The following is a 72,089-nucleotide window of genomic DNA, read 5'->3' as shown; positions in this document are numbered from 1 at the left end:
TGGAGGGGACCAACCAGAAAGTTGAATTTCGAAAAAGGTTCATTTGAGAAGTTGGATTTTGAGCAAGAAAGCCTGAGTCAAAACTTTCAAAGAAAATTGGACCAACTTAGAAGGTTGATTTTGGGCAAGAAAGCCCGAGTCAGAACTCGAAACTTTCAAGGAAAATCAGACCAACTTAGAAGTTGGATTTTGAGCAAGATGGCCCGAGTCAGAACTCAAAACTTTCAAGGAAAATCAGACCAACTTAGAAGTTGGATTTTGGGCAAGAAAGCCCGAGCCAGAACTCGAAACTTTCAAGGAAAATCAAACCAACTCAGAAGTTGGATTTTGGAGATGTTTGATAAGATTGTAACCCGAAGGTTTGGTTGCAAAAATTGGTTGACCCAAAAGTTCTGTTTGAAAAACTGGGTGACCTGAAGATCTAAAAATGATTGATTGAGCTAGGATCTTTAATGAAAAGACCGGATCAGAAAGAATTCAACCTAAGAACCACAATTTTGAGAGAGAAATTGGTTCAAAAAGGGACTCAACCTACGAACCACAATTTAAGAAGGAAATCAATTAAAAAAGTGTTCAAATTGTGGGTTGACTTAAAAAAATGAAAATTCTTGATGAAGAAAAATCTTAATTCATGATTTGAATAGACCATCATAGTTAGTTGTATGTGGCCTGCTTTCAGGATTATCCCCTTGTCCTGAATGGGTAAATTTTGGCAAAAATTAATGACGAAAGGTTTTATTTGATCCTGCCTGCATACCGGATTTTTGAAAAATGCATTTTCATAAAAAAATGTCCCAACGTAGTGGAGAAGAAAGAATAATATAAGATCATTGTTTTTGAAGAAGGTGCTTTGAGGAAATATAGAAGTAATTCACAATTGGTAATGAGCCTCCTTGTGAATTTGGGAGAATATCTGAAAAAGAAAACAAGAAGAAATTTTCAGGGAAAATTATTCATCACAAAGATATATTTCCTGAGAATTTAGAGAATAACATTACAAAGAAAGTGACACCCAGATATAGAAAAAATTGATGATTCCATTGATGCCCTTGGAGAAAGGATGACAAATTTAAGGAAAAACAATTGGGGACTACATTGTTCTTACGAAACAGCAAAAAGCAAAAGTGACAGAAATGAGAGACCATTGTCATTGTCATTTTCTTGAATGATCAGGGAAAAAATTGGTCAGGACTGCAAGTTGCTCCTCTCCTTTATCTGGTATCAAAAGCTCTTTGTCAATATAGTCCTGTAAAATATTCTTGAGGACGAAGCAACGTTCAGTATCGTGCTTCATTGCTCGATGGAACTTGCAGAAACAATCTTTCCATTTCCCTATGGTGGCAGGAGGATCAACAATCCTTGGAAGTTTGATCATATCCTTTGCGAGCAGGTATCCAAGAATTTCCTCGATCGACTAACCTAAAGGAGTAAACTTACGATCATAACCCCAACCATCACGCTTTATCTTTTCTTGATTGCTTGATTTCTGTTGAGTGTTGACCTTTTTTTGGGAGCTGGACTGAACATGCTTGGTTAGGGCGACTGGCTAATCTTCTTCCTTGTCCTCAATGAAAAGGTTCTTATTAATAGAGTCTTGAACGATATTTTTAAAGACGAAACAATGATCGGTGTCATGCCCCACTGCCCTATGAAATTTGCATAATTGATTTTTGAATCTTCCCATGAACGTGGGAGGATCAATGATTCTTGGGAGTTTGACTAATCCTTTGGCCAACATGTATTCAAGGACTTTGTCGAGTGGCTCATCTAAAGGAGTGAAACCTCGATCATTGCTTCATTCTCTGCGCTTTGGTTTTTCCTGATTTTTTTCTTTTTGTTGAGGGCTGGATTGGAAAAGCCTATCATTGTTTTTGTAGAATTTTCCACTTTGGCTTTTAAACCCCTTTGAATTGCTGCCAAGGTTGTTTTGTTTGCCTTTGTTGTTGCTCCTGCTGAGCTTAGAACTTCCCGCGCTGCTATTGTTGTGGTTATCAATGATGTTCATAGGGAAGGTGATAGGTGCCTTTTCTTCAACATAATTTTTTCTGAAACTGGCTTCAGCCTGTTCGGATAATATTTCAATCATCATTTTTTTGAACTGATATATAGCAGGATCAATGTCCTTCATGTCTTTCTGACCGTGTCTTCTGGCAGATTTTAGAGAATCCATCTTTTGCTTGCTACTGCTGCTCTAACTGACACACTGAGATGATACAATCTTCTATTCCGATATTGTGACAATGCCAAAGCTCTTTGCGAAACAAAGGGATGGTTTAGAATTAAGAAATTTTTGAAAGAAAGAGAAATGATGGAGATATTTGAGAATCAAGTTGGCCATTTAGGAAAGATATCCTATTACCGGGGATTGGGTCATCACATAAGTTGTGACAATTGTGTTATTACTCCCATAAAGAAAGTAAACAACTAAAATATGCCTTGTTATCCAGGCGGGGTCGCCAACCGTGATGAAAGAAGATAGGAGATTTTGGGTTGACAATTTCTTGCTGAAATGATCAGGGGATTTATTGAAAAATATAAAGGAAATAAGGTGAAGAGATTTTGAAAGTAAGATTAAAATATAGAGATTCAAAAATCCAAGAAAAATACATGATTTTTGAGAAAAATAGCAGGCAGGACCAAAATTTGGAAATTCGAGGTCCAGAAGAAGGAAAGAAAAGAAAGATCACCTGGAGTTTTGAAAAACAAAGGTGAATTTAGAAAAGGATTTTCAGGGTTTGTAGAAAATTGATCTGAAGAAATGAGGAAAAAGGAAATAACACCTGGATTTTGAGAAATATAGGGAAATCTTGAAACATATCCAGGATTTTAGAAAAAAATTAGTCTGAAAAATACAAGAAAATATGAGAAATAAGTGAACATCACAAAATCAAAGTTGTACAAACAAGGATGTGCAAACAACACTCCCTAAAAGGCTGACTCTAAATGCAATATTTGAAAAGACTTGTAGGACCTTAATCCTAATTCTAAGGTTTAGATCATCTGATTTAAATCAAGATATGTCGATATACTCAAGTCGAAGCTCAAAGTACGTGGCATAAAAATTTCTTCGATTATAAGGTAATGGTTTTCCAACATCCTTGAGTGCCTGCCGATATACTTTGGACTATCGCCCTTAGTACATGGCAGGGGGGTGTTTAGCTCAAATAAGTGGCCTAGTTGTGAGGCTCTTTCCCGGACTATGGTTCAGTGAGATATCCCAACAATGTGAAGACCGGGACAATATAGGTGGAGATGTTTTTAAAAATATGATTCAACATGAAATAAAACCAGATATCTCTGATGCAAAGTCCTAAAGAAATAGAATTTTGAAGATCATAAAGAAGCACAGACTTGCATACATTGCTTGCATTCAATCCCTAGATCGAGGAGAGTTGTATTTCAGACCTAAGTCTAAGTGAGCATGCATAAATCTCCTCAATATGGTCCTACCAAACCATACTTACTCCTATATGCATTAATGTCACCTGGGTATGATTCTTGGTCTCTAAGGTTGCATAAAAATGAAGCTTACATTTAAAGAATAATAACTCAATCAAATTTAGACAAGGCAAATGCATTTAATTCAATCAAATAAAAGACAAGTCCCATCACGGTCGCCAAACCTGTGATCGTTGCAAATTTTTTCTCTTTTCCTTTTCTTCCTTTTCCCTTTTAGGGGAAAAAGAAAGAGAGAAGAAAAACTCTTTGCAAGGTCTCACTCGACCTTTTGAAAAGGAAAGATAGATTTTAAAATAACTTGCCTCCGTTTCGAATTTTTTTGTGGGAAAATGGAGAGACGAGATTCGCTCATCGGTACGAGGTTCAACCATTCCTGGCACCTTTACCAGGGGTAATTGAACCAATGATCGAATTAATGCCCTTTGCTTTGCCTAAATTTATCTAAGTGATTATTCTGAAATCCTAAATGCACATGGAATCAAGCTTGTGCTATGACTTTTGAATTTTGAGAAATATGTATGCTTTTCTTGAAAATGTTTTTTAAAATTAGGATTTTCCAAGTGATTTTGAAATAGGTTTGAAAAATATCCTTTAGAAAATGGTTTGGAAATTGAATTTGTTTTGAAAAGATTGAAATTTGAATCCAAAGCTTGGATTTGAAGTAAATTTTGAGATTTGAAAAAGGATTTAGAAATTTGAAAATTTGAAAGTTGAAACTAAAATCAACTCTACTTTGAAAGTTTGCAATTGAGGATTTGAAAATTTGATTCAAAGTTGAAAACTTTAAAATCTGAAATTGATTAAGAACCAAATTCAAGTTGATCTTTGAATTGAGAATCAAACTTAAAAATTGATTTTGAGATTTGAGATCAGAATTGAATTTTGAAATTGAGATGTGAACTTTGATTTTGGAATTTGAAATTTGAGTTTATATTTTGAAATTGAAACTTAACTTTGAAATTGAAACTTGGAATTGAAATAAGAATTTAAATTTGAAATAAAAAATGAGAATTTAGAAATGAATTTAGAAATTGAAAATTTAGAATTTAAAAGTAAACTTTAAAATTGGATTTCAAAATCGAAATTAGAATTTGAGATTGAAATTGAATTTAAATTGGAATTCTGAAAGATTGAGTTTTGAAGAAAATGAACTTGAAACTGAATTGGAATTTAAAAGTTGAAATGGGAATTTATTTGAGACTTGAACCTGAACTTCTGAATTTTGGAAATAAAATTTGAAATTAGAGTAAAGATTTTAAATTTTGAAAAATTTGAAATTGAAATGGAACTTGAAATCGATTTTGAGAACCGAAATAAAAAATTGGGATGGAAATTTGAAATGAATTCCAAATATTTGATTGAATTGAGAATTGAAATAAAATTCAGAATTTTGAAGTGAAACTAGAATTCGAAGTTGGGAATTTGAAAAGAAAATGAAGAATTTGAACTTAACATTTGAATTTGAAATTAAATCCAAAGTTAAAATGTGAGATTCAAAAAATGTGAAGTTCAGAAATGAGAATTGAAAGTTGGAATTTGAAATAAGATTTAAAACTAAATGAAATTTGGAAATAAGAAGATAAGTTTGTATTTGTGAATGGAAATTGAAAGTGTTTTTGAATTTTAGAAATGAAATTTGTGTTTTTGAAAATTTATTTCGAAAATCACCTATAATTTTGGAAATGACTTGAAATAATTTGAAATGGTGGCAAATAATGATGTAAAATGTTGAATGCATTGAAAGAATTTGCTTAAAATTAGAATTTTAAAAGCAAATTTCATTCTTTAATAGAATTAAAATGAGATTAAATTGTAATATATTCATGACTATGGTCACAAATATATTTTAATTTAATCTTCATTTGAATTCTAAGAAAGAACAAAATTAATTTTTGTGCTTTTATAGAATTAAAACAAAATTAAATTTCTATATATTCATGACAATGGCCACAAATATACTTTGATTTAATCTTTATTTGAAATTTTGATAAAAAAAAGAAAAAGCATTTTTAAAAATATGATGATTTTTAGAAAGGACCTAAAAGTGTAGGTCAAATGTTATTCCATAAAAGATAAACGACTTAAGTATTGTTCACATTTTGACTATGGCTATAAATGTGAATCATTTACTTAGGATTATTTACTTCTTATTAGAATGATGCCTGTGTCATTCGTGTTATCCCATGGTGCTTTTTGAAGAATAAAATGAAATGCAACAAGCAATTATGAGAACTATATGCTCATGCATTCTATTCTAAACAGAAAAATAGAAATTCTCATTAATATGAAATTATTACAATCTTAAATGGAAATTGAAATATTAAAAACTTCCTATTCTAGGAAAGAAAATCATGATCTTCCAAGCTTTCCTGCAAAATATAAGATAGCACAAGGCAAAAAAAATGCAAAATATAGAAAAGAAATTGAAAATACCATGTTAAAACTAACAATGCCTATAATGGAAATGCAAATGCTAATGAAGATGCAATGCTTATGTTGATGAAGAAATGCGTATGCATTTGTCTAAGTGCAATACTTATGCTAATGAAAGAATGCGTATGCATCTACCTAAGTATGATGCCTATGCTAATGAAAGAATGCATATGCATCTGCCTAAGTATGATGCTTATGCTAATGAAAAATGCATATGCATCTACTTAAGTGTGTTGTTTTATACTAAATGAAGAAATGTATATGTTATGATAAAATAGAATAGAAAATGCATATGATATACTAAATTGGAAAATGCATATAATATATGTAAGGTGGAAATGCCTATGATACATGTGAAATGAAAAATGCATATGATATGCCTAAGAAGCTACAACAGCTCATGGGCTGCTGTGAATGCACATGACATGGAGATACAACAACTCATGGGCTGCTATGAGGCTAGAACAACTCATGAGCTGTTGTGAATGCACATGACATGGAGATACAACAGCTCATGGGCTGTTGTGAATGCACATGACATGGAGATATAGCATCTCATGGGCTGCTATGAGGCTACAACAACTCATGAGTTGCGGCAAATGCTTGTGATGTCGAGATACAACAGCTCATGGGCTGCTATGAGGCTACAACAGCTCATGAGCTGCTGCAAATGCTTGTGATGAGGTTTACACAAGGAACTAATGAGTATATTGAAGGTGATGGAATTCAGCCGAATCCCAGAAACAGTAATATCTCTAGCCTTGCAGAGACTATATGACATGACATTATAAGTATTTGAGAATTAAAACAATCTCCACTATCTGCATGAACAAACTGCGGGCCTCATTGAACTTACCAGCTTTATCAGGACCATTGAACAAGGCAATATGAACATGGGCATCAATACTAAAGTTGCTAACAAGAAGTCCATGGTAGACATTGATTGCATAATCAACCCTTCCTGATTTGCAGAACCCACTGAGTAGTGCATCATGGATAAAGCCATATGGTAAAATGCCTTCTTCCATCATATAATTATATAATTCCAAGGCATCTAATACATAGCCCGTGTTACAAAGAACACTCATCAATGAATTATAGTCAAACAAGATCAAGTGATACCTCTGCTTCACAGAACCATGGAATTCCTAGCACAACTTAGATTAGGCACCAAAGAGCTAAGAGTATATGAATCTGGTAATTGGAAGTATGGAAAAAAATGGTTCAACAAATATAAGTATAGAGACAAGTAGAGGTTCACAGCTTCTATCTGGCTCCTACACTGGAAATGGTAGATCTCTAAATGACGATAGGTTGCTGAATTATGGCACAACACGCCCAGCTCTTGTCTGGCTCGAGACTAGAGATACAGTGGCTGATATGTATTCAGAACTTAGAGAGGAAGCTCGAGATCATGCACTCATCCGCAATGCTTACTTTGAACAGGCAAGGCAGGCTTATCTTATTGGGAACAAGGCCTTGGCTAAGGAACTGAGCATAAAAGGGGAAACTACACAATATGCATATGAAGCACACAGATGATAATGCGATTCGCAGATGTGATACTGAAGGGAAAGAAGGTAGCTGATATAAGTGGGCTGTTAATTTAGCCTAATGGTTGAATAGAAAAACACAGGGCTAGGTTTAGTTGCTAATGATAGCATATGAACTTCTAGAGTTGATTATCAACAGACTTGTGTACTAGTCATAAAACCTAATTGAAAACTATCTCTTGCAACATACACATACAAGAAACATGATTTGTATACATGTTAAATATGGAGAAGAAAGAACACCATACTTCCTGTATGTATTATTACTAATACACTCCCAACACCTAACATAATGAAATAAAAATTAACTCATTCAGAACAAAGTCATGCATATGGCTTTACAAATTGAACTATAGTTAACCAAAGAAACAATGACAGCAATATGAGGAGAATCAACCGTATAATAATGTTTCATTATACACAAATCCATCATATGAATAATCAAGCAAGCATGATTAAGATACAAAATTACATACCACTATGAACTAGAATATCAGTGAAAAATCATCTGCGTCTAAGGCATATGGATGATGTTATGTAATGAGCAAGGTATGTGGCAAATCAAAATTTGATTTTAAACCAACAAGGCATATGTTTTACAGTAAATCAAGTTCTGGTTTTAAATCAGTACCTAAAGGGGTTTCTCAGTAAAATCAGAGATCTGATTTTTAAATCAGCCTATCAAAGGGTATTACAGGGAATGCAATCATGTGCACACCTTGAGGATCCCACCCATGATTTCAGGATTTTCTGTATAAGTGTACAATCCCCAAATTGCAGAAAGGTGAGAACCTGAACAACAATGAATGAGTACACTGCATGGTTAAGTTTCCAATGCCCCAATTTGTGAGCAGTGATAGCAACCACTTCCTTCTTATCTTTACGCTGTTGAATGAATATATCATAAAGAATCAATTCTCTCGTTATTAGAAAGGCTATATATATATATATATATATGCATTACTATGTCTTGACCTTGTGAATCCGTTAACTATGAACAAACTCCTTAGAGGAAACTTTAGTGAAGGAGCCAACTCCTCAATCCTCTGACGCAGTTCACCTTCAGGAAGGGGGGGGGGATCTATGGCGTTATCAGGATGATATATAGGGTCTCATCTAAGAAAAAACACAGACACAAATGCCCTAAAGATATAGTGCCAAGTATGGGTCCCCTTTCTATACTATTACAAGCATCACAGGCAAATCAGAAGTTGTTGTGCAGGAGATGATGTAACACATCCGAATGAAATGCAATAAAAAGGAATTGCAGCTTATGCTGGGATGCTGAATGCGAATGTTATGTAATGCAGAGAAGAGGGGAATATAATCCATGCAGAGGCTATGGATGAGATGAAATGTAGCGACAACACCCGATCAATAGAGAATGAAGGGGTGATGTAGCAAGTACAGAAGATGATGTACATCACCAAAAAAATGGTGATCAATGTAGAAGATATAGATTAAGCCTAAGATGCAATTGATACAAAAATTAATGTGACCTAAAAAAATGCAATACAACAAAACAGCAGGACAAGGGCAATAGTGATAAAGAAAATCGTTGGATATTCACTGCAAATCCAAATGTTATGATGCAAATGAAGCTACCATGCTGGATGTTGGACACTACTTAGATGATGAAGGAATGTGATGGATATGATCTAATGGAATGATGCAGGATGAACGACGATGAAGTTGAATTAGAACAGAAAACAAATTATGTAGATGAAGAACAACAAAGAATAGTATGCTGGAATAATATACAAAATGAAAGTAAAGCAAATAATATGATGTTGTAATCTGCATGTCGATGTTGCTACATGCAAATCAATATTGTAGAGTATGCTCTTGCTAAGGGGAAAATAAAAAAATGAAGGGAAAGAAAGAAGAACAAACGATACTATGCAAACACCAGCACAAGGAAAACAAAATTAATAAGAAAAAAAAACAAAGAGAGAGAAGTGCTGATTCTTACTGTGGATCGATTCAAATTGAGAGGATAGAAGCGCTCCTTTTGAGTGCTTATTGCTACTGAACTGACGTCTCTCAGTCGAAAAAGCCAGAGGGAAAAGGAGGGAGAGAGGGAAAAGGAAAAAGGAGAGGAAGGGAGAAAGGGGAAAAAGGAAAGAGGGAGAAGAAGAGATGAAGGCTCGAGGGATGAGAGATGCGAGATCGATGAGGGATGAGAGAGATGGATGCCTGGTGGTTTTCGATGGTCTTCCCCTCCCTCCCACGATGATGGTTATAAAGGGGGAGACCGTTACAACATTTTCAGAAAGAGTCCCTCATAGTTTTGAAATTTTCAAAAAGGGGGTTTCATTTACAAAGATTTCTCAAAAAGAAAGTGAAGCTATTTTCTGGAATTTTTCTTTTATGTTTTTGAAAGAAAAACCTAAAAATATGAGAGAAATGTGAGGGATTTAAAAGATGTGTTCCAGATGAGATTTTTTTGAAAAGTTCACGAAAGTATTGAATTTTGAGGATTTTACGAAAGAAGGGTTTTGCGAAATAGCAGAATTGATTCTAAAAACTGGGTTTCGAAAATAGATCTTAATCCAAGATTTTTAGGAAATATCGAGTTTAGATCTTGAACTGAGAAAATGAAATGAGATTGGATATGGATAAAATACCTGAGCTAATACAGAGAATTGATTTTGGATTTTTTGAAAATAGAAGATCCAAGCTCAAAATTGGATTTGGATATCTGATCTGGATTCGAGATTGGATCAAATATAGAAAATGAAATTGGATTTCGGATCTTGAACAAGGAAGTGAATCCGAAAAATAATCAGGAGTTGATCTGAAGTTGACCCAATTACTCAGAAGGTGGGGGCCAAGGGCAAAAAGAGAATTTTTGAAATTTTGAAAATTTGAGGTGTTCACAAGTGTTTAATTCCCATTTTGTAGATAGTGAGCATGATATGACTGCATATAGTTTGTGTTGTAGTTTTTGTGATAAAGCATGTTTAGAATATTCTAAATATGTTGAAAATGTCATTTTTGGGTGATGTTTTGGTTGAAAGATGTGTGTAATCATTTTGAAACACCTCTAGATGTGTTAAGGTTGAGTTTTATTGAAGTTAGTTGCTTTGAATCGAGCTATCGAAGTCTCGGAAGTGAAAGACTAAACTAAAAATGCCTTAGAGGTCGACTCCTATATTTCTAGGGTAAACTCTAGGGTAAACTCCTATGCATTTTTGTGTTTGGTTAGCTCGAGGGTCAACTCCTATAGAATAGGGGTCAACTCCTCCATGCATGTTATGTTTAGTGTTGTGAGGCAAAAAAGTTGACTCCTTTGTGATTGAGTTCTCCTTCTAAAAATGAGTTGTCTCCTTTTGTAAAAGAGTTGACTCCAACATCAAAAGGGTCAACTCTTTTATGCAATGCGTTGTCTCTTGGAGTGGAAAGTCCACTCCTTTATGTTGTTTAAAGTGCAGTTAGCTTGAGGGTTGACTCCTGAATCATGAGAGTCGATTCTTGAGTGGATTTTGTGATAAATATATGGAATATGTGCGATTTTTGGACTATTATGCTTGAGTTTTGGTGGAACCAGCCCAAAGCATTTCTGCATTGGTTGGTTGGACCAATGTTGTATCTTTGATCTGCACTCATGTTTTTATAGATTTTTAATTTAACTGTGTTTTGACAAGTATTTTTTTAAGTTATGTTTTAAGAACAAAGAAATATGTTTTTGTAGTTATTGAAAAAATGTATATGCAAATATATATTAGTTGTTATTACATAAAGTATTCATAAACTGATTTTCTGTAACTATTCTATGAAATGAAATTTTTTGTGGCTCCTTGTTTCTAAAGTGTTTACAATCTGCTTTTTGTACATGGTGGATAAATAGAAATTTTTGTAGCCCATCCTATTGCAATGTAAGTTTGAAAACCTGGTTTTGTACCCAATATATGAATTAAAACTCTGTTTTAACTTTATGGTTGTTTTCAAGAGTGTTTGATCTAAAATCAAGACTGTTGTTTTTAAGAAAACCCCATGTTTTAAAGGTAAAGTTTTCAAAAACTGAATGTGTAGCAGATTCCACGTGAGAATGAATGTTAGAGCATATTTTTTGGTTTCACATGCTTCTAGTAGTGTTGATGTTTAAGCTTTTATGTAAAATCTATGCTGGAAATGAATCTTGATTTGAAATATATATGCTTTAGCTTATGCAGCCCAAGTTTGTATTCATGTTATGAATGTTTAAGAATATGTTTTATGCTTGAGATTTTATGAACGATATGTGTTGAATCCTTTGTTCTAATCCCTGCATGTTGGGTTGAAGTTGTTAGGGTAGAATCACCTTTTTGGTGGCGTTTCTTAACTCATAAATAGAATTTTGAGAGCTAACTGATTCTGTAAAGGGTAAGGGCTGACCCCTACTGAACAAAATGTCGACCTTGCCTTTTGTAAAAGGTTGGGCAGACCCAAGGGTCGACCCATACTTTTGGGTGTCGACTCCTCTTTTTGGATACGATTGACCCATGTTATTAAAACAAGAGTCGACTCTTATTTCTGATTAGTTGACCCATTTCAAATGAGTCGACCCCTGTTCAGAGGAATCAACTCCTTCCAAAAAAAGAGTTGACCATGTTCAGTAGGGTCAGGTAAAGGTTGTTAAGCCTAGGATTCAAGTGAATCTAGGATTTGACACCTGCCAAATTCTTGGATTCAACAGGCTTAACAACCTTTACCTGAGTTCAAATTGCTCATAGAGTTGACTCCTTCCAAAAGGAGAGTTGACCATGTTCTTTGTTTGAGCTGAATCTTTTCAGAGGAGTCGACTCATGCACTGCAGGGTCGACCCTCTATAGTGGGAGAGTTGACTCACTCTGTGAAGAGTTGATCCTTGTAACCTATGAGGCGACTTTTGAAACCAAGAGAGTCAACTCCTGAGTGTGATAGATGTTCTGATATGACTGTGAGTCAACTCCTATACTCAAAAGAGTTGACTCATGTGCCCCATAATGTGATATATCGATGTTTTGAACTTGGATAGTCTGGGATTCAAGTGAATCATCCTGAGAATAGGTTAGTGGACCTGTGTTTGATGTATTTTTAGCTTTATGCATTGATATGTGTTGGATGGTCCAAGGAAAAACCTGATTTGTATTGAAATGCATAAGTGTTATCATGCATGCATGAGAAGGTTATACATGTGTAAGTTCATGATCTTTTCCTTTTAGTTTAGCTGACAAGAGTAATTATAAGTATATGACAACATGACATTGTATGGTTTAAGTATACATGATTTTGTTTGGCTTGTATTTGCAAATGTTGCAATACGAAGTGGTGGTGCTGACGTGGACATTACATAGTTGTATGCACAACATGATGTGCATTGGGGTACAAGAGTGACCTCATACATGCAACTTCTAAGATTTGATGTTTTGAGTTGTGGTAAAGATTTTTAAGTATGCCGAATCTAGGATTTGATATTTTGAGCTCGCGTGAATGTTTTTAAGCCCGGGATTCAAGTGAATCTTCCTGAGAACAGGTTGATAGACCTGTGTTTGCTGTATTTTTTAGCTTTATGCACTAATATATGTTGGATGGTCCAAGAAGAGACCTGATTTGTGTTGAAATGTATAAGGGTGTTAGCATGCATACATGGAAAGGTTATACATGTGTAAGTTCTTGTTTTTTTCCTTTCAGTTTAGTTGATAAAAGTGGTTGTAAGTATATGACAACATGACATTGTGTAGTTTAAGCATGCATGGTCTTGTTTGGCTCATATTTGCAAAGGTTGCAATATGAAGTGGTGGTGCTAACGTGGACACTACATAGTTGTATGCATAGCATGATGTACATTAAGATACAAGAGTGACCTCATACGTGCTACTTCTAGGATTTGATGTTTTGAGTTCGGGTAAAGGTTGTTAAGCTTGATAAATCTTGGATTTAATGTTTTGAGCTCAGATAAAGGTTGAGAATAGGTTTGTAGATCTGTATTTGATGTGTTTTTATCTTTATACACTTATATGTGTTGGATGGTCTAAGGAGAAACCCGAGTTATGTTGAAATGCATAAGTGTGTTAGCATATATGCATGTGACGGTTGTACATGTGTAAGTTCATGCACTTTTCCTTTCAGTTTAGCTGATAAGGGTGGTTATAAGTATATGACAACATGACATTATGTAGTTTAAGCATACATGGTCTTGTTTGACTCATATTTGTAAATGTTGCAATACAAAGTGATGGTGCCGATATGGACACTATATAGTTGTATGCATGACATGATGTACATTGGGGTACAAGAGTGACCTAATACGTGCAAGGGTATTTGTACAAAAAAAATGCATATTACATAATAAATTATGTGTAGTTGTTTGGGCAATGACTAGGGCATTGGTGTGTGTACCTAGATAACGTGCATTAATGCACATGAACTAAATTTTAAATAAGTTATACAGAGATAAAAGGTCACACCTTGAAAGACGGGGTAAACTATAAATGAACTTTGCTTGTTGAGAGAGTTAGCACCAATCCTATGGGATGCTAAGTTACTGATAGAGTGCCCTTAGAGATGACAGGTTTGTATCCCATCTTGGTGACAGAGGGTGGCCCAGTCCCCAACCACAATGGCTTAGAGGATGAAAACTCCTTGTGGAGGTGGCCAAGCTACATATGCTAGTGATAGTACACTATGACTTTTTTAAGGAAAGAAATCATTGATGAAGGGTTTTGGACTTTTAGTACTGGTATAACCGTGTGCTCTTGGAGTTAATAAAATACTCAAATTACCTATGTTTTAAAATACACTCCTATGTAGATCGGTGAGCCTATAGCGTCCAAGAATGTGGTGCCCCTTAGATACAATTAATTAATATAAAAACAATTAAGTAATTGAATTTGCATCATGTAAAAAGCAAAAGAAAAACTTAAATAAAAAAGTTAATTGAAATATATGCATGAATTTAGGGTTATGCATGTCTTGGTCTATGTGACATATTGTTAGTGTTTTCCTATAGAGTTAGAAGAAGTGTTCATGTGTTGAGTTTTTTCATAGATGGATATTTGTACTACTTATAGTTGTACCTTGGACCTTTGGTAGGTCTTATGTGCTCATAGACCTAGTCGTGTTCGCTATCTCGAGACGGGAGATCGAATTACTTACTGAGACAGTGGTTGGTCTCACCTTTGCTTATTGTTCCTTTTTTAGGTACCCACACTTAGATGTGTTTCAGTGGCGATAGATGTGAGGATCGAGTATCTCTATTGCTGGATCATGAACCCTTCTAGTCTTATGATTGTTGTGTGTTTTAAGACTTCCACGTGTTTTAAATTAAAATGGACTATATATGGATGAACCTTCTTTTAAATGATAAAAAAAGGAGGTTTTAAATCTTGAGTTTAGTTCAATGTTGAGAATGTTTTCTCTTGATTTGGTTTTCACAAACCAAGTTTCCCGGTGTGAGTTTTATGAAATAGATTTTTAAAACAATTTTTTCAATAAAAACAATGTGAAAGCCAGACACCAAATAATAAAAACCGGCTCGCACGAGTGGTGGAGTCCGGTTCGATCTTAGGGAACGGGAGAAATACTTTGTATTCCACATAAAACTAATCTACTCTTTATTGCCTTGAAAAATAAAAAAATCAATTAACTAAGAGTGTGCCCCCCTGCGAAGGACTTAAACAAATAAAAATAATAAAGTTGTCTTATTACAAACCCAGAATAAATGAATGAATAAATCCTAAGCTAAAAATAAAAGAAAGGGGTCTTCAGTGATTGAACTTCTAGTCCCTTTTGATCTTTGATTTCCTCTCTTCTTCTATGCTTTTGAGGGCTCCTTGAGGGGCCAAAAGGGTCTTTTGAGGTGACCTTTTGGGGACTTCAGAGGGCTCTTCGGGGGCACTTTTGAGGGCTCACTGCACGTCCAACCGCTTCCTTGCAAAACAAAATCATAAAACAAAAACAAAGAATAAAAAAACTAAACAAAAATTCAATGTTAGTTCAAGCAAACTAACAAGAAACAACTAACTACATATAACAAACCACCAGACTAAAAGACAAAATAGCAAAACTAACTAAAGACAAAATAGCAAAACTAACTAGCTAACAAGAAACTAATTTATAACAAACTCTTAACTAATTTATGAACTAAATAACAACCTAACTAAACAATAACTATGGATTAATTTAACTAGATTGAACACAAACTAAACAACTATTCAACTAATTTAGTGTGACCAAGAAAAAAACCTCAATAATACCGATGCATAAAATTAAGCTAAACTAATGAATCTAATTATATAAATAAACCGTGGACTAAAAAAGTTAACTAAAATAAGAAAGACTTGCAATAAAAGCATGCAACTAATTTAACCAAACCGAAACTTAACAACCTCTAATGAATTATGACTAAATTAACTTTTGGCTCAAATTCAAGAAATTATTAAATATAAAATCAACTACTTCCTATAGTTAATAACACATGCTCATGAATTAATAAAAAGCTAATGATGAATGCACGTTCTAATCAACTGCACGCTAGATTATGGTGTGAACTAAATATAAATGTAAACACAAAACTCAATGACTAATAAGAAAAACAATTTAACTATGGTATTTTATCTAATCCAACCGACTTGCATATGTGTGATAACATGAAAACCCTTGACTTGATGCTCCTAAATTGCTCGCTGTAGTTTGGAAACCATGTGATCTACCGAGATTAACGTATCTAGCCTGAATCTATAACTCGTATTGTGCAGCTTGCTTGAAAAGACGTGCAAACCACATCAATAGTTGAATCAGATTAGTTTAATTCAAGTATTTCACGGTTAATGATTAACTGGCTCTCATTTAGTTAACGACTGAACTGCATATCATGGAATACATGATATGTGGTGTTTTGCACAGATCTGTCATGCTTGCACAACTAGATTATGGTGAGTGTTGGATCAAATAATATGTGGTATCCTCTTTGGTTCAGACCACGAGGGCTTCAATGAAGAACGATCAGGTCCGTCGATGATGACAGCTATGATCTTTCTTTTGTAAAAAAAAATGGTTTAACAGAACATGCAAACACTAAGAACGAAACTACAAAAACCCATAGAAAATCCCTATGATAATATGAGTTCTAACTATCTACCTACGCAACAATGCTAAACATGATATAATTTTTTTATATATATATTTGCATTAACAACAAGAATCTAACCTAGATGCATAATGTAAAGAGAAGGGAAAGAAGAGGTTTACCTGATGGCTTACCTCCGACAGAGGGGTTGAGAAGAAGAAACAACCTTTTCACCTGTTGTAGACACCTCCCCAATGAAAAAGGGACGAAAATACCGGTGAAGAAAGAGACAAGAAGAAGAGAAGAAGAAGAGAGGAAGAAAGGGAAAGGAACCGATATAGAGAGAGAGGCAGAGGGAGGGCATCAACTTCAAGAAGGGAAAAACATCCCCCTCTGTTCTAAAACAACTATTTATAGTTAGTGGTTAAGTCTACTTAGGTTTTTAGAAGACTTTTCAAAAAGAGTCTAAGGATTTTTTCAAGAATTTCAAAAGACTTCTCTTTCTAAAAATATTTTCTAAAAACTTAATTAGCTTTACAAAAAATACTCAAAAGAGACTCAATTTGCTCAAATTACGATTTGATAAAAATCACTGGAACTCTAAGCAAGCAAGCATTTTTAAACATTTATCGCACGTAATCATGCATGTAATTATATAAAATTATGCATGATCATTTCCTTTCACTGATTTTTTATATTATTTAAAATATCATTTAAAAAAATTCATAGATTTTTGTACATCACATGCACACCTAATATATTTGACCATCACACATCCATATATTATGCACATTGTTCACATGTTGAGCAAATTCATGCAGTCTCTAAGAAAACCTCATCTAGAGGCAACCTTACGAGTGATGTGTTACTTAAAGAAAAGTCTGGGCCAAGGAATTCTTCTGTCAGCTACATTTGAATACATATTAAAGTCTATTTTGACTCAGATTGGGTAGGGTGTTCAGAGTCTCAAAAATCTGTCACAAGCTATTGCATATTCTTGGAAAAAGTTTAGTGTCATGGAGAACTAAAACAAAATATTGTTTCATGGTCATCTACAAAAGCAGTATATCGTGCAATGGTGAATGCCACATGTGAAATAACCTGGTTGACATTTCTCTTTAAAGATCTTGAAGTTGAAATGAAGTATCATGTTGATCTGATATGCATGAACCAGGCAACAATTCATATTGCTGCTAATCCTATGTTTCACGAAAGGATGAAACACATTGATATTGATTGCCACCTTGTTTGATAAATGAACTTCATGATTTTTTAGTGTAAGAATTAAAAAAAAAAAATGATGGCTATCAATTTAGAGTAATCACATAAAAAGTGAGAGAAAAAGCATAAACAAAACATGAAAAGAATCTCGAAAGGACATATAAGAAGCATGGACAAACCAAGAGAAAAAAGAATCAATATTCTCATCAAGTTTCATAAGTGAGGAGTATCGTGATTTTAAAGCGAGTTCTAGAAAAGCATACTTCACACCTATCTAAAAAGCTTCTTGCAACTCCAATAAATACCTACGCTCCCCTCTCAAAGCATACATGTGTCTCATTAAAAATAACAAACGACATTAGCTGTGAGTTTTTAACTCACTACTTGGATAAGAGGTTTATGATTGAAGTCTAGCTTGTTATTTCTTTTCCTTGTGGCCTAAGAAGTTTCATGTGACACAATGTGACATAAAATGAGCCCCAACATAGGTGCTTTGGATGGACGACACCCTAAGGAACCATAACCAAATACACTCCCATTCACTCAGTGCCAAAATGCAATATCGAAAGGAATCTACACCAGAGTTATCAAAAGCTTCTTAGATAAGTAGGAAGCCCGCTTCCTAGAAATTCGCTTCGGAAGCGTGATGCTTCTTGCTTCTGAAACTTGATGGGAATCTCAATTATCCCATGCTTCTCCTATGCTTTTCACACACTTCATCTATTCTTCATATATATGTTTTCACTATACTTTTCATGTTTTTTATGTGTTTCCTCTCACTCTTCTCACTCACTTCCATGTGCTTTCTCTAAATTGACAATCATCATTTTTAGATTTTGTTTAAAATTATTTTTTACAGTAAAAAATCATGAAATTTAAGAATGGTCACTTTTATTTTAGTTTTTATTTATGTTCCATTTCGATTTCCATTCAATTTTTATATTATTATTTTTTATTCCTCACTTCTCTCTTCTTATACATTTTAAAATGCATCGCTTCTCACTTCCACTTTCTAGTCTAGAAACCTTGGTTTGCACTGCCTCATAAACAAAGAACCATTATGCCATTGCTGCTAATGCTTCCTACTCTTGCTTTTTACAAGTGGTTACAAACTTTTATTGTCCCTAATGAATTTCAAAGTCTCATATTTTTGTTTTGAATAGGGAGGTTACTTTGATAAGCATATCATTGTATAAATTGCATTATTTGAGTTATAGTTTTAAACACTCAGAACTTCAAATAGAATTTATTTCTTTTTTTTGGATTTATAAAAATATCCCTATTAGTGCCCTAGAAACATGATACAAAATTGGGTGTTGAAATTTGTTTTGAAATTTTATTTTGGTTTGAACACTTCTATATTCATACAAAGGGTTTATATATATATATATATATATATATATATATATATATATATATATATATATATATATATATATATATGAGAAATGTGTTTCTTCTGCCCACTTTCTCGTTCTACCTCATCATTTTTGGTATTTTTTTCTCACATCTAACACCATAGATGTGACCTATAGGTTTTGTTTAGTGGGAACTGGCTTTTGGATCACCAAAATCTGTCATGTACTTAGGTTTTGTTGGTGATCCAAAATCAATGGCTATGAAGGTATCCGTTTTCCCAACTCAAAAATATAATTTTTCATCAAAAAACATGATCCAAGAGTCTATTCCCACTAAATCGAGCATGCTAAACATATCTAACGGTTCAGACCTATCATAAAACACTTTAAAACTATGGGGCATAATGAGAAATGGAACCTAATATGTTCAGTTATATATATATATATATATATATATATATATATATATATATATATATATATATATATATATATATATATATATTTGTTTGCACTTTCTTTTTTTGAATGGAAATATTGATTTGCACGTTTGCACCACTCTCCAATAAGAATTCGTAGGTACCACTACAAGAATGAGGTTCAATAGAGGCAACAAAAGTGGTTGGTATTGCTCTCTTTGTCACTGTTATACTTTTTTGTCACTGTTATAGACCTATAATGGTGACAAAAAATAGCCGTCTAGTTTTGGCCTATGTTGATTAATAACAATGATAATTATAAGTCACCGTTAAAAGATACATTCTGATAGCGATGACTTAGCCTATAATGGAGACATCAAAGTCATTGTTATAGGAGAAATGGTGCGAATTAAATTTCATTTTATCCTATACTGACAACCTCATAGTCACTGCTATATGCTATGACAAGTTTAAGACCTATAATGGTGACACATTAATGTCGTCGTTATAGGTCTTAAACCTGCAAAAAATAAATTTTTAGATTACTAGACTATAATTTTTTGTTTGCATATAGAACAATAACAATGCAACAAAATTCAACAATAATATTGCAAATGGAATCACTCTGACAATAACAATTGAAACATTACATTCAACAATAACAATGCAAATGAAATCACTCTAACAATAACGATTCAAACATTACATTCAACAAAATTTAAACAATAATAATGCAAATAAAATCACTATAACAATAACAATTCAAACATTACATTAAACAAAATTCAAACAATAACAATGCAAATGGAATCACTCAAACAATAACAATTCAAACATTACATTCAACAAAATTTAAACAATAATAATGCAAATGGAATCACTCTAATAATAATAAATCAAACATTAAATTGAATAAAATTCAAACAATAATAAAGCAAATAGAATCACTTTAACAATAACAATTCAAACATTACATTTAATAAAATTCAAACAATAATAATGCAAATAAAATCACTCTAACAATAACAATGCAAATAGAATCACTCAAACAATAACAATTCAAACATGATCCACTTGCTATACATTAATAAAAAATTAAGATATAGCAACAAAGCACTTGATAAAGGCTTACCTTGTAGTCAAAGTTGAACATGCCCTAAGAGAAGTTGTAATAAATTGTATGCATAAATAAATATTTTTCAATGATCGTCTGAATCATCTCGGTGTAACGACATGGGATCTTCGTCGATGATGTGGAGGAGTAATGAATGAACTCCTCCATAATCGTCCTCCTCATACGCATCGTTGCTCTATTCTTTATTCTATTCAACTAAAGATGGTTGAATCTCGTACACATTTCTTGGTATTATCTATTGCACTATATGCATTTATCTAATTGTGGGATCTCTAATATAAAATATTTGCTTAGCTTGAAAGGCTAAAATAAAAAGATCATCCGCATATGTTGTGTGAGACATGTTGACGCATGTGCCTATTATCAAACCAATTATATCTAAACATATACACCTAATTTTGTCTGATATATTTCATTTTGATATTATCGGTTAGAACACCGTAATAGTGTACATCAGGCTCCCCCTACATCGCCTTCACACGAGACCATCACTCCATTGTTATGAGAACTATGATCTCCACCTCAAGACTATGTATGAAACCTAAAACCTTTTACATCACAAGTTTGGTAGAATTGTAATTCACATTCAGGTCCTCTTACAAGATTTCATAATTTTGTGGATGCGTCTTTGTGATTATGTAGAAACCAACTTGTGAACTCACTTTTATATCGTATTATAGCTTGCTAAACATTATAGCACAAGTTGTGGATTATCTATTTGTGTTCCATTAGATACGACTCATATCAATGCAGTTGTCCAGTATTTACCAATGAGCTCTCGCATGTTCTAAATCTAAAAGTATAATTGGTGAATCACCTTCGGCTTTCATGCAAATGTTACATGAGAATAAAGACAAATTGGGTGTCATTGCCATGTTGGGTCTATCATCATGTTGATCCAAATAGTTAAATCTAGTATCAATACCATAAATATACTATAAGCAAAAGGTCGCACATTATGTAAAAATATATGTCTCATCAAAGAAAGCTTTTGGTCTTGCTTTATTTCTCGCAGTTCACTTCAATCTACTAAGGAGTCTCTTGATTGGATACATCCAATGATATTGTAGGCCTCACATGGTAGATGAATAACTAGGTGAACCATGATGGTAAAAAATATGGGTGAAAATATCCTATCCAAAGTGCATAAGATTACTGAAATATTTTTTTTCATCTTCGTTAAAGTATATTTTCTCAATGTCCTTGCACACAATAGTCTAAACATATCACTCAGATAGGTTAAAGGCAATGTTATTGTCTTCTTTAAATATCTGTGAAGTGCAATAGGAAGTAGCCGCTGGAAGAAGACGTGGGTATCATGACTCTTCATTCCTAAAAATTTAGCATCGTTTATATTTACGCATTGCCTAATGTTAGATGCATAATCGTAAGAAAACTTCACATCCTTCAACCAATCAAAAAACTCCTTATGCTTACTTGAAATTATGTATTGTGCATGTGGTTTTTTCGGTATTGCATCGCTTGTGTCTAAGTGTAGGTGACAACATTTCTTTTTGTCTCTTAAATCTTTTTGTGTTGCATCATTGTCTTTTGTTTTCTCATTCACATCGAGTAGTGTATATAAGATATTGTCACATATGTTCTCAACATGCATCACATCTAAGCTGTGTTTTAGCTATAGTGATGATCAATATGACAGTCGGTAAAATATAATTTTCTTTGTCTAATTTAGATATCGTTGGTTGTCAGCACATTCTTTTCTTTTTTTACCAAGCCATAGTTTTCTGAAATCATTGATAATGTTACTTAATTGTTTCTTTAGTTCAGTTTTAGACAATCCATTTAGTGGCCCTCTGAGCCCCGTTTTACCGTTGAAATTCCTTCTTTTGATGACACTATGGGTGTTCTTGTGGTAAGAATCATTAGTGTGTCATGTAACATGTCTTCTTGCTGAACTTCAACCTATCTGACCCTGTGTAGACATTGCAAATTGAACACACCAGCTTTCTCTTCGTAGACCATCCTGATAATTTTGCATATGCTAAAAAATAATTGGTAGTTCAAACTACCACTGCTCGCATCCAAAATATCTATTTAGTTGATGCATCGTATGTGCTAATGCTTTCATCCCATAACTCTTGCAAGTCTTTAATTAACAATTGCATGCAAACATCTATTTTATTTTCAGGTGCCTTTGGTCCAGGGATGAGTAGAGAAAGTTGTATGAAAGGATCTTTTATACACTTCTATGGAGGCAAATTATACGACAATAATAGTATGGGCCACATGCTGTATGACAAACTCATATTTTTTAATGAATTGAAACCATCGTTTGCCAAGCTGAGATAAACATTACGAGATTCGATCATGAACGATATATGTTCTCTGTCAAACTCCTTCCATACTGCAGAATTTGATGGATGAATCAATATATTCTCATTGCTTGCATGTCGGGTTATGTGCCACCTCATATTTGATGATGTTTCAGTTATCATGAACAAGCGCTGCAACCTCAGTTTTATAAAAAAAATATTGTAACACCTTTTGAGAAACTTTTATTCCTTTGCCTTTGCGTGATTTCCATCTTGAAGCATTGCACTTTGGGCATGTTTAATTTTTCTCATGCTCTTCCCCAAAAAGCATAAAGTCATTCAAGCATGCATCTATCTTTATGTAATCAAAGTCAGCGCGATTCATAAATTTATTCACCTTATGTTAAGAGCTTGACAATCTTTTTCACTCGGGCAACACCTCCTTCAACAAATCAAACATGTCGAATGATTTGTTACTCCAATTATTTAATGTTTTGATATATAACAACTTGAGAATGAAAGCTAGTTTTGTTAACTTTGTATAACCATGATATATATTGTTTTGGGCATCACCCATTAAGTCTTGAAGGGGTCTGTGTTCACCATCATCATCTGGAGCTACATCCAATATTGTTTTCATAATAACGTCGTCCAATGACCCGATCATGATCATCTTTCATGTCCTGGCCATCATCATGACTCAAATGTACATGCACTGCATCTATGTAGGTTTTGGCCACACTCACATGGGACTAAATATATTCCATGGTAGAACCATGTGCAATCAAATGGGTTTTGATGTGATCTACAAGTCTATATTTTTTATTCTTGTAGTCTCGACATGGGCATCACATCCTACCAGCTCCATCAACATGAGAACGTGTCGCCTCTAAGAATTGATCGATTCCAGATGTATAAGGTTCAGAACTTTTATTGTGAACGTGTATCCATGATTGAACCATATTCATAGATGGTGACCCCACTATATTCAACAAGAGAATCTTTCAACAATGGTGGTAATTTGCGTGAGTACAAATGCACTATTTTAAAAGATTTTTTTTCTAATTAATAATTTAGGAAAAATGTAAAATTAAAAATAACATTTTACTACATGCAAAAGGAATCAAGTTTAAGGTTGATTGACAAAAAATATAAAAATACCTAAATGCTAATTAAAAAAAAGTAAAAAAAATTATAAAACTCATGCGTTCCTCATATTGAGGAATGCATGAGTTTGTTTATGATGCGAGGAATGCATGATGTTAGGTAGTCTCAAATAGAGTTGTTGAACAAACTCGTGCGTTTCTCACATCATAAACAAACTCATGCATTCCTCACATGATAATTATAACATACAACATTCACATTATGATGTTCACAAGTAGTAGAACACATAACTCAGTGGTCCATGACTAAGGGTACCTGCAACACACACTTCTTATCTCCACTCATACCTCCCCCAGGCTCAGCCTGGCTACATAGTTTATGTATATATACACACTTCTTTTTGTTTCATTATTTGGATATTTAGCGTTAAGTATCACAATTACTTAACATGCATAGCAAATCATATATAAACTCATAGGCAAGCATGCAACAACCCTAGATATCCACAACTAAGTGGTGCGTGCATATTTTTCTATTCAATCAATTAACCACGTTTAAAAATTTTAAATCTTTTTACCACAAATCCAACAACAACTTTGATGAAAGTAAACTTTAGAATCTTTTTAATTAACCATAAAATATAGTAGGATGATTTTTATTTTAAGAAAAAAAAATCAAAACATTTTTCAGTGTAACAAAGTGAACCTTAACAATTGATAAGAGAGGGTGAATTTCTTGACACCCAGTTTAAAGCATTGTCGCAGGCCAATATATAGGTATTGTTTATTCAATAATTTATCGATTGTTAGAATGTAACTAGATTTTTGTTTTCTTTTTTCCAGTTTAAAAATGTGGTCTTTGTTTCTAGAAAGGTTGCTCTAGATGTATGGGGTTACACCTTTCTTGGTGAGAAATGCTAACTACAGGGTTTTTTTATTATAGCCAGAAACTATTGGCTCAATGTTTATAGTGATTGCTATATTAGTTTGTGATACTATCGTAGAAAAGCAACAATAGCTTGACAAGTGAGAACAGTGAAGCAAACATCCATGTTTTAAGCATGAAGATTGTAGCCAATACTAATGTTTGAGCTCTCATCTAAGTTGATTGTGATACTTTAATATGTTGAGCTCATGATGCTATAGACCACTTAAATGAACAATAGATATAGTAAGAGTATTGCTAATAGGTTGATTCAATGTAGTGAAATAATGTTATATGATAGGAAGGCCATTGCTTAGTGTAGTAGTGTAGCTCTTGGGCTATCACCATGGAGACATTGGTTTGAGTCCAAAGGGTGTCCATTTCTTGCAAAAAGCATAAAGTTAGCACTACTCTTGGTACACCCTTCCCCAACACCCCGGAGTAGAGACCACATTGGATATGGCCCTAGATTGTGTGATACACAAAAAAAAAGTTATGAAATGGACATGCACATGCACATGCACACAAACTAGATTTAATGGCACATCAGTGAGTTCCTTTTTATATTTTCAAATGTCTTTAGATGTTTATTTAAAGAATGTAGGTCTGCAGATAAACCAATGTATGCCAAGGAAACAAATATCAAGGTAAAATGTACAAAAAAGGCTGTGAAACTAAACAATCAATGAATAAATCAACAAATTATTAATGACATCTTGTGAATAAATCAGAGTAAAACTATCAGTTGTCCAACAATCAGTGAATAAATCAACAAATTATCAAGTAAAAACTGACATCTTGTCTATCTAAAGGTTGAACCATTCAACATCATTCGAGTTGGATGGTCAAGTAAACTAATTTCATGCTTAAACAAGAAAATAGTTAATTAACAATTTTTTGGGTAAAAAATATATTCCATTGGGAGGAGGCTGATAATCATCTATATTCATATACTTCATAATCTAGCCTCTAACAAATATAATATGATCCACGCAACAATAGAAAATGGAAGATCTCTCTAGTAACTTAGAAGAAAATATAATATGATCCAGTGGGTCATCGATGTAGCAATAAACATATGCTGAATATCAGAACTACCAAATGGTCTGCAAATAGAAACCCAGAAGATCTCTCTATTAACCAACAAAAACTTAAAATATGATCCATACAGTTTCAGCCTTGAACCCTGAAATTAAGACCCAATTGGTCTAATGGATTGATGGTTTGGGTCATGAGCTTGCTTTAAGACCCAGACTCATAAAAAGACCAAGCTATTTTTAGGCGCCCCAAAGGGGTTTGGCATAGTGTGATGGTTCCCAAAGAAGAAGAAGAAAGAGAAAAGGAGGACGAAAGAGAGAGAGACCTTCGAGAGGGGGAACAGTCCGGCGGTGTCAACCGAGCAAGGAGGAGAGATGTCGAGGTTTAGTAGCATCAACTGAGCAAAGAGGAGGGAGGCCGGCTGGGTTCGGGTCCAATGGCGTCACCCGAGTAGGGAGGAGGGAGGCTAGAGAGAGAGTGTGTGAGTGTGGAAAAAACAAATCACTCGAGCTCGTTGGGCCTTAATTATAGACTCAATAACAGGGACAGTTATGTCACCGTTATAGAGTAATCTATGTCGCCGCTATTGACCCTAATCCTTGTATACAGATTTAACGGCTGCACATGTCGCTGTTAATAACACATCGATAATGGTGATGTCATAATGTTATCGTTATTGATCAATAATGATGACATTTAATGGCCGTCAAATATTGTCATCAAAAGTATTTTAACAGCTATATATGTTGCCGTTAAAGACAATCTATAACTTTGACATTTATTAATCACCGTTAGAGACATATCTTTAATGGCAATATATAAAGTTGCCATTATAGACCAGCAATAGCTGCACATTTTTATGTTGCCGTTAATGAGTCTCCCCTATTGACTCATATTCTTGTAGTGTATGAGCATTATATGATCAATCTTATCAAATCAATGCATTCAACATGGATTAGTTTATGAGGAATTGCACTTTGAATAAAGTGGGTTTGGCATAAAAATGTACTTTTTTCAATGGTAAAATTTTAGTGTGTTGGAGGCTGTTGACTTTTGAAGCTCCTCAAGAAACCTGTTTACACAGCAAAACATATCACAATATAGAACATATCATAGAGACTTAATCTGCAAATAAATAGTGGAGAATGTGAAAAAGGATGGTTCGTATAGAGAGAGTGAGTGGTAGCTGCACAACCCTTAGGTGCGCAGCTACTGACCGGATGTGTGTGGACGTCCATCACTGGGCATGATGGACAGCCACAATAAAAAAAATGTGGAAAAGAGCAAAATGCGAATTTGCGGGTTTTTGCCCATTTTGCGGCAGTTTTCGAGCGCTAAATGGAAAAAATGCAACTTTTTTGTGTTTTTGCATTTTTTGGGTGCTGACCGTCCATCACGCCCCATGATGGAAGGCCAGCGCCGTTCCACTGTAGCTGCGTAGCTCTCTCTCTCTCTCTCTCTCTCTCTCTCTCTCTCTCTCTCTCTCTCTCTCTATATATATATATATATATATATATATATATATATATATATATATATATATATATATATATATATATATATATATATATATATAGTGTGTGTGTGTGGTAACATTTAGTAATGGTCCTAACGGTCGAATGGGTTAGAAATCATGTGTGCAGTCTGACCTCACAGAAGGATTCAGCATGGTTCAAATGAAACCAGCTTTTGACTCGTGCTTTCAACCAAAAAGATATAATTTTATGAGCCAAGAAAATATCACACATCATAGGCCATTGATTTTTCAAGACTCATAAAATCATGCTTATGTGTCTTAATCAGCCTATTTAAAAGCCGATTCCCACTAACCAAAACATGTAGATTACATTTGTAAGGTTAATTTAATGGAAGACGAAAAAAAAAAGCTCATACATACATCATGGTGACCTGACCATATGTAATCTCTGTCTCTCTCTCTCAATAATATATATATATATATATATATATATATATATATATATATATATATATATAGAGAGAGAGAGAGAGAGAGAGAGAGAGAGAGAGAGAGAGAGTCACATGCCATTGAATCCATTTTACATAAAAGATCAGAGAAATTCTAAAAGTGCTAGGTTGTGATCGTCGGTATCAATGTGGTGATTAGATGATTCAACAATATGATTTGCATGTCAGATTTCACTATGTACGCTAGATTTAAAATCATGTGATTGATACTGCCCCAGCAGCAATGTTCGTTCCAGACAAATAATCGCATTATTCCGTATGGAACTTTTATCCCAATGATAAGCGTATGACAATGAAAGAACAGAAGGCGTACAAGGAAGGTGATAGATGTGGAGGAAGGGAGGTCGGTTTCAGTGAACAAGATGCACAGCACATTCAGAGAACATGCTTATTCCCCTCACCATGTCATGCCTTTGAGGAAATTATTGGGTGTTGCTTTCTTGTGGTTTCGGCTAATGAAATTGATAGATGCTCAGGTCCACTTCGGGTCCGGCATGCGACGTCCCCACCGTACATCCCGGATATGGGCGATTAGGATTTTACGTAATGTGGGGGACCCTCCGGCACATGTAAGTGCAGCTCGTTGCTTCAATCAATCTAGACCATGGAAACTGCAAGAGATAACTTTATTCCTTCCTCGCACCTTGGATTCTAAGAATTGATTCTGAAATTGGATTGATGCTTGTGAGAGCATCAGAAGCTTTTGTTTATGTACTCTTGGCAGATTTAATATCACGTACGAACTTATCATCGATATATGGTTAAATGAGGTTATATATGCTGTTATTTCCAAAGATTTTCTCAGTGAATTAAGCCAGGTTTTCCAAAATATCACGAGGCTCTCTCTTACCAAGATATTCCTGAGAACAAGATTTATATGCATGTTTGTTTTAATCATAGGTGAGAAAGTAGAAGCTGTGAATGTTGGTCACAAGGTCAACCTTTTTTTTTTCATGCAGGACGGAGAAACCACCCTCGGAATTAGAGACCTAACCAGTGTTGTGAGAGGCGTACGCTTCAGAGGCGAAGCACACGCTGAAGGTACTGAGGCGTTGCAGTGATGCGCCTAAGGTAAATATAAAAAACGAAATCTGCTTTCCAAATCTGATCATTAAATTCAATCCATTAACATCCCTACAAAAATGCCACATATTTTTAGGATATTTTAGATATACCACGGATACTTGAGAGTCTCATGTTGTGAGAGGCGTACGCCTCAGAGGCGAAGCACAGGCTCAACGCCTCGCTTAGCCTCATCGCATTTAACAACCTTGGACCTAACCCTTCTGGCAAAGCCTGCCATACTTATAGGCGCTGTCTAGAGGGTGTAAACCTGTGGCGCACCCCTGGCCCTCAGGAGGTTGAGCAAGGACTTGATTATCATCATAGGTGAGCCTTGCCCTCATTAATGCAACAATGAGCTGACGCTTATGAGAATGAAACCCTGACCACCCGTCTAGTGGCCAAGGCCCCTTCGACTCCCCAAAACCCTTTGGGGCTGTCACAGAATCAACCTTGTGACCAACTTCTATTAGGTTCGCAATCACTTATAGCTTGGTGCTTTTTCTTTTCTTTTTTGTTTTTTTTGCTAAGCCATGAGAAAATTAAACCTCAATCACAGACAGCAAATTGGCAGACCTCTAATTGGTAAAATCCTTGCGGTGTCTCTTACACCAAACTTTGACTTTATGGCAAGATACTCCTTTAGGGTTTGGAATCATGATCATTTTTTTTTTAAAAGCAAGCTGGGTTAGGCAGACCCCTACCAGTTATTATTCAAACGTTCCACTGGGGTTTGAACCTGCAACATCCCATCACAAAGAGACGTGCACTAACAGCTCGTACCAACCACGCGAAGCCCCAGTTGATGGCCACGGTTGCCCCTAGTCAAGAAGGCTGATCTCTTGTGGGCTTTGTGTTATGTAAAGATAGTGGCTATTACTTACCCTAACAGTTATGAAGAGGATCAGAATCGATGCAATTTGTTAGTGATTTTGCCATATATGTGTCTGGATATTGTCTGTTCCTCACAAAGCACATGATGAAAGGAAAAGGTGGTGGAGTGACCAATCCCTTTTCCAATTTTGATCTCTTCCACTCTCCACCCCTGAAAGATTCCTCCCTCCATTTGATTGTCAACATCACCGTAGCTTTCCCATGCTTTTCCCTCAGAAAACAAATCATTACCGTTTGTACATATGTATATATATATAGAGAGAGAGGAGAGAGGAGAGAGGAGAGAGAATGAGAGGGTGATGATGCATGGACTATAGAGAAACACGTCTAGAGAATACAAGTGAGAGGAATATGAATGGTGTAAAGGGTGCTTTGGCCCAGCCTTGTCTTTTCAATTGGACATATCCACATGCACCCACTCCCACACCATAAAGTGGGGGAGGAAAAAAGCAAAACTACACAAAATCTTTGGTTTCGTTTCAATGTCGATTGTGGGGGAGTATGGATTAGTGGCAGCATTATTGGCCTTTCTTTCGTGGGGGGACATGTTTTTAGCGTTTGATGTGCCTTTGTTCTTTGTGTTTGCATTTAAGAAATATTTAATGAGGAACGTGTTGGACCTAGCCATCTCATGCTTGTGTCTAATTTGACTCAACGGTCGTGTCCCAGGTGTGACTGTGAACCTTCCTGCTCCCTCTCGTACCCACCAACCCATTTACACATTCAAAATGTTCAAAATATCGTCATCCCACATAATGTGATGTTTTCAAAATATACTTTATCACAAAATATATATATATATATATATATATATATATATATATATAGAATTTTTGTATATTTTCTTATATAGTCTTAGAATTTATATACTAATATTTTTTTCGAGGTTTTTATAATAAAAGCAAAAAAAAATAATTTATCACAAGATTTTCTTTTGTAGAGAGAGATTTGTGACTTACACCTACCTAGCTATTTTCTCTTCCAATAATTTCTTTTTCAAGTTCAAGATAAGAGATCAAGTTGGTACTTGGTAGACCAACCATGTTGACAATTTCGACTACTTTATCTTTTTTCTTTTTCTTTTTTTAAACTTATGTGTCATCATCATGAACATTAATCAACTCCCTGTCTAATTTTTATGTTGACTCTGAAAGACATGCTTCTCCATTTTCATGCTACCAGTCGCAGAACAAAGTTGAAAATGCCAAGCAAAAAGATTGTGTAGTAGAAGAAAATATATCTAACCTAGCCACACATATCTTGGTTGGGCCAATTGTGCATGACCAACACTTATATTTGAATGATGAACTAGACAGGAACATGGTCAAAGTTGAATAAATCTTGGTCAAAACTTAGCCACTCCACATAGACATGCATGTAGTGCTAATCCATAAACATATATGAGCATTCTTGATGGTTCTTTTTTTTTATATATAAGAGAATATACCACCTACGGTGGGCCCTTCAGGTGCCTGATTTGAGTTTCTAGACCGAGCCACAGGTTGACTCAAACAAGTTTGCCACCTTTGGCTTTTCCCATCTTCATGTTAATTCTCACTATTTATTTCAAGGTCTGTATTCGATTCTACTCTTTCTATCAACCAAACTCATCTGCATCTTTTTCAAATGAAATTAATTCTTTTAATATCTTGTATAACAAAGCTACTATTTTTGCTTTTTGGCAAAGCCAAGGGATACGGACCGCATATTGGCATGCCCCCAATTGGTAAAACCCTTCATGTCTCTGTTTGCTATAGAATATATACTTAAGGGTATGTTTGGTTGTGTTTTTGAAAAGTGAATACTAAAAGGATTCACTATCAAAATCTCAATTTCAGGTTCTATGCCAACTCATTTTTTTTAGGTTTATTTTTGAGATTTTGTGTCAAAAAAGTTTTATGTTTGATTGCTTTTGGGTACTCTTCAAATGAGATTCACTTTCTACATATTTATTAGGAAGTGAATTTCATGTAACAAATATCGCGAGATTTATAAAAAATCTTGCGATAATATTGCGAGAAATTGCCTGAAAGTTTAAAACTGTAATTTCTTGTGAGACTTTCAAACCGTGACAAAGTTTAAATGCATTTTATTTATATTTTTTATAAAAAATATTTTTTATTGCCAAAATTTTGCCAAAAATGCAAGATTTATGAAAGTTTTCAAAATCTCCCAAGTTTTTGACTCCCCAGATTTTTGCTGTTTTTAACTTTTTTCACTATGGATCGAACCAACTGTACCCTTAACAACTTTGCAGCAAGAGATACTTATGGGTTTGGAACCATGGTCGTCCTATGTCAGGTGATCACCCGCGCTTGTGGGCTGCATAACAAAGCTAATTTAATAAAGTATACTTTAGTAATAATCGTAATAATGTCTTTTTTTTCTTTCATCAACATCTATGCTGTAATAAGATCTATCCCAAGTTAGGGCATGCAAGTCTAAGTTCTGAGAGAGATGTCTTACAGAAGGAACTTTATTAAAAAGGTACACATCAGACACAATAATACCATATTACGATTTTGTCCCCACTTTAACTGTCAAAGGCCAATCCCATCAGTAATTGCCACTTTAAAATATGCCTCTACAGTGCATGAAATATTAAAATACTTGTTAGGCAGCGTCACTAAAAGGCATCTCGAACTCTAATCGCCTTTCCAAACGCTTTTCACCCATTGTAATTGCATACTCGTCTATTTTAACTTCTGTGCCATCATTTCTTGTACTAAAAAAACAAAAAGAGATATCTTAAAGCATAGTTGGCAAACGGATTCGGATTGCCCAGCCCTTGATTGGCGAGTTAGAACGAGTTAGGACTATGCATTTTTTAGTGTTAAGATATGAAAAAAATAAAAATTCATATTGTATAATAATTAAATTTAGCACATGACATCAATGCTATATAAGTATTCAGCTATACATAATTGTTAATATTTATGATTTAAAACATATAATTCTTTATAACAAGTATTTTTTTTACGAGAATTATGCATTAAAATCATAAAATGCATGAAAAAAACACATAAGAGGCATGTGGATTGGCAGTTCTGAATCAATGACCCAATTGGGGTATGATGGGCTGGGTTTGCCAACTATGTCTTAAAGTGTTTAGTTAATGAATATTTCTACTCTCTTTGAACTTAGCTAATCATTTGTTCATGTTCCACTCAATTAGCTTCTCCCTCACAAAAGCCAATTTAGAGTGAAGCCTCTATGCAACCCACCTTCCAGGGCAGGGTGCTGCAAACCACCATTCACGCAATAAGTCTACAAATTCTTGATTCCCTAAACCACAAAAGCCTTAACCAAAAGTTTTTTTTTTGTGTGTATATATACCCAATTTAACCAAATTATAGCATGATTAAAAATCAATATGGGGTGGGTCTAGGCATGTATGTCATGAAAATGTTGTAACATTGGAAAGAGGCCAAGTACCTGTTCAATTTTCGCATCACCAAGAGGGCTCTTTCGTTGGACCAAGTGAAACGAGCTCTTTGTGATGTCAAATTTAAAAGGTTGCATTTGTCGATGAAACTTGCTAACATTCTCACGTACCTAGAGTAGAGTTGAATTAAATATGAATCTTCTAACCTCAAGATAGAGTTGAAATCACCTCCAATGCACCATTGGTTCGTAAGGCTTAGAACCAAATCATCTCCCACTCCTTTCATTTTTTTTTTGAGAGAGCTCGTGCAGGATAGGGATGGCAGTGGACCGGGGGACAACGGGCCCCCGCCTCGCCTCGCCCCGTTTGGACCGGGGATGAAGGGCATGAAATAGAGATGGAGGCAGGGAGAAGAAGGTTAAAATCTATCCCCGTGTGGGGATGGAAGCGGGGATGAACTTATTACGCTTTCCCCCGCCCCGCCCCATCCCCGTCACAATCCCCGCCTTGCCCCGCCCCATCGCCAATCCTTCAAGGGATCACTATATATCAAGGGGAAACGGGGGCCCACCCCGCCTCGCCCCCGTTGGACCGGGGATGGAGGATTTGAAACAGGGATGGAGGCGGGGGTGGAGGTTAAAATCCATCCCCGTGCGGGGATGGAGGTTCGGATTTTGAGACGGTGCGGGGGGGGGGGGGGGGGGGAGACCTTGCAACCCCCCCCCCCCCCCCCCCGGGTCGAGTGCCATCCCTAGTGCAGGACATACACGGTGAGCAAAATAGAAGCAGCATCCCAGGGGTCTGAAATAAGAATCGAAATCGAGAACTCTCCCTCGTGAGACACCTAACCTGTAATCCCCTCCCTCCATGCAATAAGATTATCATCAGACCTTCCCCTTGCCGGCCTGAACTTATAGCCACAACTCTTGCAAAGCCCATCAATAAAAGATCGGTGTATCGATGTCATCTTTATCTCTTGAATACAAACAACATCCAACTTTTTTTGACCAATTATACTTGAAAGGAAAAATTGTTTTCTGTACCACCCAAGCCGTGGGTATTCCAAGATACAATCTTCATTATAATACATACCATCTTCGATGGCCACCATCCCCAAATCAAACAACACGAGGCTTCGAGCGAGGCCGCTCTCTTCTTTCCCATCTCCACCACAAATTTTTTTTATTTTATGCTCAAGAGATTCAGCAGCGGTCTTGATCGCTGCTAAATCTCTAGACAAAAAACGATAATTAGTGGCCGTCCAAACCCTCATGAATGTATTTCGTTCATATTTATAGAAAGTTTAGCAACGGCAGACTTATCTACTAAAACAATTGTGAGATGCTCACTCGTGCTTTTAGAAAGCATATGATGTCTCAAATGAGATAACTTGACGGTTAGGTCAGACTATTTTAACCCCAGGGATGTCCGTTCAAAATCAAGATGTTTATTGAAACATGCAAAATATATATATATATATATATATATATATATATATATATATATATATATATATATATATATATATATATATATATATATATATATATATATATATATATATATATATATATATATATATATATAGTAGAGAGCAGATGCTTGTGATACATGCTTCATGGTTTTTTTTCTGATCAGTAAGGGTGGTTTTTATATGGTTTGAAAAATCAATTGTTCAAAATCTTTATAAATTTTTGAGGCTCCAAATATGATTTTTTTCATTGAAAACACATAATCCAGGTGTGGATTCCTCGTAAATCGACTATGCACAACACATTATGGGGTTGGAACTTTGAAAAAAACAACCAAAGCGCAAAAACCCCCCATCAAACTCGTATCACAAGCACCTAAGCTGCTCTCTCTCTCTCTCTCTCTCTCTATATATATATATATATATATATATATATATATATATATATATATATATATGTGTGTGTGTGTGTGTTTAAAGTTTGGCTAGTTTTAGGACAAATCCGTATTTTGTACACCTGAATACATGGTCGTCTATTTGTCACTGAAATATCCCATTTATCTTTGAAATTACTTTCAAATCTATGGACGGCTTAAAATAGTCGTGAATCCATCTCTAGATTAAGACAACTTCTATCACATCCCAACTATGTCTTTCAACGATCCCTTTTTGGATATCTATTCCTAGAGTCACATTCTCTCCTACGCAAGAACTCTCTCTCTCTTGAAGGTTAAGCTAAAGAATTGGCTAAGTTTAAACATATCTTTATGAGTACCATATTAAGATTGATCATCTGTCCAATGATAGATCACTATGATCTTATTTTCTATTTTCGACTTGACAGTAGTGTTACCAACTTTGAACATGCCCTACTGAAATAATTGAGATTTCATATTAATGGTCTCAACATATGGTCACAATGAATTTTTAGCTCTTTTTTTTCACAATTTCTGACTGCAGATGTATTTGGCATGGTTGATTTGTTAGGAATTAACACTTGCACCAAAAACAATTTTGAGAGCCTGAAACATTTATAAAAGTTTTAGGATGTTGATTTTTTGACACCTCATACAAACCTACCAAGGTGTTAGAATCTAACAAGCTCCAATTACTATGAAATCATGCATGTAGACTACATTAGGACTGGGGGGCGAGCCACCCCCAATAATTTAAAACTCGCACCCCCCACCCCCCGGCCAAGAAAAATGAAATATCTTATAGCGGATTAAAATATCAAATATGGCAAAATTAAAAGAAAGAAGCGTCGATTAAAAGGAGAAAGAGTTGAAACTTACCAATATGACAATGTTCCTCTCTCTCTCTCTCAAGGAAGGACTGAAGAAGGAAATCAGGAAAGGAAACCCTAAGGGCTAGGGCAGACCGTAGACATCTCTACCTCCACTTGCTCTTGCTCCCCATCAAGGCAGCCAAAGAGGTGGAATGCCGATTTTTAAATTTATGGAATTTTAAAATCTCCTTTACTTTGTTTTTGATTGATGCCAAAGAGATTGATGCTATCTTGTTTTTTTTTTTGTTTGATTTATGGCTTGTTTATGTTTGGGATAATTGTATATTTATATTTGTATGCCCAAATTTTGTCACTTTTGCCAATCTTATGAACTTGTGGGTTTTCTAAACGGCCTAAACCTCTATATTGCGCTAATGCCCTCTCAAATTGTATGAGTTATGCTTATTTGATGTCTGATTATTGAGATTTGAGTTGAGAATTAAGAATCTGAGTTACGAGATGCCTTGTTTATATATACTTATATAGTAGTCCATATTCTAATGCAGTTAAACAGAGTATTTGGTTTGGTATTTCAATTTTCATGTTTCTATTGTCAGAGCACACTTGGTTTCTTGATTTGATTATTTTCTAAAGAAGCAATACTAAGTTATTCTTCTATTATTCCATAATTCTATGTGAAATTGAAATTTTCATTTATCTTTTATTCTTTTTGCCTGATATTTTCTGTTGTATTAGTGTATATTAGAGGTGGAATTGACGGCTCTAGCTCCCACAACCACAAGGAGAATGAGAGTAGAAACTATACATGTGTCATTTGCATTACCAAACTGCATATGACGACCAATCATTGAAGCATAAGCTCATTGAAATTGTCAGTGTGGGTTCAATTGTCACTATGGGAGTGTTGTTTTAACTTATAACTCATTTTTTTAAAAAAATTAGTTCTAATTTTTTTAATAGATATGTGAGAAAATTAGTACCATATTGAGTTTTGAGAAGTTTTTAATTGTTTTATTATTGAATGAAAATTATAATGTGACTATATAAATTTATTTGTAAACGGTGGAAAAGTCAAACACGATACTTAACTTTTTTAAAAGAAAAAATACACAAAATCCAGAAGTTAATGTGGGTGATAGATCATCACTAACCTCTGATATCTCAGTTTCCAAAAGTCCTAAGAAATCTTGAAAAGTTGGTGTCAATGAAATTGATGTTAGTTCATTGGAATGTGATCCTTGATTGCGTACCTAGATATGAGATTATGATATTAATCAACATGATGAAGTTCGACGAGCTTATATTAAACTTGGATCGTACCAACCTCTTCTCTTAACTAAATTGCCCAAGATCAAAAAATCATCATTGCTGCTTTCAATTATGCTCTTGATCCTTGAGCTGCACATGACTCTTTTAGAAGCGATAGTATACGTCAGCTGGTAAAAGAGTTGTATTCACAAGATTTTACACATTTTGAAAAGGAACAATTATAATAAGAACTTATCATTATTAGAGGAATGTAGTTCAAGATTCAGACTTTCAGAGATTGTCAAATATTTCTTATTTATGGCAATAGTTGGTTCGTACCAACAAATTAAGAATCTATCAACTTGTTTTTCTAGTGGTTGTAGCTTACTCTTCTTATTTTTATTACAACTACAAAACATGTATTTTCAACTATGAATATTATCAAAATTAAGCTTTGAAAAAAAAATTGAAAATGAGTTTTTGATGGATGCTTTGATGTTATACATTGAAAGAGAAACTCCAGCTAAATTTGATAAAGGTTCAACTGTAGAAGATTTTCAGAATATTAAAGAATGTTCGGTTCCATTTTCTTAGCTGATTGAGTTGAAATATGAAATATTAAAAAATAATTATTTTTTGCTTTTTTATATTTTGTTAACATGGAACAAATATTGATTCTACTTTTTATATATTAATTTAATATTCAATTGTTGTATATTTTTTATTCATGATTTGACTCTCCTATCTTGATATATACTGTATATTTCTTATTTATGTTTGCCCCCCTCCTCCCCCTAAATAAAAGATTCTGAGTCCGTCGTTGTTTGTATAGTCAGAATTTTAATTAAAGAAAAAAAAAACTAAATTTGCATGATTCATTTTTCACATTTAGTTTTGTAGGTTTCATAGCTCTCCTAGCCTGGTAGATAAAAATTGGGAAAAGAAAAAAAAAAAACTGCAGTGTGCTTCCTTGTTTTCTTTTATTGTTTTTAAGGCAAGCTAGGGTTGAGGCAGACTCCTACCAGAACAACAGCTGCCCATGTGACACAGGGATTCGAACCTGAGCATTCAGCTTGACCTTCAGCTTGACACAGGACCCGCTTACCACATGGGATACCACCTCGTGGTACCTTGTTTGCTTTTTTTCTCCTGTTAAGTGTTAGGTGCCTTTTATTTTTTATTGTGCCACCAAAGATATAAAATAAACACAAATGGCAACGTGAACTGAAATTTTTTTATCATGTCATATATATATATATATATATATATATATATATATGGAGAGAGAGATTAAGTCCGAATTAGTTGGTATGAGTTTGGAGGGCAAATGATTTACTTATTCAAATCTTTAACATGGTACTTTGATGCTACAACTACATGCCTACTTGACCTATTTTAGAGCATCACGTTGGACGCTTTAAAATAGCTGGGTTAGTGTCAGTTGAGGTCAGCCGCACTGTAGTCCTATATCAATTTAGTTTAGTATTCAAGTGTCAGGACCGCAAGACGCATTATTCAACTTTAAAGTGTACAAAGTAAAGCTTCAAAATAGTTGGAGTAATGTGTGTTCCAACTGATATATATATATATATATATATATATATATATATATATATATATATATATAGAGAGAGAGAGAGAGAGAGAGATGAACAATCAAAATTTTTCAATAACAGCGAAAATCATGACGTCAACAATCAGAAATGGCTGGCTCATACGCCAAGAACAGAATGGGATATATATGATATATATATCATATGAACGACAATTAATAAGTGTAATAATTGATTTGGAGCGACCCTCCTCACTGGTCATCAGACTCTCTCCACCCCACCATTGTGTCAGGTAGTGGCGACGCAATAACTCTCCAAAATCCAGAGGTGGTGGGTCCGGCGAGGGTCGTTACACCTCCAGATGGGTGCGAGCCCAGCCGCCTCCCTGACCAACTTCGTGTTCATGACTGTGGGGGCCACCACACCCCTCGCCTTACCCACCACCTTCCCCTCATCGAACCTACCACCAACTTTCCAACAGCACTCGTACACGTTGAGCCCCTGGGCCACGCGGGCTCCCACAGCAACGGGCTCCACCAACACCTTTGTTTGCGTCCATGGATTCATGTTCATGAACGGCTGAGATATGAGCTTCCCTATGGATCGGTGCAGCTCCATCACCGCCGGTCCGTTACTCCTCCAACTCTTCAAGTTCACCACCTCCAAACTCCTCTCCTCTTCTTCATCATCTTCTCCTTCTTCTATATCATCTTCTCCTTCTTCATCACTGATCTCTTCTACTTCTTCAGCAACATCTTCTTCTTTCGTTTCTTCCTCTTCCTCTTCCTCTTCTTCTTCTTCTTCTTGGGGTTGGAGGTGAGAAAGGGTAGAGATAAAGGAGAGGCGGAGGCGGCCGCCTTGTCGGTGAGCGTGGAGGTAATTGTGAGAAGGAACGGCGACGGCCTGAAGGACGAGGCGGCCGTCCTGACGGTGGGGCTTCATATGGAGGCAAGGGCCGTCGCGGGGAGAGATAGAAGACAAAGGCGGAGGGAACAATCGAGGAGGCGACTTGCGGCTTACGCTGCAATTGTAATTCACCGATTTATCTAAGTCGCGAAATTCTGGCTTCGAAACACTTCGATCGTTTGCAGGGAGCCCACGCCCTTCAAAACCTTCTTCCTTCTCCTCTTCTTCTGAAGAAGAGAAAGTAAGGAAAGGAGAGGGAGGAGGGACGGAGAACCAGGGAGGAGATCTCTCGGTGGTGCAGTCGGAGCCAGTCTCCGAGCCGAGGCTCTCGGTGCACAGCTCCAGGCTCTTGCTGCTCAGCGAGCTCGACGATCGCCTCACCAAGGGGTGGACGTAAGGCGGGGAGTCGAGGGACGGGAGGCTCGGTTTCTGAGATTGGATCGAGCTCCATACGTCGAACTGGTTCGGCCTTTTGTCGTCGTCGTCCTCGTCGGACTCCGGCGGGCCGGAGACGATGGAGATCTCTTCGAAGGAAGTAATCTTCTTCATGAAGGAGTGGTCGTGTTGCAGAGGAAGAAATCTTCTCGAGGACATGTCGGCGGAGAGGGTTCTCCTTAAGGGAAGCTCTGTTTTGAGCCTCTTCCCGGAGTGCCCATCTCCAGAGAGCCCTAGAATGGAGGTAATCCCTTGCTTGTTCTCCTCCGTGAGGTCAGGGTGAAGAGTTCTGCAGGCGGTCGACATTCTGAGAGGAGGGTGTGTGTATATAAGGAAGTGTGGTCGGCGACGGTCTCTCTCTCTCTGTAGAGAAAAACAGAGAGATGAACCAACTATAAAGAGAGACAGACAGAAAAAAACCACACACCCACAAAGTGGAATTTCAAAGGGTGTGAGAAAGAGAGGAGTTCAATCAGGATTTGGGTCTGAGAGAACAGACGTTGAGCGAAACAGAGAGAGCCATAAGGAGAAGAACATGCACATTTCTCTACACAGATGAAGAGAATGAGAAGAAAGACTTTTGAGAGAGTTTACCTCAAACCAAACACGAGCTTTGGATGTGTGAATGGAAAGAAACGGGGAATTGCCTACTTGGTGTTGAGAATGGGTGAGGAGGCCGTTGCAGATAAGTAGGGCGGAGGAAGTGAATTTATAGGTGCCAAAAAATCATACAAACAGTGGAAAGGGGGCCCATCGATGCTGAGAAAGCTAATGGAAAAAAAAAATTGTGTATTTCTCTCTTTCTTTTCAAATTAAAAATAGTGACGGGAACAGGGGGGGAAACGGATACCATTGAAATTTAGAGAACAATTCTTCATACCGCCAGCAGGAAAAAAACAATTAAAAAGAACAAAATAAAGAAAGAGGGCCTCTTGGATATGCTTCCATTAGCAGTTGTCCGTTTGCTTAAACTAAAAGCCATTTTGGGGATACAGAAGAGCAGTTGCATGAAGATGGTGCTCATGTACATTCAGTGAGATTATTAAATAACGGCCCATCTGTCTCGGGAAGCTGCAAACGTAATACCATCCAATTGTCCAAATCATGCTCCCTTAATGCTGCATGAACTCCATGCATATGTGAATGAAACTCAATTTTATTATTGCAATCAAGAGAGAGAGAGAGAGAGCATGAGTGCGTGTCCATGAGCTCTTGCCCACGACACTGTGCGTACTTGACATGGATTCCATTGGAGTGCTGTGATATTAAAAGTTTGTTACTATAAAAAGTATCGATGAGACCTTGTACCAATCTCATTCCCAATGCTTGGTTAATGCCAATTTGGTAGACAATGACGCCCGTTTTTCCCACTTTCAATATTTGCATTTTGATTCATCGAGCAAATACCTCTTTATTTATGTGCAGACAACCGAACTGCACACTTTTTTATGTGGATGGTTGGTGTCTAAGCCATCTTCCAAAATCACATATTTTAACAACTTTAATTTCATGTTATATATATAGAGAGAGAGAATGAGAAAGAGAGACAGCTCCCAGCCAGTTTATGTCCTAGACTGTCCCAAGATCCTTTGGAAAACATAATTAGATGTGCTTTTGTTTAATCCAAAGCTGATGTGCATATCATTGTTTATGCACTAAAAAACATGTTTTAGATCAAATAGATTTGACAGGAAACCTTGATTTTTGTTAAGTTATTGGTGCAATATCAGCCGTTGATGTTTTTATTGTTTTTTAAGCAAAAACAATATATGCAACTAATGTTTTTGAAGGCGATTGGGATGGACTATGACGACCCTTTGAAAGCTACTATATATATATATATATATATATATTGAGAGAGAGGGAGAGTCCAAAGTAGGTCAGACATTATTTGGACATAAGATAACCTGATAAGCTGTTCTCTGATGCAGAAGGTGGCGTAAACAAATTTAAAGGACAAAGAGCACCGAAACGTTAACCAGTGATGAAAAAGAAGTGATGTTATCTTTGTAGAGAGAGAGAGAGAGAGTGGCCAAGAAGATCCCTCTAATTGATAGTTGCAATTGTTTAAAAAAACCTTCTGAGTTGCAGGAATGCTGAGGTCAGCCCCATGGGAGAGACCCTTTTCTGTAAAGTCCACTCCCACTCTAACTCAACTAATATTTTTGCATAATCAACCAGCCCATATTTAAAAGCAAGGGTACCAACCTTTCTCTCTCTGCTTTCTATATATAGAATATGAGAAAAGCAACAATATTACACCAACTCAGGTAGAAAACAGGCAAGGAAAAGTAAAAGAGAAACCCAAAGTATATTCCTCCACTTTTTGCTTCATTTATTTTGGTAATGGACTTGGCACTATACCCCAAAGCATCCCACTTGAGATTAGAAAAGAAGGAAACAAGTTCTACTTCGCTCTTCAGTTTTTTTCCTCCATACTTAAATCATAAATCAACACCCCATTAATCCAAAATATTTATCCTATTCTTTTCAAGATTATCAAAGAAAAAAACGAGATAATTGATGATACACTAATACTATTAAGCTCTTATACTTGGTAAACAAGCTGAACAGGTGTTCAAGCTCGGTTCATTCTTCTGGTGAATACCCAAGTTAAACGATTCAAGCTTGAACTTACTCGTTAATAAAAAGGTATAATCTTTTAATTAAAAATCATAAAAATTAGATTCTAAACCTACTTAGCCAAGCTCAATCCGACTCATTTATAGAATAATACATTGTTTCAAACTTTTTTCTAGATAGTATTGTTTCAAACTTAATTGTAAGCAATGTGATTCAAACTCTTAACTTATTGACCATTGATATAAAAACGAGAAATTTTCAAATACCCTTAAAGGTTAGACCTAATTCATCCTCACACCAAATGTTTGGGACTTTGCAAATGCCCACCAAAGTTTTTACTTAGGTTAATCAAATGACTCTAATCATAAACTACCTCGAGTAGTTCTTGGATTAACTACTATTTTACCTTTTTAACTATAAAAATAAAATTACTAGTTTACCCTTACTCTAGAAGGACGAAACTATAAGAATTAGTCCACCCTAAAACTCACTGTTAGTATTTGGCTTCCCGAGCTTGTTTCATGAGTTCCAACTAGCTCAAACACAAGCCTAGCCACGAGCAGCTCATCTGGTTTCCAAACATTGTTACCCTCTTATGCGTCACCCAATTTTGATACTTATCCATTGTTTTTACTCAAATCGAGAACACCCGAAAGACTTCTTAATCCAACGGCCGTAGATGTGTTCTTGGGGCATCTAGCAATCACAGGCGACAAGCAGCCAACAGGATTTGCCCAAGAACCGACGGTTAGCATTTTGAGGGCGTATCGAATCCGACGGTTCCAAACTCGGCCAGACCCGAGCATGATGCAGTCCAGCTAAGCAAAGATGTTATTGTTGACGCTTTCGTCACTAGTGAAAATCCACGAGACAGCACGACTGATGGGAATCAGTATTTGTCTAATCTGAGTTTTTTTTTTTTCCCTAAAAACGGGTGAATCTTTTGCATATTGACCGCCGACGCTCCCCTTCTCGAAAAAAGTTAATATTCGTTTTTGCTTTTTATTATTTATCAAGGTCTAATTACGCAACCGTTTATAAAATCAATTGACATTTACTTAGACAGTTTTTAATTAAAAATAAAAATAGGCTGTGAGTGGAAGATAATACCAATTAGTGGTGTCAACGGGTCGGGTTTACCCCGACCCAACTCAGACCAAACCCTATAAGGTCCGAGTATGGTAACAAATAAGAAGAACCGATCAAGACTCGGGTCTGGACCCGAAGACCCGATTAATACATGGACTCGAGTATAGTTTGTAAAATTTTATACCAGACCCGGGTCCGGACACAAAGGTTTGATTAATACATGGATTTGGGTATAGTTTGTGAAATTTTATACCCAACCCGAGTTTCGATTAAGACCCACAATTTTTCAATATAAAAATAATATAAAATATTAATGGTTCGGGTCTGGTTCATGTAGTTCTTATTGGATATGGGTATGATTTCTCTTATAGCAGACCCGAGTTCAGACCCGATACCATACTCAAAAGTCTAGTCCAATTCTAGTTCTACTTGGGTCTGAACCAAACCCGACCCGTTGACACCCCTAATACCAATGTTGTAGAAATTGAATTGAATCATCCCTAAACCCTGTCGATTCAAGGGTTGACTTAAGGGTTACAAAAATTGAATCTATTTTTTTGTTAATCAATTGTAATAGGCTCGAGTCAGCCTAAATTGCTTTCGTTTTTCAAAATTAATTATTTAATTTTGGATAATTATCTCATTCCAAACCTATGTAAGAAAGATATTTTAAAAATATGGCAATTTTATTGCAATATTTTGCAAAGTGGCCTAACCCCAAAATTTTATTAATATTTTCAAAACATCACCTATTTTAAATTATCATAATATTTGCACTTAAATTGTTCTAAAAAATTTTCTTCACATTCTTATATATTTGTATATTTTCATATCTTATAGTTGGCATTTTTTGCAGACTTTTTGTATTGTTTTCTGTTTTTTCTGATTTTTATGGTTATCTAAATTTTCTTGATTTTAATTTTTATAATTATTTAAATTAAAAAACAAAATTTAAATTTATGTTTTATTATTATTTATTTATTTATTTATTTATTTGAAAATGGAATTTTGACAACAATGGTCAAATTCTACTAACAGGAACTCCACTTGTCTGGTAGGAGCAGTTTGTGCACGTCACCTTGTGTTGGGACTTTGCAAGTTCGAATCCCAATGGTATATAGTTGTATAACTGGTAACCTTCTCCCTCCAAAAAAAGAAAACAATGGTCAATTCCACCATGAACATTGGCTGATAAAAATTTTCTGGTCACGTGGAACCTAACGAGATAACTGTAAAGAAGAGTAGCCTTAATTATCATAACCGACGGGCCTCAGGTTTAAATCATACAAAATTTATCTTACATGGCAGAGTGGCACTATCGTAACTACAGGGTCTCAGCTCAAAATCTTATAAAAAATAATTTATTTTTGGCAAAAAAGTATACCAATCTCTTTTTGCCACGTGGCACGTGAGTCCCAATCAAGCGCTCTTGTGTGTGTTTGTGTGCTATCCCAACCAGTGATAGCGAGTATGGAATCACCGAACCTTTTTCTTTTTTCAACCTTTTTTCTTATTTTTATTTTTTGGTTTTCATCCATAGCCAGATGAAGAGGCCGAATACGTCCTCCAGCCCAAAAGCAGATGGAGGGCAGCCAGGTGCAGAGGCACACTCAAAGTGTGCCATGTGATGGCACCTGATCCTGGCACGTGAGCGTGCACGAGCCTTTTCTGTGGCACGTGCGAGGGAGAAAGAGAATCTGGGCCGTCCGTTTCCGATAGTGGGAATTGACGTGGCGGATTCGATTCCTCAGATGGGATCGAACCGTCTTCCACGTGTCGCCTCCAGGTTGGACGGAGGGGAAGGGGTGGTCGGTGTGTTGGCTGTCATCATTGCGGTCCGGCGGAGATCGCGTTTATGTGATTGGTGGAGTTGTACGAATGGTGGGACGCCACGTGGACCGGATCCGCGCGCCAGCGGGCGATGGATTCCGTGGGATTCGCCGTGCAATTGCGGACCCCGAAAAACGATCCTCTTTTCTTTATGCCCTTTCTCTTTTTCCTGGTCACACATTTTTTTTTTTTTTTTTGTGGCCACTTTTTTCCTGTTCTCCACCTTCACACTTTTGCACTTTTTTTAATAATAAATTAACACGTAAAATAAACAAAAGTGTTTTTTTTATTAAGAAGCACAACGAAGGAAGGAGGTCAACTGGCCGACCGGTCTGCATGTTTATCTCTTGGTTTTAGGCAATGATAACTCGACACGTGGCACAGGAATGCCACGTCTGCAACTTTAATAAGATGATTAAGGATAATTAGTGACGTCGTTTTTGTTTTAAAGGGAATATGTGATTAAAAGAATCTTACACGTGTGCACGTGGTATGACGACGTCACTCCCCGGGACAACGGTTCAGGTGATTTGTGCCATCGTCCATTCGTTTTGTGATCAAATGGGTCTCACATCGATGGCCAGCACGGCCCCCCGCCGTTGATCTCTTGAATGGACGGCGATGACATGGAAGGACCAAGCATCCGTGATTTTGCAGATCACTTGATACGCTTTCTCAAATTAAGTGAAATGCTTAAAGGGTGTATGGGTTTGTGTCTATTGGGAATGGGTGATGGGTTAATTCAGTAGCCCCACAAGCCACCAACCATGCCTGTTTTGGATCCCATGTGCTTGCATGGTTTTGCTACCAGTGGGTTTTGTTCTGTTTTGTTTTTTTGTTTTTGTTTTTTTATGACTTGAAGAAACCGTGTTTGTTACCCAAAACCCGGTTGTGTTGGCTTAGCCTGCCATACCTACGATTGTCATCCCAAAGGAGTAAAACTTTGAGGCTAGGACTCTTGACCCTAAGGCTTATTCTGGATGTTGGGTTGTGGCCTAGACCAACCCCACTACACCAAACACCTTGAGGAAACAGTGGGCTTTGTTTGATGAAGAGAGGGATTAAGGGGAGAATATACATTTGATCTGGTGGCCTTGCTTGTCCTAGTATATACACAGGGAAAGCTCTCTGTAATGAGGGAGTGCTGAATAGAGAGTCTCCTACATGACCACCCACCACTCATGTAGAAACCAATCATATAGTGATGTTTTTGCCTTATCTTGATGCACTTTGTGGGTTGGTGATGGTTCTTGCTTTATCACCCATTGAAGTCCAGATGTGCTGTTTTGCATTCAAGTGATGCAGGCATTTTTAGACATGCAAAATCCCTTTGTCCCCATGAATTTTGATGCTGGCAATGTGTGGGATCTCACACAAATATCTATGGGGTCCATGCGTGCATCAAACCTGGTTTCGTAAATCAGGTTTTGGATGTCATCCAAACAAATGTAAAAATCGGGCCTTTTTGCCTTTCTGATCTCCAGATAGCCTTGACAGGAAGCACCCGAGCGGGTAAAGGTGGTCCAAGGCTTCAGGACTTTGACCTGGCCAAGCTCTTTTTCCGCAACCTTAAGTATCGTCACTGCATGTGGTAATTAAGCCGATGAGACTTGGCTGCAGAAACTAGGTTTATAACCTGGTTTTCACGCATCCAAAAGGGTCCATCATCTTTTTTCATCTTTTTTGTGAAAATAATCCTGTTTTACTAAGGGTGATTCTAGGTTCCATTGTCAGTTGCATCATTAATTTAAGGGGTAGTGGACGAGCAGAATGAGACGGACTTACAGTTTCCAGGCTCTGATAATTTAGGAGACGTTTGGATGACGGGTAAACCCTGGTTTTGGAAAACTTGGTTAGAGAAAAAACAGGTTTCTAACCTGTTTGGGTGACCAAAGACGTGGTTTTCAGGTATTCGATCACCAAAAACATTAAAAAATAAATAAAGAAATAAAAAACAATGGCGGCCATTTTCCAGCCAGCCAGCCCAATAACTAAAAAAAAAGAAAATAAAGACAAAAATATGGCCGGACATTTTTCGGCCAGCCACGGTCCAGAAAATGTCCTGGCCGGTGTCACCCGTGACAGGAAACACCGACCTAGTCATTTCCCAACTGGTGGCTGGCCGGAAAATGGCTGCCCACCCAAAAAATTGGAAAAAAAAAGATGCCATCAGCCAAACTTGGTTTTGGTGTCAGCCAAAAACACCAAAAGCTGGGGTGGGGTTTTTATGCTCAAAACCCAGTTGACACCCAAAACCATGTCTACCATCAGGCCGAGGGCATCCCCTCTTTCCTTATGTTTTAAATTTTCCTATTTGTTCTTTTCCTCTAAACCTTATGGCCTCATGGTTAGTGCCATTATCTAGACCATGAACCCGAAGTCAATTTGGTTGCATTTCTCTTTTCCCACATTTTTCTGTGTGAATTTTATGGTCACACCAAGTGGATTAAAGTGGGTTAGATTAGGTTCTTAGACTGGAGAAAACTGACATCAACTTATAAATGCCTAATCCACACCTGAGTTCCAAGCCTGACCATTATTATTATTATTATTATTATTATGATTATTATTATTATTATTTAATGACACTGAACTCACCAAGATCAAGCACTAATTGGCCCAATCTATCGATTTATGTCATAAATGAGTGCTGATCCATACCTGTCACCCTAACCAACTGGGACCACATGCAAATTGTGTACCATAGAAGGTGATAACCCAAAACAAAGCAATCAGAATGCTCAACACTGGACAATTTGAGTACACTTGCTTGGTGCTCCTACGAAAAGGATAAGGCCATGACGTAGATAACTGTATCAGATAATTCATATCCGTCGTCCACTGGTTCTTGGTGGGCCACATATTTCACTGCGGAATGCCCATTACACCACACATTCGTTAGTTTTCAAGGTTGATCTGCCAAGATTGTATATATATATATATATATATATATATATATATATATATATATATATATATATATATATATATATATATATATATATATATATATAGAGAGAGAGAGAGAGAGAGAGAGAGAGAGAGAGAGTCCACTAGAATATATGGATTTTTTTGTTCTTTTTTTTTTTAATTCTAACCGTACTGATGTGATATACATGCTTGGTTTTATAGATTTTTATAAGGCTTTAAAACCAACAGATTATTTGCAAAAAAAAACTTTGAAAATGCCCATATTTCTAGTTCTCTCATATTTCAGTTTTTGGACACATGAGGAAAGGGGGGGGGGGGGGGGGGGGGCGTTTCAGCACCTCAACTTTCATTCCACACCAAGTCACTCAGTGCGCTAGGAAACATAGCAGAACCAGGATGAAACCCTCATTTACTGGCCTTCTCCACCATCTTCTCCAACAAGCCTAGTTTTTAATGTGAACAGCCTCAGAAGCACTGACAAGGACCGGTCGGGGAGGCCGCGGCTTTGCAGAGTCTACAGGTTGATCACCATCCGCTTCACATCGTGTGGTTGAAATGGGTTCGAGAAGCGCTTGATGGACCTGACCACTCTGGTCGTCGTTGGGAAGGAACGTCCTGAGGACAACCACTGGTTGTATCTTCTTGAAGCTCGTACTGAGAATGCGAGGGTTGGAAGCGACGACGTGAGCAATGTCGGTGCCAGAGAGGCCCCACCTTAGGCCTCAGGGTCTTCTCTAGCTTGGCCGCCAGCACCGTAGGATGGGAAGTGGCAGCTTTCTTGATCTGGGCGTCTGTGAAACCGCTCCCCCTCAAGAAACCAATCATTCCATTTGCCTTCTGAATGCTGCCCCTGCTTCCTAGCTTCCTGCATATGCCTGCAGCCTTGTCTGAGGGCAACTAGCATGAGTTTATAATAGACCATTTCTGATGATGGATAGTCGAGAGGAGATGGTGTGATGGAGAAGGGCTGTTTTCATGGATGATGGTGGTGGTGAAAAACTGTAGTTGCAAACATCTCCAGAATGCAGAAACAATGGTGGGTGGGTTTCAGCGCATTTCTGAAGATGAAGCATTGCCGAATGACATTCGTTGCCACCAACCAAACAACAACAAGCATAGAGAGAAAAGCAACTAACAAAAGAGGTAGAAAAAATCATATTCGAGTGAGTTGCCTCTGATACCATTCATCCACAGGATGAACGGCCTCCCAAACACTATGAATGTGTTCTTTTTATCTTAGATGGGTCCCACAAATTTTCAGTCATTGGTGGATTAGATGATGGGCATCTAGAGCATACAAAATGGGCAACTGAAAATAATCCCACAATTTTGTGTTTGAGAGGCTGTGGATGAGCGGCAATCCATCAGAGCTGCCTAGTCAAATTGCCATACCTTAACTGGTGGCAGGAAAGATCCCATTATTTGTTTTTAACTCACTAGATTAATGGCACATGATTCAAAAAGATTGAAAACCTGGTATGCATCCATTAGCTCATGCAAGTGAACCAGTCTAAGCTCTTTGAGAAACAAGAATGTTAGCTCGGTTAAAATCCTACACTAACAGAGTAACGATGCCATGCCACAAAGCATAAAAATCAAGCCTTTGCACTGCCATTTGTGCAAAATTAGCAGTGTTATTGAACTACCAGAAAGATGAAGGGAGAAAACTTTGAATTAAATATACACTTGAAATAATTGCCAGAACCAGTTTTTCAAGTTAACATCAACTGCACGAATCGGAATTCAGTTAAGTTACTCTATAGAAAGGGTATTGCAAATCAGAAAAGGTAACTTGGGAGAGCAGTTAGGCACAAGTTCAATGCAGTTATGAACTCCAACGGCAACCTGTATACAGATAAGGGAAAAAGGAAAACAAAAAAGGAAAGAAAGAAAAGCCTACCCATGTAGGTGAATGCTATTTGCATAGCATCTGGTAAATCAAGTAAAATCTGGAACTAATTCAGGAGACTACGTTTGAATTCTTCCAAGGAAACTAGTGATACATTTACCAATTTCATATCCATTGAAATCATATTGGATGAAAACCACGGCGAAGCCTCTCCTGAAGTATCTAAAAAACAAGATTAAGATGAACAGTAAAACATTAGCCAAATAATTTATACATGGTCAGATGGCAAAGCGTGGTTTTTACAATACATGTAATTTGCAGTACAATGCAGAGAAAAACTTGATGCTAGCATCACACTCTCTTCGCCGGCCTTTGGACATATGATTTGCTGGGGTCCTCTGTTTTTGGAGGTCTTTTCTTACCATGTAGAAAAGAAAACTTAGTCCTTGACTGAAAATAGGAAGATGCCCAACATTGGGCAGATCTTCAGTAAGTCATCCCTGATAGATTTCCAATATCAACTCAACAAAGCTTGGGCTATTAGAAAGAGCAATAGATGCTTGGAGCCTAGGAGTACCAAGTCAATCAGTACAGAATTTGATATGTTGGCAGGTCAAGTCACTCAAGTTAGTGAAACCAGATCTACCTTCTTTACGGTCTTCATAAAATCTCTCCAGCTAGAAAACTGAAATGCAAAACAACAAACTTTCTACCAAAATCCTTGATAATCTCAGACAAAAGTCCCATCACATGTCACAGTAGAATAAATTATTTGCTGCATCCCATCACGGTTGCAATAAGTATAAAAATCGGTCATACTGGATAAAATCTAAAATGCCAAAGCCTAAAATCCAGTAAAAGCTTTCAAAATCATTTTGGAGGGACTTGGAAATCCTTACCTTTACCCCATCACGGATTTGCCCAGAAGGTAAGGTTCCAAAACCTCCACCTCCAACTCTTTCCTTGCTTTCATCCCATTATGGACATGTTTTGGGAAAGTGAGCAACAAATTTGGTGAATTTACCATATCGCCCAGTTCAACCATTCGGTTGGACCATCCCTCTAATAAAAAAATGTTCTGACACTATAATAGAAAAAATGACCTCTGAGAGAGAGAGAGAGAGTCAATAAATGGAGATAGTGTCATGGAACCAAACACTAACATATTAGTGTAAGCACATAAAGACATGAACGACAAACCTAATTAACTTCATCAGTATCACTCTCCAAAGTAAGATGAAAATCAATCAGGTGGAAAAACACATGCCAGCTTGCCCATCAGAAAAAAAACCTAATTTGTGTCAAATTGACACATCATGTGGTGTGCATATCAAAACAAGAGACTAAAATTTACACTGGACACAATATGACACTTCATGGATGTAGTCTGGACACGAGGAACAGTGAGTCCCTATTTCATCTATGTTTTCAATTATTTTGATCTTTTAATTTCTACTGACTTTTTTTTGCAAACATTATCATTGATAAAGATTCAGTTTTTAACATGAATTTACTATTCAGTGTTCAAGAATAACAAAAGTTTAGATTGTTGCTCAAACAATTTTCATTTTTAAGCTGATTTATGCTTTATTGGTTTAGATTAGAATTTTGACATTCATGCCTATAAGATATAACTTTATTTGATTGAATTAAACAGAACAATATCATATATATTCTTGCTTGTTTATAAGGAAAGCTAGAAATATAAAGTACACTGAAATTCATACTGTTAAATCTTATTCAAACTCATATAAGCCACTTATGGGCAAGATACAAACTCAGTCACACAAACACAAGACACTAAAAGGATACACAATGTAAAAAATAAATAAAATCATTAAAATGCTTGAGAAAGCATTGATTTTACAATGGGGAAGATCCCCTTTTATAAGGCAAAAGAAAGCTCAAAGCGCAAGACCAACTAGCCGTTGGGCTAGCCCCAACAGCTAGAAAGCTTAAAAATAAAATAAAAAAAAACAATTTTTTTTTCAAAACTTTCCCTAATGGGCATTACCTATTACATGCATATCTTGAAATATATATATATATATATATATATATATATATATATATATATATATATATATATATATATATATATATATATATACCATTAACACTCCCCTTCAAATGTAAAGTGTGCTAACCAAAAGTTTGTCTAGTAGGAAGTGAAACCGAGGCGACGGAAGTGCCTTGGTGAAGAAATCAACCCACTGATATTCTGAAGTGACACAAACCAAACGATAAAAACCCTGGTTTTTAACACTGTTCTACAATTATTCTAAATCTCTAGGGATATTTTGGTCATTTTGATTGTAATTCCGAAATTCTATTTTCTGAAATCAGTTTAGTTTTATATTCTATTAAATCATGCATTTTCATTTAGTTTATTTAGGGATTTTATTTTATGAATGCATGGGAAAGGCTTATTTTAGGATAATATCCCTTAATTTCCAGATATTATTAGATAAATCCCGAAAAGCCTATATATTTCTATTAACATATTTGTTGATTTTGCAAGAAAGCTCAAGACTTTATTTTCTCTTTTATTTCTTTATTTTATTATTCAATTTCTCAACGCAAATTGTAATCAAATACCAAAAATAGTGAAAATTTACTTTTCTGCATAGTTTAGGATTGCATAAGCATATAGTTTATTTTCTTAATATTAATTGATATTGTTTGTCATGCATATGCACATTTCAAATTCTACAATGGTGAAACATGAATGGTGCGTGCACCTACTTTTAAGAAATTAATAAACTTAGTGGAATTCGTATTTGTGACCATAGTCAGAATACGAATGAAATTTAAGTTTTATTAATCTCTTTTAACTTACAAAAGCCTAAACACTTAGGTTATTTTTCAAAATCATTGCATACCTTCAAAATATTTTTCAAAACCTTCATCTTAGGAATTAAATGAAGTATATTTAAAACATATTTGTTGCCATAGTCATAAATATGTGGCGAATTTTTTTCATCTGAATTCTATAAGGCACAAAAACTCTTTTTTTATCAAAGGAACTTTTATAAAACAAGGGGATTTATCGATGGTTTTTCTCAAATGTTCTTAAAAGGGATTGCATCCATGCATCATTTAGATTATGTGGCATCCTGCATGGGCCCACAAGGTCACACGCCCCATTATTTGGTTCATTTTTAAAATATTTCTTCAAAAGGTATTTCTTGAACAATTTCAAGCATGCATCATGTTTCCAATAAACCCTTTTCAAAATCATATGATATGTGTGTTTGATTATTTCTACATTCTAGGAGTTAGAATAATCTCTTAGACATTTGAAGAAAGCAAGGCATATTGTTCAATCCTTGGTTCGATTACCCATGGTTAAGGCATCAGGAACGGTTAAACCTCGTACCGACAGGCGAGTCCTCTCTCTCAAGTTTTCTCATATTTTTCAAAACGGAGGCGAGTTTTCTAAAACTTTTTCAAAAGGTCAGTTGACTTGCAAAAGTAAAATTTTGCATGATAACATCCGCAAGTGCGTATACTTAGTTATTGAACTAACCAGAGTTGAAAATCAACGGACGAGGTTTTATAATTGGAGAATTAGCGTTAGAAGTGTTTTGTTTTGAAGTTTGAACCTTAAGCATTAAAAGATAAAACTGGCATTCAACTGTTAATTGGTTGCAGGTAATGATGGGCCCTAAATAGGTCTTAAGTGAGAATATACAATTGAGGCATATACATGAATGTGTGTGATGTGATGCGTACGTATGTGATTACAGCTAATATGTTTGTGTGTACCCAAGGTGTATATTTCCATTGCACTCATTTTCTGGACTTAAGTTATTGTTTATGCCTTATTCCCTTCGCAAACTAGGTCCTAGTGGGCTAATATACACTCGCGCTTGCACTCAGGTGGGCCCCTTAGTGCTTAGTTCAGTTAGAGGGTCGTCATTGATAAGGCTTCACATTATTGGAGAAAATCGAGTGAAAAATGATATTCATGAGATACATGCAATTGTGGTGGTTTGCAAATATATGAATGTGATGTGACGTGTGTATGCAATTGAGGCATACATACAACTATTGTTATTTAGTTATAATGTTTTGTATGATTTGTATCAGCTATTGTCTTATTGATTTCTCATTTTCTTGTTTTTTTATAGACACGTGGTAGACTAGGTTCGGAAGTGATGTTCCAAACCTAAGAGCTTTTGCTATTTGCATCCCAAGTAAAATATGCAGTGCAATTGGATACGAAAGAAATTGGAGCATCTTTGAGCTGATTCATATAAAGCGAAGAAACATATTAGAGCACAAAAGGCTCAATGACCTCGTGTACGTTCGTTACAACCTACGACTGAGGCAAAGGTAATTTTAAATTTATAAAGTTTATTTGGCATATTCATGTGCTATTTAATGTTTTTTATGCATACAAAACTCAACTAATTTTAAATTTTCATGATATCTTTTTAGGCAAATGAAAAAGTTGTCATCAAGGAGGCACAAAGAACAGTTTGATCCTATTAGTTTAGAGAACTTTGATATATTGAATGAATGGGTTCAAGAAGCAAAACTCCTAAATGAAGAAGACAAAGAAGAAGATAATGATGATGATGATTGATGGTATACTTCTTAAAAACTTGTTATGTATAATTTGTAATTGTTAAGTATTCATAAACTTGGTTTTTTTTTCTTTTTGATGAATCTTGTGGCAAGTTCCTAATTGAAGATATTATTATTTTGCAGATTTGATGATTGATGATGTGTTATGTAGCTCATAGAGACATAAATGCTTCACATGTGATTTTATGGTTGCATTTTATGCATTTCATCATTGTTTTGTGTTATGATTTTTTAGAACTTTTGTTAATTTTTCTGATTTTTTTTAGAATTTCTAAAAATTTTATTTTCAAAATTTATGATTGTTTATGATACGACACGATATGTATCTTTTTTTGGGTCTGACCGGTACGGGTTATGATACGATAAGTACAACCTTGATCTATACACATAATATACATATATTGATATGTATATATATACATGTACATTAACAGTTGGGCCACTAGTGCCTTTATTGGCATAGAAAAGAATAACTATATATTGTGTTCATATAAATTGTTTGGTAATGGTGAGAAGAAAAGAGAGGCGCATTGGAGAAGAAACTTTGTTCTATTCAACTAAAAAATGAGGGATACAAGACATAGGGGTCCATTCCCCTTATTACATTTTTTGAATGCCTAAAATATCCTTGACAATTAAATAGTGACTACTTGGACTTAAACTTACAAATCTTGGCTGATTTGTCTATTACAAATAAGAACTGCTTTGACTCTAATATTACAACAATATAATACATAAATACTTTAACACTCCCCCTCAAACTTGGGAAGATGTGAAAACAATCATCTCGAGTTTTGTGAGAAATATCTGAAAGAGAGAAGTAGACAAGCTTTTTGTAAAGAAATTTGCTATATGTTGAGTTGAACCAATATAGGACAAGGAGATTATGCCTTCCAAGTATGCCCTTCTAGTAAAGTGTCAATCAATTTCAATATGCTTCGTGCGCTAATGAAACTCTGAATTTTTTACTATGTGAATAGCACTTTGGTTGTCACAATACAATTTTATCCTTTTGGTTAACTTAAATCCCATATCTTTAAGTAGACATCTCAACCAAATTATCGCAGCAGTAGCCGGAGTCATGGCTCTATATTCAGCTTCTGTGGTGAATAAAGCAACTCGATGTTGCTTTTTACTCTTCCATGATATTAGAGAATCGCCCAAGAAAATGCAAAATCATGCTGTAGAATCGATCATTGGATGATCCTCCAAAGTCTGAGTCACAATATGCTCTTAGCTCTAGTTTTGATAACGAGAAGAAAAGTAGTCCATGGTGCATAGTATCACGAGTATACCGAATGATCTTGAGAACTGCTCCCAAATGGACCGACCTGGGAGCTCTCATTTTTAGACTCACAACATACATTGCAAAGGTAATATCAAGCCTGGAAATAGTCAAGTAGATCAAGCTTCCAAGAACCTGCCTGTATACAGTAGGATCCTCCAACAATTCTATTTTATCATGCTTCAGTTTAGCATTTGGTTCTATGGGAGTATCAACATGTTTATGATCATCTACCAATCTGGCCTTGGCTATGAGCTCAGCTACATACTTGTGTTGTGTTAACAGATATCCTTGTTTAGCATGTGCAACTTAAAGGCCTAGAAAGTATTTAAAACTTTCCTAAGTCCTTCAACTCAAATACATTAGTAAGTCCTCTCTTCACATTTGCAATAGTCAATGGCTGCAATGATCATATCATCTACATAGAATAGTAAACGACAATGCCCGGTATCAAACGAAGATACAAATAAGGGTGGATCATGAAAACTCTCTCTAAAGCCAAGGTTCTTCATTGTGTCACTGAATTTCTGAAACCATGCTTGAGGAGCTTGCTTCAATCCATACAATACTCTTCTAAGCTTACATACTCTTTCCCCTTGATCTGACATACCTTGAGGTAACTTCATATAAATTTCTTCCTTGAGACTACCATTCAAAAATGAATTTTTTACATCCAACTGCAACAAGTCCCAACCATTAATTGCATATACTATTAATAGGGTTTTAATAGTAGTCATATAGGCCACAGTTGCAAAAGTTTTTGCAAAATCTATACCATACTGCTGGTTGTAACCCTTCAGCACAAGTCTTGCCTTATATCTCTCAATTGTTCCATCAGCCTTGGTTTTCACCTTGTACGCCCCACTTGCATCCAACTACATTTTTCCCTTTAGAAAGTTTCACAAAGTTCCAAGCCTTCATTATTTCCAAAACATTCAATTTCTCACTCATTGCTTGTTGCCATTCTAGACTTGCAGCAGCTTCATCATATGTTTTAGGCTCGTAATAGGAATGAATTAAGGCAAGAAAGGCTTGGTGAGTAGCATAAAAAGATTCATAAGAGACAAAATGAGTGGGAGGTACAGAAAGACGAATACTACAACATACCTGAATTGGAGGATCTTATATTGTATGTTCAAGATCGATGGAAGGTACATTTGGACTTGGATGAAAAGTATCTTTCACCTCTTGAGCATGCTGCTCATAAAATGATATGGACTCAACTCCAGGTTTCCTTTTGCTATAAGTCATAAGTCTATTTTCCTTTTCTAGTTCAGTATTTTTAGGGAAGGGAATTAGAAAAGAAAAGTCCAATTTACCCTTATTGGCCATTTGAGAACAAAAATATGGTTGATCTCCAACAAACTCCACATCTAGATATCGATATTCTCTTTGAAATAAGATCATAACACTTGTATCATTTCTGGCCATTGGGATATCCTAAGAAGCAACACTTGACAACTCTTGGAGATAGCTTATCCCTTTGATGTGGAGGAACAAATACAAAACATATACTTATAAACACTCAGAAAATCATAATCAGGTTTCTTGCTATACAATTTCTCAAAAGGAGTTACTTTTCCAAGAATACTTGATGGCATACAATTGATCATATAAACAACCACTCCTACAACCTCAACCCAATATATTTTGGGTACACAACTAGCAAACAAAAGAGCCCGAATAGTCACATGTGTTTATTTTTCTTTCTATATCACAATTTTGCTCAGGAGTGTATGGGCAAGATTTTTTATGCACAATTATCATTTTGCACAAAAGATTTTGAAAGGCATGGCTAATATATTCTCCTTTTGAATTTGATCACAGGTTTTTTATCCTAGTAGAGAATTGAGTTTCAACAAGAATGCAAAATTGTCTAAAGATTTCAGGTAATTTACTTCTGTAATTCATAAAATGTATCCAAGTAAATTTTGTACAATCATCTATGAAAGTAAAAAAATAGGTAGAACCCCCTTTAGAACCCAGAAGAGAAGGTCCCCATACATCAGAGTGTACAAGATCCAAGGAAATATTAGACTCAATCTCACATAGACACAAAAGGAAGAGCATGACTCTTAGCCATCTTACAACTCTAACAACACTTAATCAGATCATACTCTAAAGGTACAAACTCCCCCTGAAGGCCATGAGACAAAATATACCATTGCCTAAAACTAAAAATATGTCCTAATCGACGATGCCACAAATTTGTAGGGTCCAAAACTGCAGCACCAAGACTCGACTCTACCCTCTTTTGCGGCCTCATATCAAGGTGATCCACATTGTAGAGGTGTCCCCTTCTACTGTCACTCTCAATCTTCCTCCCTATAGACCAATCTTGCACATAACAACCATCAGAAGTGAACATAACATCATAATTTTGCTCGATAATTTGACCAACAGAGATTAAATTCATGGAAAGAGAAGGAATAAGGTAAAACTCCAGAATATTTAACTTATTTTTGGAATCAATGGAAGAAGTGATGGAACCAATCTTTGATACATTCATTATAGACACATCGGCAGTGTGAAATGCTCCACCACATGGTCTACAATTGGTTAACAAGGACTTATTGGCAGACATGTGGCACGATGCCCCTGAGTCTATTAACCAACCCAAATGTATGTCAGAATTACCTGCAAAAGCACTACCCGAAGTAGATGAAGCATGGGAAGACTAAGCAAAAGAGGGAGAAGCAGCTGAAATGGATAATTGAGCTATGAGCTGACGAATCTGATCCATCTCCTCCAATAACTGGGAATGAGTAGCATGCTGAGGACCAGAAGAAGTAGCTGCAATTAAGGAAACCCCTTCCTCTCTCACAGGAGTTGTCTCACCTCCAGAACCACCAGACACAACAAAAATACCAGCAGCTGCCCCAAACTTCTTAGGATCTGGACATGTATTCTTCATATGCCCCAACCCTTTGCAGTAGTGGCATCTCACCCCTCATGTCTCCCCTGAATTCCCCAGCTGAAGTTGTGTGTACTCCCTCTTGAATTCCACTCGGCCTAGTAGCAGCCAATACAGACTCCCCAGATGGACGAGTGCCAAGAGACTTCATCTTGGTCTCTTCAACTATGAGCTCATAGAGGGTCTGAGTGAGAGTAGGTAAAGAGGCTCTATGTAGAATGGCACTTATCACATTGTCATACGCAGGTGCAGGGCCATCAACAATTCAATGACATGTGTCCTCTCCTTAGCCTTGCTGCCTAACTCCATGCATTCCTCGCAATCTTTGCATTTAGTACACCTCTCATTAGACTCAATCAATGCAAGAGAGTCCCACAATTGTTGAATTTCTGAGAAGAAATTTTACATAGACTTGTTCTCCTGTCTACGAGAGCTCTTGCATTAGCTAATATTCTCTTGCCCAATTCTCCTGTTTATATACTTGTTCCAAGAAGGACCACACATCTTTTGCCTCTTGGAATTTGGCAAGATTCATACTAATGTGCTGCTCCACTGAACAAAGTATCCATGTCTTCACTTTTGCGTTGTTCATCCTCCACTTCTTCATCAAATTATCATACTCTAACACTGCTTACTTCGGTTTTTCACTAGTACCATATAGGAAACAACTGAGACCACGTCCCTCTAACACCGACATCATGAACTCTGCCCAGTAAGCATAGTTGCTTCCATCTAGTTTCACAGGAATCAACTGAATGGGTTCACCCTTCTCCATTCCTTCAGCAACCCCTAGCTACGATATCAACGTGCTACACAAGCCAATGACCAGAGCAAAATACACAACAATATGTTGTGCCAAACAAGAGCCCCAACAAAATATTACCCAAATAGGAGCAGCACCACACACAAGCAATCAACACCCACCTTCACCGAGGTGGTATCCCATGTGGTAAGCGGGTCCTATGTCAAGCTGAAGGCCCAGGATCGAATCCTTCTGCCACATGGGGCGGCTGTTATTCTGGTAGCGGTCCGCCTAACCCCAGCTTGCCTTTAAAAAAATAAATCAACATCCACCTTCACAAAATACGGATCTCAAACTTCTTTCACACAAAGACAATATTCCAAAACAACCAGCCAACATTCAAGACAACCCAATGACCAAAAGAAATAACTCGTAACTAGGGTTACCGCCCCATAGTCCACTACGAGAAACACTTCATAAACTCCAAAATACCACACCAAATGAGCCAAAATCACTTCCAATAGTTTCCAACAAAAAAAATGACCCAGATGTAACCAATTGGAAGCAATAAAATTCAACTAAATGCTCAGAAAATCAAGAATACTCAAATCTGAACCAAGTTGCAGTCTCAACACGGAAAATATTATAAATTCTGTATAAAATCAAATACCTCACCAAATGAATGACATGAAATTTGTTTTGCCTTATAAAATCATCATCTAGTGAAACCCCAACTCACCCAACTCAAAAGAGATTATACCAGATTGGGCGTGAGCTCCTAGGGTGACGTCCAGCAGGCAGTCATGTCCTTCAACCTTGGTTCAGCAGGCTGGGTCTTCTCCATCCTTCCAAAGCTAATAAAATCCCCTCTTTAACACACCAACATGGCTCTGATACCATGTTCAGCAATGGTGAGAAGAAAAGAGAGGCCCAATGGAGAAGAACCTTCGTTTTATTCAACTAAAAACATGAGGGATAAACTAGGGGTGTCAACGGATCGGGTTTACCCGGACCAAACCCTATAGGGTTCGGATATGGTGATAAATAAGAAGATCCAATTAAGACCCGAATCCGAATCTGAAAGTCCCATTAATACATGGATCCGGGTATAGTTTGTGAAATTTTATACCAGACTCAGGCCCAACCCAAGTTTCGATTAAGTCCTGCAATTTTTCAATGTAAAAATAATAATAAATATATTATTTTATTGGGTATGCTCTGAGTCTGGTTTATGTAGTTCATATCGAGTCCAGGTATGGTTTCTCTTATAGTGAACTCCATTAGATCCGAGTTCAGACCCGATACCATACCGGAAAATTGGGTCCAAGGTTGGTTCCATCTGAGTACAAACCGAACCGGACCCGTTGACACCCTTAGATACAAGACATACTTTATTACAATTTTTGCATGCTTAAAATACCCTTGACAATCTAAATAGTGCCTACTTAAACTTGCAAATATGGACTGATTTGTCCGTCACAAATAAGACTGCTTTGACTCTAATATTACAACACTATATTACATAAGTACTTTAACATAAATGTGGGTTACAGGAAACTGTACCCACGTGTGGGAAACACATTTCAAAAATGTGAAACCCGGCATTTGTGAAACGTGTGGGAAACGCATCTCCCATTGTAAGGGAAACATGTTTACTGTATGGGGGAAACATGTTTCTCATATAAGGGAAACATGTTTCCATGTGTTCCAGACGTATTTGCTTTCGGAAATCATTTAATTCCTTAAAAAAGGTTGAGACAGAAATGTTATTTAAGATTTTAATTATTTGTTATTAAAATCTTACAAAATTTTTTATATCTTTTAATCTTAAAACGAAGCAATATGCTAGATGAAAGGGGAAAACTTTTATAATCTGATGCAACTGTACTATTTTCACCTTAGTTTTTGGATTTACTCCTGAATACGAAAGCCCTATATTGCCTGTACACACTTTGTTTATGATATTTATTATTTTATCAAAAGTATCCCCATTGCACACTCACCTAAACGGAGTATAAATACTTTGTTTATGATATTTATTATTTTATCAAAAGTATCCCCATTGCACACTCACCTAAACGGAGTATAAACAACTTGTATGATTGTTTTCTAGTTGAAAATTGTAATGAGTGTCACATGTTTTATGAAAGAAATTAATTTATTAGTTCTTACTAGCTATCATGATGCTAGTTAACTAGTAAAGTTTGTATAAATTTATAATGTCATATTTAGACTTTTGTTACACACTCGGACACAAGACACATGCATACAAACACATGTTCCTCATTTCACGAATCCAAAAAAAAAAGTTTGCATTTCAGCTTCACAAGATGCTTTCCATTTTCATCTCCCTTTTTGGCAACCTTGAAACTTTAACTCATAAATGGGCATAGGTGATTCATGATTCATCCAACTAATGAATCATGAGGATCTCTCCACATGGAGAACTAGTATGCTGGTGCAACCTAAACTAGAGCATTTGATAACCACGGTCCAACTATATCTATTTGAATTCCATGAGAAACCACCATAACTTACACTACGTTGAGATCTGATTGGGTTCACAGCTTCACATTGGTGAAAGTGATCGGGTTCAAGGTTTTAACTAAAGAAAAAAAAGATCACATCTGTATCCTTCAAATATTTTTCCACAAATGGCAGTGTGCTTTGCATGATTTGACTTTCTACCATGCAATTGTTGCTAGCATTTCATAGTTGATGTGCTGTTGAATAGATGTGCAAACTATCATTTCATAGTTCACAGAGGTTTCTATTAGAAATTTTCCAAAGGTTAAAACGTATAAAGGTATTGAGATAATTGTGCGGCAACATCTTTTATCAGCTTGATCTTCAGGTTTGTACTCTAACATGGTTACCCAGCTGAAGAACAATAATAAGAAAATGATGGGCTGCCAGGCAACTGAAAAGATGTGCTGCATATAGGCTATGTGGAAAGATAGACTTCTTAAAGAAGATTATCGACTGGATAGGATAATAGTCAGGTAGCCTGATGCTATAGAATTTTTTACTGATACGCTATAGAATTTTTTACTCTTTTGCAAGGACGTCCATAGGGATGTGATGAATATGCCAGTGGAGTTTTTTGAGAGAGATTAGTAAACACAACTTTATTCTAATTCTTATGGAGTCAGAGGCAGTTGATATATTGAGATTCAGACCCATCTTGCTATTTGGTAGTGGTTTCAAGGTTTTGACCAGCACTAGCAGAACTGAAACCAAATTAGGCTTGATTATTATTTCAAATTAGCCAGCATTTCTACTACATAAAAGAATTGATGAGCATGGTATTATCACAAATATATCCATAAGTTTTATTGTCACAAGAAACTAATGGCTTTTGTGAACTTTTCAGTAAGGTAGTTGGGCAGGTTCCATCAGAGGCATCTCGCTGCCTAGTAACCCACCACTGACCCACTTAATATTTGTAGAAGATATGTTGCTTTCTGGTAAAGTTAGTCCAGAGCAATCTTGGAGTTGTTGGTTGATCTTGAAGTGCTTTTCCAGATAAACAAATACAAATGCAATCTAGTTATATTTATCACATATTACTAATGTGATGTAGTTGTATTTAACATAGAAAAAGAACTCATGCAATTCTCATCTGTCATCTTTGAGTGTCCTCTAAAGGTCTCTAGTGATGAACTAACGAGCTTCCAAAGCGGTACATTGAGTGATGAAGGAGCATAGAATAGATAGGAAGCTTCAAGCTTACTAAAGATATCTGGCCCTGATGACCAAGGAAATTATGATAAATGGATTATCCTCCTCCTTTAAAAGACATTCCTCATGCTCAAAGTGGTGATTGAAGACAGAGAAATAGAACCTTTAAGACAATTTTAATTTATCACCATGGATATGGAAGAGTGGAAGAAAATGGAAGCTGATGCATGCAGTAGCTTTTCTTTTCATGGTAGCACATTTGGCTGGAAAAAATAGGATATTCAAAGATGTCAGAGGGAATATCACAATGATTCACTTTTTTGGTCCAATCAATCTGCTTTGAACATAATCTGCATTAGCTCTCTTTGCTTTCCTATACTTAGTGACTTCTCTCGACTTTTTTCCTGAGAATGTTGGTTTTCGACCAAAAATTCTTCCACGAGAAAATTACCCATCAACCATGTTTGGCTTGCTGAATTAATGGCCAATCCAATGGAGTAAAGAATGTTGTCTCGACCTAATGAACCAACATTCTACAAAATATGAAATTCGGGTTCCTAACTAATATCTAAGAATGCCCTTTCCTGATTTTATGTAGAATGTGGTTTCCAATGTTGACAAAATTAACAAAATGATTCATGATCCTATTGAATAGGATTCATCATTACACGCCAAACGTGCTATATACAAATGGTGTTTCGCCATACAGTCTTTTCAGCTAGGGCCCCTTGCAAGTCATAATCAAACTCATATATTCTCCTCAGTGTTTTCCTTATCGCTCCCAATTTAAAAAATGATCACACTTCAGTTCTTTCATGAAGCATAGAACTAACTGAATCTCCAAAATTGAGGGAATTCATAATGTAAGGGCACAACGACTCCCTTCAGTCTTGTGGAGACTCATGGGAAAGAATGACACAAGATTTGTAATTATCAATAAGAAACAAAGTACCAGATTTAACACAGAATGCCTCTGCAATTAGGGTCTACAGCCAAACGTGCAAGGGTTAACATCCGAGAATTTCATATAGCAAATGTAAATGTCCCAAGGTTGTATGACATTTCAGAGACCTGGGTGAGGGGTGGGACTCTTTAAACGGTACAATTGTTTGGTTTCATTGATTCTATCTCAAATGTGAAGACTTCTTAGCTCATTTCATTATTCGTCCAATAAAATCTCAGTTTTTTATATTTGAAGGAGGAAAGGAACAATCTCCATTTCATTGTTGTCTGTTGTTTCTAAGGAGCAACAGCATAGAGTTTTGTCGAAAGGCGAGTTGAACACAATGAGCCATCATCCAATTCAAAACCAACAATTGGCAGATGCATTGGAAAGAGAAAAGAGATTAAAATTTCCCTTTCTGGTGAAAAGGGAAGGAGAAGAAAAACTTGACAATGAGAACATCACCACCGTTCCCACATGTACTATTTACCATAGTTACCAAAGTTAAAAGTGGGTGGAAACATAATTCTCAAAGGCAAAAAATAAGTGCAATTCTTATAACATAAAATGTGTTTTACTGTCGATCTCATACAAAATATTCCATTATCAGAAGGTAAGCTTCTCATAAAGTTCTGGAAGAGTGAAGAAGAAAGAGTGGTTTCTCTCTTCTGCGGTTTTTACAAGCCTCTGCTGACCATGGTAAGAACCCACCGAGATCATGATGTGGAATTCTTCTCTACTCTTTTGGGATTAACAGGAGCTTGTTTCAACGAAGATTACAACAGAAAGCTCCCCGATTCTCACAGTGTTAAGGATAATCTGGATCGTGGTCAGAACCACTCAGGAGGAGCCGATCCAGATCCAAATAGTTGTATAGAAGTTGAATTAGCCAAGAGTTATACTACACTGCAGTTAAAAGTGCACACGTTGATGAGTTCAATGAAAAGAAAAATCAAGAGAGGTAATCTTTATCTATAACAAATAATTTCTTATCAAAGAGGGAGAGACCGATCAAATTGGAAATATCCAATCTATTGTATCATATGTTAAACCATTCAAGGAACCTCTAGAGAGAGAAACTTCATTGGTCGTCAATCGAACCAACGTTATCTTTCATGTTCATGTATAAGTGTTTGAATTGAATGGTTGATAGATTTAATATGGTATCATAGCCTAATCTGATCTCTTGATCATATTGAATGTTCCTTTCATCTAGTTTGTGTTATTCATCAACCGTAACATCCTCCTGTTCAGTTTTTGTGATCATATTTGGTGTTTGAATGGTTGATAGATTTACTCCATGCCAAGTTTGCAGGAAACAAGAACACAGTGCCTTACAATGCAAAGTATTCAAGTTTCACAAGGACTCTGTTATCCTTGAAACCCACCATGCTATTGTGATGGATCATGTAGACAACAAAGCATGGTTTCCTAATGCTTGCACTACTTATGTTACAACAGATCTAAACAACCTCTCTCTTCAGTCAGAGTATCATGGACATGATTATGTTAAAATTGGTAATGACTCTCCCTTACAGATTCAACATGTTGGTAATTCAGTATTTGATATTTCTCAATGTAATTTTCTTCTGACATGTTTCTGCCATTACTCAAAATTTATTATCCATTCAAAAGTTTACTAAAGGCAATAATGTATTTTTTGAATTTCATGTTAGATTGATGTTATGTTAAGGATCACAAATTAAATGGGGAAAGCACTTCTGTATAACAATGATCATGGTGTATACAAAGTGAACATTAACAAAGTGGATCAGGCATTGAGTTCTCCTCATGCGTCAGCCTATGTTGGAGAGCGCACTTCTCTGAATCAGTGGCACAAACGACTGCTTTTCATCTAGTCCATCAGATTTTGAGTAGACATAGTCTTCCTTTTTTGCACAATAATAACAGTTTTGTTTGTGAGGCGTGTCAAAAGGGTAAAAGTCGTGCCCTTCCCTTTAAACCGTCTATGCATAAACTTGAAGGACCACTTTATTTGATTTATTCTGATGTTTGGGGACTTCGACTTCAGGTAGTAGGAAACATTTATATTATGTTAACTTTGTAAATGCATTCTCTCGATTTACCTGGATATTTTTTATTAAAAAGAAGTTTTAAGTTTTTTTTGTTTTTCAAAGTTTTCAATAGCTTGTTGAAAATAAACTTGGGCATGCTATCAAAGCGCTTCAAAGTGATTGGGGAGAGGAATACCAACCTCTTTCCACTTATTTAAAAGCTTGCTGTATTGAACACCATGTCACTTTTCCTCACACATGGACAAAATGGTTGTATTGAGTGCAAACACCAACATATTGTGGAAATTGGGTTTACTCTCTTAGCTTGAAATTATGTGTTTATCATTGTGGTTTACCTAATTGATAGACTCCTGTCAAGTGTCACTCACAAGTCTCCTTATCAAATTTTGTTTCATATCATCCCTGACTACAAGTTTTTTAAAAAAATTTGATGTGCATGTTATCCCTGCCTTAATTGCTACACATTATAATTTTAGAGCACTAAATGTGTGTTCTTGAGATAAAGAAGTCAACACAAGGGTTATTTTTGAAATGTTTACTTTGATGAACAAGCATGTTATTTCTTGCGTGAGTGTTTGAATGGTTGATAGATTTAATACTATGGAATGATAGATACGAGGAACTCCAACTCCGTTTGAACCTGCAATGTCCCACCACAAAGAGACGTGCACTGACAACGCCGAGCATCCCGTTGGTAGCATTTGCAAGTTTGTGACATCATTGCAAAGAAGTCTAAGAGAGGGTGGTGTATGTTCGCCCCCGATGATTCACTGAATCCCACGTCTGTGTTCGGGGCTTTGAATAAGCACCACGTATACAAGCACATGGGGCTCGTATTCCCGTGTATGTTGACATAATTTTGTATCAGACTCTGGTGTTGTTGCAAAGACTTAAGTACCCTTTCTTGCTATTCTTCTCATAAAGTGATGGTTTGAGAAAATGACAAAAATGCCCTTCATTCAAAAAAGAAAAACCAAACAGTTCAAAAAAAGGGCAAACATGTCCTCCATCCAGAAAGTTGAGGATGATGTTGACTCTTCAAAGTCTTCTTCTTCTTTCTCCGTTAAAAAAAAGGACAAACATGTCCTCTATCCAGAAAGTCGAGGATGATGTTGACTCTTCAAAGTCTTCTTCTTCTTTCTCCGTAAAACACTGTAAAACCCCCCCTCTCTCTCTAGAGAAGAAATCAAGGGAGGCAAAGAGTTCTCCCTGGAGAAGGCCATGAACATCAACCCTCTCACTCTCTCTCCCTTCTCTATCTACTTCTGTGCACATCCAACAAACGATCCTACATTTCTCCATCGTCATCTTCTTCTTCATCCTTCTCCGTAAAACACTGTAAAACCCTCTCTCTCTATAGAGAAGAAATCAAGGGAGGTAAAGAGTTCCTCCTGGAGAAGGCCATGAACATCAACCCTCTCACTCTCTCTCCCTTCTCTCTCTACTTCTGTGCCTGATTTAGAGTTTTTGCCCTTACAGGAGGGGGGGTCCGGAGGCTCCCCCCCCCCCCCCGACGCGGATCCCGCTGCGCGGTCAGCGGGCGGGGGTCCAGGGGGGGCCACCCTTGGCGGGGGGCTCGGGGGGCAGCGCCCTTCGAACAAATTTTTTTTTGGGCCTTCCAACAACGATTTATAGTATTAGCAGGCTTTCCTACAGGAATTTGTAGTATTTTCGGATGATTTGCGGAAGACACTACAAATCGCTATAGTGATTTGCGGAAGATACTACAAATCGCAAATCGCTATAGCGATTTGTAGTGTCTTCCGCAAATCGCTATAGCGATTTGTAGTGTCTTCCGCAAATCCTCTTCCTATAAGGGCAAAAACTCTGAATCAGACTCCACAACTCATCAAGTTGAATGATGCTACCCATGCTGGGAGGAGCCCTCAGACCCCTCTTTCTGTAAGGGTAAAAACTCTGAATCAGACTCTACAACTCTTCAAGTTGAATGATGCTACCCACGTTGGGAGGAGCCCCAGACCCCTCTCCTGTAATGACAAAAACTCTAAATCAGGCTCCACAACGAATCAAGTTGAATGATGCTACCCACGCTGGGAGGAGTCCCCAAACCCTCCTCCTGTTAGGGTAAAAACTCTGAATCAGGATCTACAACTCATTTAGTTGAATGATGCTACCCACGCTGGGAGGAGCCCCCAAACCCTCCTCCTGTAAGAGTAAAAACTCTGAATCAGGCTCCACAACAGTGAATGTGCAGGTCAACCGGTGCTTGATGGAGCAATGTAAGATCTTTTGTTGGATGTGCATAGAAGCAGAAAGAGAAGGGAGAGAGAGAGTGAGAGGGTTGATGTTCATGGCCTCCTCCAGGGTAGATTTCTTTCTCAGATAATCCTGCAGTGCAGAGACTGGGTCTTAAATAATCATCTTCGGGGCACTTAAGTCTTTACAACCACTCCTTTTCAAGAAACGTCATTTTTTTTGGCATCAATGGAGGAGAGGGTACTTAAGTCTTTGCAATCGCATCAAACTCCAATGCTAATTAATGTTGACAAACATGGGGATACGAGACGCACATGCTTACATACGTGGTGCTCTTTGAGACCCCGAACATGAGATGTAGCTAACTGCCTTGTTCGGGGGGGGACATATAACCTGCTTCGCTCGGTTAAGCAGACATTTAATTAACCATGGCTAGGGTATGTAAAGTGCCTATTATACCCAGGACCACGACCAATCGACCTTCCTCTGCCAACTCTAAACCTTTGTTCCAAGTTCCAGCTTCCAAACCTGAACGCGAGCTTCTCTCACAGGCATACTCAGCGTACTCAGTGGCGGGTTGTGTCCTGCCCCTAGCATGTCTCTCATCTCACACCACCTTGGCTGCTCTTCCTGCTCTCAATCAAGAACCCGAACTCCTTGATCTTCAAACAGATCCTATCCCGTTCTCCTCACTCCTTCCCATATACAGTGGACAGCTCCTTCTCCACATACACAAACTGCGTGCCCCTTAGTCACTCCCCAAATTCTCTCCTTTCAATCTTCTGTCGGATCTCCTTCATCACTGCCTCCAGCTTGTGATCCCCAACGACCACCAGTTTCTAGTTCTTCGCCCTCTACACGATGTCCACGACCTTCTTCACCTCTTCCACCTGTCCACCCACCGGCCTATCCCATGCAACCGAAGTAGAGACCTGCAACCGATGACCAAATGTAAATTTTGTGCCAGAATTTGCTGGTGGGAGAAGCTGGCAGTGCCACCAACAGAAGCTGTGGTCAACTGCGAATTGGAGGAAGAGTTGGTGATTGTTAGCTCGATGATGGCCTTGACAATGGGACTAGAGGAGCTCCCTTCCCTCACCACCCTGCTAGCACTAGGGTCATCAGGAATGTTGATCGCCAACTGCTCTAATTCGACCTTAATGGCAAGGAGGGGCTGTTGCTGTTGCTCAGGGCAACCCCTCCACTGATGGAGCTGTGTTCGCTTGAGTGCAGCCATAAGGGCATTCAAAATAGGCAGCTTAGCTACGTATTGAGAGGGCCAATCCAGACGCCGGGAGCCACTCGAGGGCGATGCTGAAGTAGAGCTTGAGGGTAGAACTCTCGTTTGTCTTGCCATTAATGGGGAGAAGGATGGTTGTTAACCCCAAGTAGGGGTGTCAACGGGTCGGGTTTACCTGAACCAAACCCTATAGGGTCCGGGTATGGTGATAAATAATAAGACCCATAAAGACCCGGGTTGTATAATTTGTGAAATTTTATACAGTCCCAAACCCGACCCGAGTTTCGATTAAGACCGGTAATTTTTTAATGTAAAAATGATAAAAAAATATGGTTTTACTGGGTATGGTATGGGTCTGGTTCATGTAGTTTTTATCGGGTCTGGGTATGATTTTTTTATAGCAGATCCGATTATGTCCGGGTTCAAACCTGATACCATACCCAAAAACCGGGTCCAAGTCTGGTACCACCTGGGTCCGAACCAAACCTGAGCCATTGACACCCCTAACCCCAAGGACCCTCTTGCAAAGGTTAACAAAAAGGCAGGGACTGGTTTGCAAATTCTCTTAAGGCAGGTACTATTCGTAAATGGCTGATAAGGCTGGGAGAATTTTTGCAAAAACCCCAAAAATGGTGGGCCCATTGGACCCCGGTCCTGATACCAGCATCTCAAATCAAGTTTGGGTTTGATCTCGCTGGGTCCCAACCAAACACGACCATTGACACCCTACTTTCAGTTTCAGGCCATGGAATGTTGCCAACAAGTCAGGTTTTCGAGTTGATCCCATCATGGACACGAATTTTGCTATGAATTTGGATCAGATTCGGGCTGGATGTAGGTAACATTAACTATTACCGTATAGTCACAAATATCAGCCACTTTTTTAAAATCTCGTCATTTGAAAATATCACTTTCTATTGTGATAGTGCAATATATATATTTTTAATGTGACTTTTTATGTATTTATATATTTAAAATTTTTTAATATGCCTACATTTTCCCAAGAAGAACAAATCTTATTGCAAGATTTTCTTTTGTCCAGAAAATCCTGATAAGGAGATTTGGGGTTATGTTGCATGGTTAGGTGTGACTGGAAGCAGAATGTGCAAAGCAGGTTATATGTCCCCCCCCCCCCCCCAACAGGGCAGTTAGCTACATCTCATATTCGGGGGTCCCAAAGAGCACCACGTATGTAAGCATGTGCGTCTCGTATCCCCATGTTTGTCAGCATTAATTAGCATTTGAGTTTGATGCGATTGCAAAGACTTAAGTACCCTCTCCTCCATTGGTGCAAAAAAAAAATGACGATTCTTAAAAAGGAGTGGTTGTAAAGACTTAAGTGCCCCGAAGATGTTTATTTAAGACCCAGTCTCTGCACTGCAGGATTATCTGAGAAAGAAATCTCCCCTGGAGGAGGCCATGAACATCAACCCTCTCTCTCTCTCTCTCTCCCTTCTCTTTCTGCTTCTATGCACATCCAACAGAAGATCTTACATTGCTCCATCAAGCACCGGCTGACCTGCATATTGACTATTGTGGAGCCTGATTTAGAGTTTTTACCCTTACAGGAGGAGGGTTTGGGGGCTCCTCCCAGCGTGGGTAGCATCATTCAACTAAATGAGTTGTATATCTTGATTCAGAGTTTTTACCCTTAAAGAAGGAGGGTTTGGGGGCTCCTCCCAGCGTGGGTAGCATCATTCAACTTGATTCGTTGTGGAGCCTGATTCAAAGTTTTTGCCCTTACAGGAGAGGGGTCTGGGGGCTCCTCCCAACGTGGGTAGCATCATTCAACTTGAAGACTTGTGGAGTCTGATTCAGAGTTTTTACCCTTACAGAAAGGGGAGACTGAGGGCTCCTCCCAGCGTGGGTAGCATCGTTCAACTTGATTCATTGTGGAGCTTGATTTTGAGTTTTTGCCCTTATAGAAGGAGGGTTTGGGGGCTTCTCCCAGCGTGGATAGCATCGTTCAACTTGATTCATTGTGGAGCTTGATTTAGAGTTTTTGCCCTTATAGGA

The 72,089-nt window shown here is 36.7% G+C and overlaps 1 protein-coding gene across 1 annotated transcript; it reads right to left on the bottom strand.

The window, feature by feature from the left end:
* Nucleotides 1–38,895: 38,895 nt before the first annotated feature.
* Nucleotides 38,896–40,814, bottom strand: LOC149812177 (uncharacterized). Its single transcript, XM_089992654.1, has 2 exons — nt 40,735–40,814; nt 38,896–40,503 (listed from the first exon to the last, which is right to left on the bottom strand). The coding sequence occupies exon 2, from the start codon at nt 40,444–40,446 to the stop codon at nt 39,088–39,090; it is 1,359 nt and encodes a 452-aa protein (XP_089848780.1). The 5' UTR covers nt 40,447–40,503; nt 40,735–40,814; the 3' UTR covers nt 38,896–39,087.
* Between the last annotated feature and the right edge of the window lie 31,275 nt (nt 40,815–72,089).

This window comes from Nuphar pumila, chromosome 17 (genome assembly GCF_984573655.1).
Source record: "Nuphar pumila chromosome 17, dmNupPumi1.hap1.1, whole genome shotgun sequence".
Lineage (NCBI taxonomy): Eukaryota > Viridiplantae > Streptophyta > Magnoliopsida > Nymphaeales > Nymphaeaceae > Nuphar > Nuphar pumila.
Note: the sequence above shows the minus strand (reverse complement) of the source record. Positions and strands in the feature narration are given on the sequence as shown.

Excerpts from the sequence above, each read along its gene's own strand:
- LOC149812177 (XM_089992654.1), bottom strand. The coding sequence starts at position 40,446 with ATGTCGACCGCCTGCAGAACTCTTCACCCTGACCTCACGGAGGAGAAC.